Genomic DNA, 72,089 nt, shown 5'->3' with positions numbered 1-72,089 from the left:
CATTGTTTAGACCTTCATTAACTTTTTCATGTATAAAGTGAAATCTCACATCTATATGTTTAGATCGTCTATTAAACTGAGCGTTTTTAATGATGCTTATGGCACTCTGATTATCAATGTTCAAAGTTGCACTAATATTTCTCAAAATTATAGATTCAAATAAAGTTTTCACATATAGTACCTCCTTGACACTTTCAGCTGCCGCAATAAATTCTGCCTCGGTGCTGCTCAACGCTACTACTGGTTGCTTTCTCGAACTCCAGCTTATTGGTCCATTACAATAGAACACAACATATCCTGTAGTGCTCTTTCTGGTCATCTTGTCTCCTGCGAAATCACTATCGCTGTATGCCTTCAACATTTCATCTTTTTCATCTTTCTTGTATATGATTCCATCATCTCTTGTACCCGCTAGGTATCTAAAAATTCTCTTAACATTATTTATATCTGCTCTTGTTGGATTCTCTAGATTTCGGCTGCAAAACCCAACTGCATATGCTATATCTGGTCTCGTCTTATTAGATAGGTATAATAAGCTCCCAACTGCTTCACGATAGGGGAATTTTTCTGGTTTGAGTTCTATCTGACAATTATCATTATTATCGGTTATCGGAGTAGCTGCTGACTTAGCATTTTCCATATGAAATTTCTCCAAAATGCTTTCTGTATATTTCTTCTGGTCCAATTTCATCCAGTTATCACCTTTCGTCAATCTAATTCCCAAAAACATATCGACTTCCTCAAACTTCTTGATCTCAAAATTCTCTTCCAGTTTTCTTAATAAACTGTCTATATCTTCATTTCTTTCTCCTGCTACTAATCCATCATCCACATAAATAGCTAACATTAAAGTTCCAATTTGGTTTGTAAATATACACTGATCAATACTCAAAGGTTTCATGTCATATTCTTTTAGACATTTTGTGAAACATTCATTCCATTTCATTGGCGCTTGCTTCAGGCCATAAAGCGACTTCTTAAGTTTGCAGATTTTTCCTTCTTGTTCCTCATATCCCTCTGGTACATTCATGTAGATATCTTCATTGATTTTTCCATAAAGAAATGCAGTCTTTATATCAAACTTTTTGAGTATGAAGTTCCTTTTTACTGATATGGCTAATAGCATTCGTAGCGAGCTGATATTAACTACAGGACTAAACACCTCTGTGTAATCAATACCTTTTTGTTGTTGACATCCTCTTACTACAAGTCTTGCTTTATAGGTGCCATCGTCTTTAATTTTAAATGCCCATTTATTGGTAAGTACTTTTGTGCCGTTAGCTTCCTTCTTGTCTATATATTCCCATGTCTGATTTTTCTCCAATGATCCTTTCTCATCTTCTATCGCCTTCTTCCATCTGTCTCTTTCTTCACTTTGCATTGCCTCATTGTATGTTAGCAAAGCAAAATCGTCATAGTGCTTAGGTTTATTAATTCTTCTTCCTGATCTGGTTCTAGTATCTTGCCTTTCGGTTGAATTTCCTTGTCCCGAGTTCAAATCTTCTTCATCACCGTTGTCAGAGACTTCTTCATAGATGTATTCTATTTCATTTTCATGTATTGATGTTTCATTATGTTGTTCCTTACAATTGTCTTGTTGTTGAATACATTCTGATTCAATGTCTTGTTGTATTTCCATATCAGGTTCTTGTTCACTGTTGTGTTGAATACTCCAGTCACACTCTTCGTTTTCGGTCAATTCATGTTCATTAAACTTTCTTACCATGTTTTTCTTCATATTGTCTCCCTTCTTCTTAAATACCACATCTCTTCTTATCATTATTCTTTGCTTTCTCTCATCCCATAGACGGTATCCCGTTGGTGCATATCCCATGAACAAAAATTTTTCACTTCTGCTATCTAATTTGTTCAGATATCCCAAGGTTTTAGCATACACCTCAGATCCAAAAATTTGTAGTCTCTTTAAATCTGGTTTATTACCTGTCCACATCTCTATTGGTGTCAAATCAAGGGATAATGACTCTGTTGGACTTCTATTTAGGATAAAAGCTGCAACTCTAGCTGCTTCACCCCAAAACTTTTTATTTACGTTCATGTCAAATAATAGGGTTCTTACTTTTTCTATTAGAGTTCTGTTGAGACGTTCAGCTTTCCCATTTAATTGTGGTGAATAAGGTATTATGGGATCCATAATTATGCCTTTCTCTTTGCAGTAATTTTCTAATTTATTATTTCTATATTCTCCACCATTGTCACTCCTTATCTTTTTTATTTTCATAGTTTTATCTCTTTCTACTTCTTCAACATATTCTTTTATAAAATCAACTGTCTCACTCTTGTATTCAAGAAGATATATAACTACATAGTGTGTATAATCATCCATTAAAGTTAAGATATATTTCTTATTATCCCATGTTGGAGGGTCTATTGGTCCACATAGATCTGAGTGAATTATTTCCAAGGGTCTCCCAGCTCTTGTTCTTTCTGTATTGAACGGAGCTCTCACCTGCTTTCCTTTTATGCAGATCTCACACGGTGTCTCAGAATAATCACAGTCTGTTGTTTTAATGTCCATTCCTGTTACCATTTGTTTATCGATGAGTTTCTTAATATCCTTTATATTAATGTGCCCCAACTTACTGTGCCAATTTTTTATTTTTTCTTCTTTTGTTGAAACGAGAAAAGTTTCATCCCAGTGGTCTTCTTTTGTGAGTTCTATTATATACAGACCTTTCTCGTTCTTCGTTCCTTCTAATATTTTCTCATTTTCCTTCATTATATGTACTTTGTCGTTTTCAAATATTACTTGACCATGATTTTCTGTTATGGCCTTTACTGAGAGTAAATTTTTACTTAAATCTGGTACGTACAAAACATCCTTTAATGTACATTCTTTCATTTCAATTTCTCCGATTCCCTTAGCTGTGATTTTAGTACCTTTTTTGGCTACACATATTTCGCTGTTAGTTTTCGTAAGATTCTTGAATATCTTATGATCTTTCACCATATGGGCTGTACTACCTGAGTCTAGGACAAACACGTTTCGACTAAATTCTCTGGAGCTGCTGCTTTCTGTTAAAAAAGAAATTTTATTATTACTTTGTTCGGTTTTATTATAATTCTTATGTTTATCCCTGAAAAAGCAGTTATTCTCTGTGTGGTTGACTTTCTTACAAATTCTGCATTTCACTTCCTGTGTTGTATTCACCATACGACTATTATAACCTGTTTGATTTGCATTCTGGTATTTATCAGTGCATGCATAGTTTTTATTTTTATTCCTGCAAAATCGAGCAATATGTCCTACCTTTTTACATATATAACAAGTTTTATCGAGACTAGAACACTGGAACGCTACAGGTGTTCTCCCTTTTTCTTCATTTTTATTCATAGTTTCTTCTGAAAGCAATCTTGAAACTAGATTCGTCAGTGTCTTCTCAGCATTTGTAGTTGATTCCCAAGCGGTCTTAAAGAATTTGTATTCTCCAGGTAATGTACTCAAAATTTTAGAACACATCATTTCATCGCTTACATCTTGTTTTAATGATTTCAGTCTATAAGCTAAATTTTGTAGTTTACTTACATGTGTTGCAATGTCACTCCCTTTTTCGAATTGAGAACTAAAAAACTCCTGTAAAAGTCTACACTTTTGGTCTTCGTTATCCTTCTTGAAGATCGTTTTCAATTTCTGGTACATTTCTGCAGACGTTTGGCAATTAAACATGTGTACAAGTACCTTTTTATCAACTGTAGAGATGATAATTTTCTGTGCCTTTGCATCCCTTTGTATCCACGACTTCTTATCTTTTTCCTCGGTTAGAACCTCAAATTTTTCACAATCAGTCACTATAGCGTAGAGTCCACTTGCTTTGAAATAAACTGTCATCTGAAAATTCCACATCTCAAAAGATTCAGCATCCACCAGCCTCTCAATTGCGCCTATTTCATTTGATTCTTCCTGCATGGTTTTCTACTTGTAAATTCCTGTGGTCTTGTGGTTTCGAATCCTTTGAATTTCTTGATTTTATTGTTCGGCTTGGAACGCCACGTGCCTATGTATTCTTATTCAGAAAATCTTCTCTGGCTTGTTTTTACTTTTGTAGCACTTTGGGGCTTAAACTGGACCCATGACCTGATGAAATATTAAGGGTTTTATTTTATATTAAGTGGGTTTTTTGGTCAATAAATCCTCCAACTTCATCGAACGATTAACTTAAACTTTATTTTTTCTCAATAGTAATTTTTATACATACGACTTACTTTTACATACATAGAAAAATATATTTGACATTTTATTCATAGAACAAAATATCTTTTCTTTGAACTACTTATTTTATGATCATTACATTCTAAATCTAACATTTCAACACATTGAACTCTGTAAAATTAAAGTATGTGTGTTATCAATTGAATTTAAGCAATGAGTAATATTTACATTCAAATTCATTTCAGCACTCTCTGAAATCCAGTTTTTCTTTCTCAAATCACTTGTCAAACTTTCTAGTGAGTATATTTTATTCTCCCTCCGTCTTCTTTTGGCTTGAATATTATTTATTTTTATCTTCAGCTTGTTTAATGTATTTGTAATGATGTTCCAACAAATTTTTCGCCTATTTGGATCCTCCAGATCTTCATATTCTATGTCGCCAAAGAAACGTGGCATATTGAGTTTACGCCTAAAATTTTTCAAATTAAAACTATTTACAAGGAAAAATCTGATGCAATCGAAAAAAATTAAGCTTAATACTTTCTCGAAATTTTTTGCCAATAAATTTGCTTTTCTATTTCCGTTGTATATTCTCTATTGTCTTCAATTAACGTTTTCATTCTGCTGTTTGGGTTTTTAAGAGACTTTACCATTTTTTATAGTGAATTTTCTGCTTTTTCAAGGTTTTTCAATTTTTTCTGCCAACAATCAATTCATATTCCGAAAGTTCAAATTTAATTTTTATATTTAGTTCGTCATTTCAGGTTTATCTTGTCTATTATAATATTTTTATCAATGTTTACGATACCAATTTCTTAGCTTCATTGAATCTAAAATGAATGAATGAAAAGTATCAACTCAAGAACTAATTCAGTACGTAGGTAAAATCTTTCCAACAGTAATTACATTTGGGTTCTCAGCAACAAAACATTCAAAATAAGAATAATTCAAATTCAGTGCACCAAGTTATTATGATGAAATGAATAATTCTCCTCTGTTATCTCTGTAATTAGTGATAAGCTTGCTCTTGTGATATTTCAAAAGTCTCATAATTTGAAAATGATGAGGTTCATCCAAAAATAACAGATGATTTTAGGGGTATATAATCGAAAGGAAAACTCAATGAGGCATACCAAGTTCTTAGTAATTGAACTAGAAATAATTTATGGCGAAGGGTTTGGTTAGAACTACAAATTACTTTATGGTGGGGGTGGTTGGTTGTAGGAGTAGGGATGAAATTGTGTATTTATTTATATGCCTCAAACCTGAAATTTCAGTCATTTTAGTGTAGTCATTCGAAGAGTCAAGACCGTATTAATTTTGTTAACGGGATTTTACATGAATGTCAAAGGAAATGTCCTTATGTAGGCACAATTTTATTTTATGCTTATGTGGATATGAAAGCCTTGAATTTGTGTGGAGGAACTATGAGTTGATAGTTTAGATTTGTGATTAAGTGAATTAGTGTATTTATCAAAATCAAGTTGTACGAGTATGTGGGTGAGTACTTTTAAGTTTTTCATTTTGAAAATATCACGGAAATGGCTTATCGACCTTATGCTACGGATTATTCGGGTTATGATGCTGATAATTATCATCAAAATATGAAAGGTACCCATTATTGATTTTTCACATGGAAGTTTGATAAAAAATTTTCAGAAAATAAGTTGTTTTTTGCTACTTCAAACGAACCCTGTTATTTCCATGTAGTTACGCCGCTGCCTTTCGGGCATTTTAAGCAGGCGCAAGGTTTATAGATTTTGACAGGTTGTCTCGTAACTTGCAACCAATGCGTCAACCATTCGTGACGTCACCCAGTTTCCACATTCAAATAAATAACATTAGATTGCGATGAAATTGTTGGTTTTCACGGATTTTCTTATAAGTTTAATCGCGTACATCATTTGTAGCATATCCTAAATAGTCTTTAATATCTTCAATCATAAAATAGCTACGATAAAAATACTAATAAATATGTTAATATACAACATTTTATCCTAATTCGAAATATGATGAATCGAATCAATCATTGCATAAAGTTGCAATTTTTGGAAAGTAAATACGAACATTTTTATACAGGGGTGTCATATTATTACATACAGTAATAAGGAAAAATTGGAACTTACTGTGATTTCTTAGAATATTTTCATTAAAACAACTTTAGGTATTTTTTGACTTCTCGAAATAAAAACAAAATTTTTGCAATTTTGGAATTGATTTCTAGACACCGTGTATCAAGCATTCCATCTTAGATATTGGTAGCATATAATATAATCTTTTTTTTTATATTAGGGATATTTGATAGTGGGGGGGTACAATTCTATTTCATGGAAATATATATTTTTTACGAAATAATGAACACACAATATTATTTATTCTGTTCATTGTTTTACTAAATGGTCCTTGCAGAAAGTAGTTGAAACAATGGAATTTTGCACTGAATATTCAACAAATGATAAATAATCTATTATAACAACCATTTATTTGTTCTTTATCTTCGAGCAATGATAAAAATGTGTTCTAGGCAAATTTTTGATATAGGCAGTATTTATTGAAGAACTACAGAAATTCAAAAGAAATCCTTGTTATAAACGAAAATTAGGAAAACTGGTAAAGAAAACATGGTAGTAAGAATTTTCAAATATGTACATAAATCAACTAATTGACAATTTTTTTCATTTTTTTTTTGAAACCTGACTTTTCAATACATTTGAAGCTCTTCTTTTTGAATTTTTCTGTTCTTCCGTAGTTGCATTGAGGTATTTTATGCGAATGAACAAACACTCTTTGCGAACAAAAGGATTTCACCAATTCCTTAGGAACATCTGTGTTTTTTTTGTTGTTGTTCTTTTAACAATCTCTTTTAGATCACAAAACTCATCCTTATGCATTTTTTGGAAATATTTGTCCATTTTAATCACTTGTTGAGACCATTCTTCTGACGGCGTTGTTAAGCATCCAAAGGATAGATTTTGTATCCATGAGGGAATACAGTAGTTATGTGCAGTGTCCTTCTTATATAAATAGTCTCCTAGATATGGGTATATTTTTCCTTATGCTTTTTAGCTAAATACCCAGCTATGTATGACAACCCATCTTTCTCCGATTGATGCTTTTCCGATAAATAAGAACTAATGCTACTGAAGAGGTGGTACTTTCACTCTCCATTATGTCATTCAGGTTTTTTGATGATTCTACACCAGCTATTTTCAAATCACCTATTTTGGCTTGGTTCAATGCTGCTGCGAGTACATAAATTATGCAGAAGGTCCTGATTCAATCTATGAGTCAATATATACAGGGTCTTTCACGAGGAACCTCACCCATATTTATACGGGAAACTACTGAACGTATTTTCATGAAATTCAGCACTTATAAGTATTTCACGATGCTGATGAAATCTAAAATATTTTCAAGGCATGCGCACCTCCGGTTTTTCCGAAAATGACGTCAACTTCCGTTTTTCAAATTAGAACACCATTTTTTTATTGCAGAAATAGATTCCTTAGAAAATTTCAAGTTATTTTGATGTAAAATTTTTCAGTTTTGGTTGGAAAATTCTCTCTGAGCGGGAAAATTCGTAAAAAAAATCGAAAATAGAGCTCCGCTGAAACAAGAATAACTTCGAGGTTTTTGGATGGAAAATTTTCATTTTTGGGATTTCTCAAGATGTAAGATTGATGTATCCACTTTAGAAATCGAAATCGCGATTCATGATACAGGGGGTGAAAAAATCGCTTTCAAAGTTAGGGATGACAAAATCGTGAAAAATCAATTTTTTCAAATTAGAACCCCATTTTTTTATGGCAGATATTGAATCTACGTTAAAAAATAATGTGAGTGTATGCATCACATCCTTGCCCTAAAGTGGATATTTTCTGAGTTATTCACAAAAAACTGTTTTTCGTCTTGAATTTTCAGCTATTTCTTTTCCCTTCACGCCAAAAAGATGAAATTTTCAGGAACTGTTACTTAAACCATGTTTTAGATTTTACTACCCTAATATGCAAGAGAAAAAAGTTACAGGTTGTTCCTAAATAGATGGCGAATTTTGATTCGAATTTGTATCGGAAACCTCTTTTTATATCATCGAATTTTATATAATTTTCCCCAAGTTTAAAAACGTTTTCCAGAAAATTATTCCGCACACATTTTAATAGGTGCGGAACATCATAAAAGGTATAGTACTTCCTATTATCCAAGTAGAAATAAGGACAGTTCTCGTCCACACCTAAACGCCTGAAAAACTTCTGGTTTGTCCGTGAAAGATCGCAAGTTAATCCTATTGGATCGAAACCAGAAGTTCTCAGTAGGCTTAAACATTCCATTATTATGGAATGAAGGGATGATTCCTTTACCCCATTTGAAGATATGAAATAAGCTAATGGCAATTTCCAATGAGAATAAATTCCTCTTATCATTAACACCAAAGCTTGCGTACCTGGAACAGGCTTCCTACATATTTTTCCAAGATCTTCAAAACCTTCTATAATGTCTAATTTTCTGTTATACTCTAATGTCCTCTTGATGGCCATTTCATCGAATAGTACTATACATTTTTTTTCAAAAGAGCGCATGGCTTCAGCTTTCAGTTTAAGGTTATAAAAGATTTTTTTATTGAACCCGGGACTGCAAATAAAATTACTTACCCATTTCTTCAATGTAGAAATGGCTGGTAAAACAACGTTTTTCCTACGCAAAAATTTATACGTAGCAGGTCCCTTATAATATATGCTAACAGCCGTTTTCTTCTCATATTCTTATATTTTCATATTGGGGGTGAAGATGATTTGGTGGAAAACCAACTGCTTAAATTCAGAAATAAAAGAATGGTATTTATGCTATGTATTTTTCAAGATAGTATTGAAAAAAATAATCAAAAAATGTTTACTTACTTGTGCAATAATCAACACATTTTCAGTATTATTCACATGCTTCACTCCAATCCTTCTAATCCATTTACTTACGAACATATTGTAAGAATCCAAACTTTTATAGGCTTTGAAGTCTTCTCCTGTGTATGCACTCTTCTTATATGCAAAATAGTTTATAATGTCGTACATTGAAACTTTAGGGAAGTCCTTCACAGCATTACTACAATGACCAAATTTCAGTAAATAAGGATCACAGCCCTTACATTCTTTTACCTTCTCTAAATATCTCTTCTGAACATCAATAGACAACGTGTTGAAGTAATCACTTTTATCAGCCATCTCAAAAACTCACAAAATACCTCGTTGCAAGCAGAAAGAATAATGAATACAATATCACAGAACGGTTTGTTTGTCCAGCAGGCTGTTTGACAGTTAGCATGTGACGTCACGTGCCCGTGGTCTATAGTTTTCGAATATAAGCGTTGACAATAAGATATGGTTATCATATCTGTCTTTCAAAGTGTTAATCGCAATGTTATAATTTAAACTTATAACTTCCAAGTTTTCAATTAGTTGTAAAGGTTTTTTCGATAAGGCTGATTTTAAATACATCAACCGTTGGATGTCAGACAAATTGTCGTTATCTGTTATGAGGGCGTTGAATAGTTCAAAGAAACTCGGCCATTGTTCAATATCACCCGAAAAGTTAGGAATCGAAATTTCCGGCAACTTTATACTAGAATGAGTTGTGGGCTTATTAGGTTTTTGATTTTGTGAGTTTTCGAACTGATTCATAGTTCTTGTTGCCATAGATATAACCTTTAAATAAACCTTAGTTTCTAAAATATCTCTGTCCTCTTCATATGAGGCAGAGTCAAATAACTCCAACTGAGTTTGAACATTTTCATAATCTTTGAAGATTTGCTCTAATTGACTTTTACGAGCACTATATTCTTCTCTATCTTTAAGATCATCTTGGCTGAACCAATTGACCATTCTAGTTAATTTACTTTTGAGAATAGTTCTTTGTTTAACCAAATTATCAATATTAGACATTTTGAACAACAACAAGAATTAAGGAAATATATAAAATAAATAAAAATTCTAAAATTAACTTATCTCTGCAAAACTGCTTGCACTAGAACCAAAATGGATACAGGACAGGAACGATTCTTGATATATGCTATCGATGGATGATTGCGATACGTTGTAGGCAACGACCTCTTCTTGCAAAGGACTTCACCACACTTTGCGCATGCGTTGTTGAAGTTAACCTCTAAGTTGTTAACCAATATGTCCGCTTGTGCCATGCCTTTAAAAAAATGAAATTATTTCATATTTCTTTTTGATATTGGGTCCACAAAAAAAGTTTTCAAATTGAAGTGATCACTAAAATTCACTTCCAATTTCTCCGCCATATAGATATTTGTTGCGGTACCATAAAAAATTAGGGAAGTTATAATAATTCCACATTCACTGATAAATTCTAGACATTTTTCAACGAACTCAGAAATAAAAAATTCCAATGGTCGTTTTCACAACTGAAACTGGTATTATATAGAGACTCCAACACACTTCATTGATTCTGCAAAAAAATTTCAGAAGTGAATCTCAAGTTGAATGTACATATTTTTATAATGACAACAGCTGGTCAAATAATTATTACACAGGCCAACACACATTTTGGTGTCTGCGATTTTTCAACTGTTCCTGAGTAATTTTTGGATGCAGAATGTGAAAAAGTTCTCAGATTTTGTCTATCAGATCTAGTTTTTGAGATTTTTTAAAAAATTGTGTATACAATTTACGTTATAACTGTTATAATATATAATATTACTATTGACAGTTAAAAAAAACAAAGACACATGGATTTAAGTATTTATTGCAAAAACTTAATTTACATAATTACATTAGTCACTAATCACATAAAAATTTTCTTTTATACGATTTTCTAGAATGGAGTTTACTAGGGCAGTCTCGCTGAAGACTCCAGCAGTAGTCCGCCATCATGTGGCTATCCCATCGTCCTTGATAACGATCTTCCATAGTTTTAATATCCTGGTGGAATCTTTCCCCCTGTTCTTCACTACAATCACCTAAGTTTTCTGGAAAACGATCTAGGTGGCTGTGGAGGTAGTGAACTTTTATACTCATGTTACAGCCGAGAATATTAAAATTTGAAAGCATAGTTTCCACTAATTCTACGTAATTCTCTGCTTTATGATTGCCAAGAAAATTTTGTACTACTCGAACAAATGAACTCCAAGCGTTAGATTCAGTCTCGTTCATTGATGTGGATCTTTAACAAGTTGCCTTATTTGAGGACCATCAAATATACCAGCTTTTAGTTTTTCCGTGCTAATGCCAGGAAATTTACGTGACAAATACCCAAAACAATTTCCATCTCGATTTAAGGCCTTCACAAATTGCTTCATTAGGCCTAGCTTGATATGCAAGGGCGAAAGTAAGATTTTTTCTCTTGAAACCAAAGGTTCGTTGATCACGTTTTCTATTCCTTGAATCATGACATCTCTTGAAGGCCAATTTTTGTTAACCCAGTGCTCATTTTTAGCTCTGCTGTCCCGAAGGCACAAAAAACAAGGATATTTTGTATAACCACTCTGCTGTCCAAGGAGGAAGTTAACCATTTTTAAATCAACACAAAATGACCACTGATGTTCTTCGTATTTAATTTTTCTCAAAACTAATGCTATTGTTTCATATTCTTCCTTCATGGTCTTGAATAATTATTCAAGAGTATCAAATAATTCTTATAGATCATATATAACAATAGGTTCCGTTAAAGAGGTGTAAGCACTTCGAACTTGGAAGTGACAAAAAAAGGAAGGGACAGATGATTCAATTTTAGTTGTATCAATAAAGTTAAAGCAGCTAGTGTTGGCTTCATGGATGCTGTAATTTTTTTACACACTTCAAGTTCTTCATCAGACTTTATTCTTTGAATAATTTTTGGTGATTTTATGTAAATTGCTGCTTCTGGTAATCTAAATTGCTTGTTGGCCAACCCATCTGGGTTAGCGCCAAAAATGAAATGGTTACTATCAATGAAGAACCCACAAGGAAAAATAGCAACTGATTCGTGTTCGAGTCCATATCTAGTCGATTCGCTCCCAAAAAATGGGGAATATAAGAGGTTTATGACCCAATGGCCTTCCTCAATTCAAATATTTTCCCAAAATTGTATGCAGTCAACCGGGAAAGTCGTTCCTGCTTCCATCAAGGATTGGACCGTTTCCCTCTTGTGAGCGTTTCTACTTCTTCTATTTCGAGAGTTGTCTTCTTTATAGATTCAAGGAATCTATTCTTCTGTTCCTCAAATAATTCTGGCTCCATATCACGTTCCAGATTGGACTCAGGGCCATAATCTTCATCTGGTAGATTATGCTTTTTGAATTTCTTCGATCCTCTCCTTTTCAAACAAAGCCCCTTCTTTCTCACCTATTAATAATAATGATAACTGCACTTTGTTCACTACCGCCAATGGCCATTGAATGAATAATTAATTTCGTTGATATATTTTTGAAGGAGGTGGACTTTTGTTTGTTATTGTTCTGCATAGAATACTGTAATAACTGCCACCAGCATTGAATGAAGTAGCAGCTGCTCTACATCTCATTTCTTAGCCTCCTACCAAGGAAAAATTGATCCTTTTGCCCCCACAAATTCGACAATTGACAATTGAATTATAATGTTCTGCAACATTTGTATCCATGTCCAGAATGAGGTTTGAGTCATTGTGCACTAATCTGTTCATACAGATATCAAAATCCTCTTATAAGCCACATTCTTTCATTAACGCCACGCGGCTCCTCTCAAGGTCTTTTGGTGCACATTTAAAATAAGCAATATTTGCACAATTAGTGCAATCAAGAAAAAAAGGCCTTCTTTTTGTCCATTTCTGAATGAGCATGCCTATTCTTGACAATTTGATCAAGCGAAATCAATTCTAATTCAAATGCCATATATGGCTAGATTATTTTTGAAATATATTATTATTGTTTTATTTAGAACATTCATCTACATTTTTAATCAAATGTCGCTTCATCAGTTAGCTTTAGGGGAATTGGGATGAAGAAAAAATTTTAAATAATTTAAATAAATTACATTTTATTTACACAATATTATTTATACAATATTTATATTTATTTATTCAATGTCAATGATTATATCAAAGATCCTTTTTACAAAATTATACAATTAAAAAAAAAAGAAAACCTTCCGGATGGAATCGATGAATCATGATTCATCGATTCGATTTCATATCAAATATCCGGAAGGTTTTCTCTATGATTAGTGATGTCCTTCATAAGGGGCAGGACTCATTTGAATGCGCAACCCATTGCTGCAAGCACTCCTTATGAGTCTGTTTACACCACAATGCTTGGGTAGCAGAGGGGTCGCGGCGTGAAGGGGCAAGAGCGGGTGGGCGTTGACTATTGTGGTGAATATATCGTGAACGTATTAGGCCCTCAGCCCAGATGAATTTGTAACGCATTGGGATGCTCTCGTTTTTTTCTCGTGTTCTACTAGTGCGTGTCGGAATATGTGGTCGCATTCTTGACATTTTGATAGAATGGAATGATTGTCAAATGGTCATCTATGATTAAAGTTGTAAAGACGGTTTCTTTATAATAAGAATAGACTTTAGAAATACGAACTCTTTTTTAGGTTTCGCAGCCTCAAATCCATAGAACCACAATTGAGGAAAGTTAAAAAAATTGTGGAATATTTAAAAAGAAGTAATTCTGCACTAGCAAGACTACGCCAAATACAGATGCAGTTGAATTGTCCTGAACTTAAATTGAAGCAGGACTGCCCAACAAGATGAAACTCAACATATGATATGTTGTAAAGAATCTTGCTATTCAAGAATGCAGTTGTCAGTACTCTCGCCATAGGAAATCCTGGAATAAATGCACTTCAAATAAATGATTGGAAGATAATAAAATATTCATTGAATGTCTTGAAAATATTCGATGAAATTACGAAAGAGGTGAGTGCGGAAAAGTTTGTTACCTTCTCAAAAATAATAGTTTTCGTGCAGGCGATCAGAGATCATATTCAAGGAGTACAATATTCAGAAGTGAAGGAGGCCCAAATCCTCTGTGAAGCCAACATTGAGATGGAGGCGTTTGGTGTTCGATGAGTCAGACCATACAGGAGGCCCAAATCCTCCGTGAAGCCAACATTGAGATTGAGGCCGTTGGTGTTCGATGAGTCAGACCATACAGGAGGCCCAAATCCTCCGTGAAGCCAACATTGAGATGGAGGCCGTTGGTGTTCGATGAGTCAGACCATACAGGAGGCCCAAATCCTCCGTGAAGCCAACATTGAGATGGAGGCCGTTGGTGTTCGATGAGTCAGACCATACAGGAGGCCCAAATCCTCCGTGAAGCCAACATTGAGATGGAGGCGTTTGGTATTCGATGAGTCAGACCATACAAGAGGCCCAAATCCTCCGTGAAGCCAACATTGAGATGGAGGCGCTTGGTGTTCGATGAGTCAGACCATACAGGAGGCCCAAATCCTCCGTGAAGCTAACATTGAGATGGAGGCCGTTGGTGTTCGATGAGTCAGACCATAAAGGAGGCCCAAATCCTCCGTGAAGCCAACATTGAGATGGAGGCCGTTGGTGTTCGATGAGTCAGACCATACAGGAGGCCCAAATCTTCCGTGAAGCCAACATTGAGATGGAGGCGTTTGGTGTTCGATGAGTCAGACCATACAGGAGGCCCAAATCCTCCGTGAAGCCAACATTGAGATGGAGGCGTTTGGTGTTCGATGAGTCAGACCATACAGGAGGCCCAAATCCTCCGTGAAGCCAACATTGAGATGGGGGCGTTTGGTGTTCGATGAGTCAGACCATACAGGAGGCCCAAATCCTCCGTGAAGCCAACATTGAGATGGAGGCGCTTGGTGTTCGATGAGTCAGACCATACAGGAGGCCCAAATCCTCCGTGAAGCCAACATTGAGATGGAGGCCGTTGGTGTTCGATGAGTCAGACCATACAGGAGGCCCAAATCCTCCGTGAAGCCAACATTGAGATGGAGGCGCTTGGTGTTCGATGAGTCAGACCATACAGGAGGCCCAAATCCTCCGTGAAGCCAACATTGAGATGGAGGCCGTTGGTGTTCGATGAGCCAGACCAAACAGGAGGCCCAAATCCTCCGTGAAGCCAACATTGAGATGGAGGCCGTTGGTGTTCGATGAGTCAGACCATACAGGAGGCCCAAATCCTCCGTGAAGCCAACATTGAGATGGAGGCGTTTGGTGTTCGATGAGTCAGGCCATACAGGAGGCCCAAATCCTCCGTGAAGCCAACATTGAGATGGAGGCGTTTGGTGTTCGATGAGTCAGACCATACAGGAGGCCCAAATCCTCCGTGAAGCCAACATTGAGATGGAGGCGCTTGGTGTTCGATGAGTCAGACCATACAGGAGGCCCAAATCCTCCGTGAAGCCAACATTGAGATGGAGGCCGTTGGTGTTCGATGAGTCAGACCATACAGGAGGCCCAAATCCTCCGTGAAGCCAACATTGAGATGGAGGCCGTTAGTGTTCGATGAGTCAGACCATACAGGAGGCCCAAATCCTCCGTGAAGCCAACATTGAGATGGAGGCCGTTAGTGTTCGATGAGTCAGACCATACAGGAGGCCCAAATCCTCCGTGAAGCCAACATTGAGATGGAGGCGCTTGGTGTTCGATGAGTCAGACCATACAGGAGGCCCAAATCCTTTGTGAAGCTAACATTGAGATGGAGGCCGTTGGTGTTCGATGAGTCAGACCATACAGGAGGCCCAAATCCTCCGTGAAGCCAACATTGAGATGGAGGCGTTTGGTGTTCGATGAGTCAGACCATACAGGAGGCCCAAATCCTCCGTGAAGCCAACATTTGGATGGAGGCCGTTGGTGTTCGATGAGTCAGACCATACAGGAGGCCCAAATCCTCCGTGAAGCCAACATTGAGATGGAGGCCGTTGGTGTTCGATGAGTCAGACCATACAGGAGGCCCAAATCCTCCGTGAAGCCAACATTGAGATGGAGGCGTTTGGTGTTCGATGAGTCAGACCATACAGGAAGCCCAAATCCTCCGTGAAGCCAACATTCAGATGGAGGCGCTTGGTGTTCGATGAGTCAGACCATACAGGAGGCCCAAATCCTCCGTGAAGCCAACATTGAGATGGAGGCGTTTGGTGTTCGATGAGTCAGACCATACAGGAGGCCCAAATCCTCCGTGAAGCCAACATTGAGATGGAGGCCGTTGGTGTTCGATGAGTCAGACCATACAGGAGGCCCAAATCCTCCGTGAAGCCAACATTGAGATGGAGGCGCTTGGTGTTCGATGAGTCAGACCATACAGGAGGCCCAAATCCTCCGTGAAGCCAACATTGAGATGGAGGCGTTTGGTGTTCGATGAGTCAGACCATACAGGAGGCCCAAATCCTCCGTGAAGCCAACATTGAGATGGAGGCGTTTGGTGTTCGATGAGTCAGACCATACAGGAGGCCCAAATCCTCCGTGAAGCCAACATTGAGATGGGGGCGTTTGGTGTTCGATGAGTCAGACCATACAGGAGGCCCAAATCCTCCGTGAAGCCAACATTGAGATGGGGGCGCTTGGTGTTCGATGAGTCAGACTATACAGGAGGCCCAAATCCTCCGTGAAGCCAACATTGAGATGGAGGCGTTTGGTGTTCGATGAGTCAGACCATACAGGAGGCCCAAATCCTCCGTGAAGCCAACATTGAGATGGAGGCGCTTGGTGTTCGATGAGTCAGACCATACAGGAGGCCCAAATCCTCCGTGAAGCCAACATTGAGATGGAGGCCGTTGGTGTTCGATGAGTCAGACCATACAGGAGGCCCAAATCCTCCGTGAAGCCAACATTGAGATGGAGGTCGTTAGTGTTCGATGAGTCAGACCATACAGGAGGCCCAAATCCTCCGTGAAGCCAACATTGAGATGGAGGCGTTTGGTGTTCGATGAGTCAGACCATACAGGAGGCCCAAATCCTCCGTGAAGCCAACATTGAGATGGAGGCGCTTGGTGTTCGATGAGTCAGACCATACAGGAGGCCCAAATCCTTTGTGAAGCTAACATTGAGATGGAGGCCGTTGGTGTTCGATGAGTCAGACCATACAGGAGGCCCAAATCCTCCGTGAAGCCAACATTGAGATGGAGGCCGTTGGTGTTCGATGAGTCAGACCATACAGGAGGCCCAAATCCTCCGTGAAGCCAACATTGAGATGGAGGCGTTTGGTGTTCGATGAGTCAGACCATACAGGAGGCCCAAATCCTCCGTGAAGCCAACATTGAGATGGAGGCCGTTGGTGTTCGATGAGTCAGACCATACAGGAGGCCCAAATCCTCCGTGAAGCCAACATTGAGATGGAGGCCGTTGGTGTTCGATGAGTCAGACCATACAGGAGGCCCAAATCCTCCGTGAAGCCAACATTGAGATGGAGGCGTTTGGTGTTCGATGAGTCAGACCATACAGGAAGCCCAAATCCTCCGTGAAGCCAACATTGAGATGGAGGCGCTTGGTGTTCGATGAGTCAGACCATACAGGAGGCCCAAATCCTCCGTGAAGCCAACATTGAGATGGAGGCGTTTGGTGTTCGATGAGTCAGACCATACAGGAGGCCCAAATCCTCCGTGAAGCCAACATTGAGATGGAGGCCGTTGGTGTTCGATGAGTCAGACCATACAGGAGGCCCAAATCCTCCGTGAAGCCAACATTGAGATGGAGGCGCTTGGTGTTCGATGAGTCAGACCATACAGCAGGCCCAAATCCTCCGTGAAGCCAACATTGAGATGGAGGCGTTTGGTGTTCGATGAGTCAGACCATACAGGAGGCCCAAATCCTCCGTGAAGCCAACATTGAGATGGAGGCGTTTGGTGTTCGATGAGTCAGATCATACAGGAGGCCCAAATCCTCCGTGAAGCCAACATTGAGATGGAGACGCTTGGTGTTCGATGAGTCAGACCATACAGGAGGCCCAAATCCTCCGTGAAGCCAACATTGAGATGGAGGCCGTTGGTGTTCGATGAGTCAGACCATACAGGAGGTCCAAATCCTCCGTGAAGCCAACATTGAGATGGAGGCGTTTGGTGTTCGATGAGTCAGACCATACAGGAGGCCCAAATCCTCCGTGAAGCCAACATTGAGATGGAGACGCTTGGTGTTCGATGAGTCAGACCATACAGGAGGCCCAAATCCTCCGTGAAGCCAACATTGAGATGGAGGCCGTTGGTGTTCGATGAGTCAGACCATACAGGAGGCCCAAATCCTCCGTGAAGCCAACATTGAGATGGAGGCGTTTGGTGTTCGATGAGTCAGACCATACAGGAGGCCCAAATCCTCCGTGAAGCCAACATTGAGATGGAGGCGCTTGGTGTTCGATGAGTCAGACCATACAGGAGGCCCAAATCCTTCGTGAAGCCAACATTGAGATGGAGGCCGTTGGTGTTCGATGAGTCAGACCATACAGGAGGCCCAAATCCTCCGTGAAGCCAACATTGAGATGGAGGCGCTTGGTGTTCGATGAGTCAGACCATACAGGAGGCCCAAATCCTCCGTGAAGCCAACATTGAGATGGAGCCGTTTGGTGTTCGATGAGTCAGACCATACAGGAGGCCCAAATCCTCCGTGAAGCCAACATTGAGATGGAGGCCGTTGGTGTTCGATGACTCAGACCATACAGGAGGCCCAAATCCTCCGTGAAGCCAACATTGAGATGGAGGCCGTTGGTGTTCGATGAGTCAGACCATACAGGAGGCCCAAATCCTCCGTGAAGCCAACATTGAGATGGAGGCCGTTGGTGTTCGATGAGTCAGACCATACAGGAGGCCCAAATCCTCCGTGAAGCCATCATTGAGATGGAGGCGTTTGGTGTTCGATGAGTCAGACCATACAGGAGGCCCAAATCCTCCGTGAAGCCAACATTGAGATGGAGGCGTTTGGTGTTCGATGAGTCAGACCATACAGGAGGCCCAAATCCTCCGTGAAGCCAACATTGAGATGGAGGCGCTTGGTGTTCGATGTGTCAGACCATACAGGAGGCCCAAATCCTCCGTGAAGCCAACATTGAGATGGAGGCGCTTGGTGTTCGATGAGTCAGACCATACAGGAGGCCCAAATCCTCCGTGAAGCCAACATTGAGATGGAGGCGCTTGGTGTTCGATGAGTCAGACCATACAGGAGGCCCAAATCCTCCGTGAAGCTAACATTGAGATGGAGGCGTTTGGTGTTCGATGAGTCAGACCATACAGGAGGCCCAAATCCTTCGTGAAGCCAACATTGAGATGGAGGCGTTTGGTGTTCGATGAGTCAGACCATACAGGAGGCCCAAATCCTCCGTGAAGCCAACATTGAGATGGAGGCCGTTGGTGTTCGATGAGTCAGACCATACAGGAGGCCCAAATCTTCCGTGAAGCCAACATTGAGATGGAGGCGCTTGGTGTTCGATGAGTCAGACCATACAGGAGGCCCAAATCCTCCGTGAAGCCAACATTGAGATGGAGGCCGTTGGTGTTCGATGAGTCAGACCATACAGGAGGCCCAAATCCTCCGTGAAGCCAACATTGAGATGGAGGCCGTTGGTGTTCGATGAGTCAGACCATACAGGAGGCCCAAATGAAAGTAAGTCCGGGTGATATAGAAAAATTATTCGTCTACTCTCTAAGTACGCCGGGTCTTCCTTGTCTTTGGCTTTTTTGTGGCCACACTGGTAATCGTTGCCATTTTTATTTAGGGAGACGCGATAAATGCGATAAATTGGGCCTTCTGTATGGTCTAACTCATCGAACACCAAACGCCTCCATCTCAATGTTGGCTTCACGGAGGATTTGGGCCTCCTGTATGGTCTGACTCATCGAAGACCAACGGCCTCCATCTCAATGTTGGCTTCACGGAGGATTTGGGCCTCCTGTATGGTCTGACTCATCGAACACCAATGGCCTCCATCTCAATGTTGGCTTCACGGAGGATTTGGGCCTCCTGTATGGTCTGACTCATCGAACACCAAGCGCCTTCATCTCAATGTTGGCTTCACGGAGGATTTGGGCCTCCTGTATGGTCTGACTCATCGAACACCAAACGCCTCCATCTCAATGATGGCTTCACAGAGGATTTGGGCCTCCTGTATGGTCTGACTCATCGAACACCAACGGCCTCCATCTCAATGTTGGCTTCACGGAGGATTTGGGCCTCCTGTATGGTCTGACTCATCGAACACCAAACGCCTCCATCTCAATGTTGGCTTCACGGAGGATTTGGGCCTCCTGTATGGTCTGACTCATCGAACACCAACGGCCTCCATCTCAATGGTGGCTTCACGGAGGATTTGGGCCTCCTGTATGGTCTGACTCATCGAACACCAAACGCCTCCATCTCAATGTTGGCTACACGGAGGATTTGGGCCTCCTGTATGGTCTGACTCATCGAACACCAACGGCCTTCATCTCAATGTTGGCTTCACGGAGGTTTTGGGCCTCCTGTATGGTCTGACTCTTCGAACACCAAACGCCTCCATCTCAATGTTAGCTTTACGGAGGATTTGGGCCTCCTGTATGGTCTGACTCATCGAACACCAACGGCCTCCATCTCAATGTTGGCTTCACGGAGGATTTGGGCCTCCTGTATGGTCTGACTCATCGAACACCAAACGCCTCCATCTCAATGTTGGCTTCACAAAGGATTTGGGCCTCCCGTATGGTCTGACTCATCGAACACCAACGGCCTCCATCTCAATGTTGGCTTCACGGAGGATTTGGGCCTCCTGTATGGTCTGACTCATCGAACACCAAGCGCCTCCATCTCAATGTTAGCTTCACGGGGGATTTGGGCCTCCTGTATGGTCTGACTCATCGAACACCAACGGCCTCCATCTCAATGTTGGCTTCACGGAGGATTTGGGCCTCCTGTATGGTCTGACTCATCGAACACCAACGGCCTCCATCTCAATGTTGGCTTCACGGAGGATTTGGGCCTCCTGTATGGTCTGACTCATCGAACACCAACGGCCTCCATCTCAATGTTGGCTTCACGGAGGATTTGGGCCTCCTGTATGGTCTGACTCATCGAACACCAAGCCCCTCCATCTCAATGTTGGCTTCACGAAAGATTTGGGCCTCCTGTATGGTCTGACTCATCGAACACCAACGGCCTCCATCTCAATGTTGGCTTCACGGTGGATTTGGGCCTCCTGTATGGTCTGATTCATCGAACACCAAGCGCCTCCACCTCAATGTTGGCTTCACGGAGGATTTGGGCCTCCTGTATGGTCTGACTCATCGAACACCAACGGCCTCCATCTCAATGTTGGCTTCACGGAGGATTTGGGCCTCCTGTATGGTCTGACTCATCGAACACCAACGGCCTCCATCTCAATGTTGGCTTCACGGAGGATTTGGGCCTCCTGTATGGTCTGACTCATCGAACACCAAACGCCTCCATCTCAATGTTGGCTTCACAAAGGATTTGGGCCTCCCGTATGGTCTGACTCATCGAACACCAACGGCCTCCATCTCAATGTTGGCTTCACGGAGGATTTGGGCCTCCTGTATGGTCTGACTCATCGAACACCAAGCGCCTCCATCTCAATGTTGGCTTCACGGAGGATTTGGGCCTCCTGTATGGTCTGACTCATCGAACACCAACGGCCTCCATCTCAATGTTGGCTTCACGGAGGATTTGGGCCTCCTGTATGGTCTGACTCATCGAACACCAACGGCCTCCATCTCGAAGTTGGCTTCACGGAGGATTTGGGCCTCCTGTATGGTCTGACTCATCGAACACCAACGGCCTCCATCTCAATGTTGGCTTCACGGAGGATTTGGGCCTCCTGTATGGTCTGACTCATCGAACACCAACGGCCTCCCTCCATCTTAATGTTGGCTTCACGGAGGATTTGGGCCTCCTGTATGGTCTGACTCATCGAACACCAAGCCCCTCCATCTCAATGTTGGCTTCACGAAAGATTTGGGCCTCCTGTATGGTCTGACTCATCGAACACCAACGGCCTCCATCTCAATGTTGGCTTCACGGTGGATTTGGGCCTCCTGTATGGTCTGATTCATCGAACACCAACGGCCTCCATCTCAATGTTGGCTTCACGGAGGATTTGGGCCTCCTGTATGGTCTGACTCATCGAACACCAACGGCCTCCATCTCAATGTTGGCTTCACGGAGGATTTGGGCCTCCTGTATGGTCTGACTCATCGAACACCAAACGCCTCCATCTCAATGTTGGCTTCACGGAGGATTTGGGCCTCCTGTATGGTCTGACTCATCGAACACCAACGGCCTCCATCTCAATGTTGGCTTCACGGAGGATTTGGGCCTCCTGTATGGTCTGACTCATCGAACACCAACGCCCTCCATCTCAATGTTGGCTTCACGGAGGATTTGGGCCTCCTGTATGGTCTGACTCATCGAACACCAACGGCCTCCATCTCAATGGTGGCTTCACGGAGGATTTGGGCCTCCTGTATGGTCTGACTCATCGAACACCAACCGCCTCCATCTCAATGTTGGCTTCACGGAGGATTTGGGCCTCCTGTATGGTCTGACTCATCGAACACCAACGGCCTCCATCTCAATGTTGGCTTCACGGAGGATTTGGGCCTCCTGTATGGTCTGACTCATCGAACACCAACGCCCTCCATCTCAATGTTGGCTTCACGGAGGATTTGGGCCTCCTGTATGGTCTGACTCATCGAACACCAACGGCCTCCATCTCAATGGTGGCTTCACGGAGGATTTGGGCCTCCTGTATGGTCTGACTCATCGAACACCAAACGCCTCCATCTCAATGTTGGCTTCACGGAGGATTTGGGCCTCCTGTATGGTCTGACTCATCGAACACCAACGGCCTCCATCTCAATGGTGGCTTCACGGAGGATTTGGGCCTCCTGTATGGTCTGACTCATCGAACACCAAACGCCTCCATCTCAATGTTGGCTTCACGGAGGATTTGGGCCTCCTGTATGGTCTGACTCATCGAACACCAACGGCCTCCATCTCAATGTTGGCTTCACGGAGGATTTGGGCCTCCTGTATGGTCTGACTCATCGAACACCAAACGCCTCCATCTCAATGTTGGCTTCACGGAGGATTTGGGCCTCCTGTATGGTCTGACTCATCGAACACCAACGGCCTCCATCTCAATGTTGGCTTCACGGAGGATTTGGGCCTCCTGTATGGTCTGACTCATCGAACACCAACGCCCTCCATCTCAATGTTGGCTTCACGGAGGATTTGGGCCTCCTGTATGGTCTGACTCATCGAACACCAACGGCCTCCATCTCAATGGTGGCTTCACGGAGGATTTGGGCCTCCTGTATGGTCTGACTCATCGAACACCAAACGCCTCCATCTCAATGTTGGCTTCACGGAGGATTTGGGCCTCCTGTATGGTCTGACTCATCGAACACCAACGGCCTCCATCTCAATGTTGGCTTCACGGAGGATTTGGGCCTCCTGTATGGTCTGACTCATCGAACACCAACGCCCTCCATCTCAATGTTGGCTTCACGGAGGATTTGGGCCTCCTGTATGGTCTGACTCATCGAACACCAACGGCCTCCATCTCAATGGTGGCTTCACGGAGGATTTGGGCCTCCTGTATGGTCTGACTCATCGAACACCAAACGCCTCCATCTCAATGTTGGCTTCACGGAGGATTTGGGCCTCCTGTATGGTCTGACTCATCGAACACCAACGGCCTTCATCTCAATGTTGGCTTCACGGAGGTTTTGGGCCTCCTGTATGGTCTGACTCTTCGAACACCAAACGCCTCCATCTCAATGTTGGCTTTACGGAGGATTTGGGCCTCCTGTATGGTCTGACTCATCGAACACCAACGGCCTCCATCTCAATGTTGGCTTCACGGAGGATTTGGGCCTCCTGTATGGTCTGACTCATCGAACACCAAACGCCTCCATCTCAATGTTGGCTTCACGGAGGATTTGGGCCTCCCGTATGGTCTGACTCATCGAACACCAACGGCCTCCATCTCAATGTTGGCTTCACGGAAGATTTGGGCCTCCTGTATGGTCTGACTCATCGAACACCAAGCGCCTCCATCTCAATGTTGGCTTCACGGAGGTTTTGGGCCTCCTGTATGGTTTGACTCTACGAACACCAACGGCCTCCATCTCAATGTTGGCTTCACGGAGGTTTTGGGCCTCCTGTATGGTCTGACTCTTCGAACACCAAACGCCTCCATCTCAATGTTGGCTTTACGGAGGATTTGGGCCTCCTGTATGGTCTGACTCATCGAACACCAACGGCCTCCATCTCAATGTTGGCTTCACGGAGGATTTGGGCCTCCTGTATGGTCTGACTCATCGAACACCAAACGCCTCCATCTCAATGTTGGCTTCACGGAGGATATGGGCCTCCCGTATGGTCTGACTCATCGAACACCAACGGCCTCTATCTCAATGTTGGCTTCACGGAAGATTTGGGCCTCCTGTATGGTCTGACTCATCGAACACCAAGCGCCTCCATCTCAATGTTGGCTTCACGGAGGTTTTGGGCCTCCTGTATGGTCTGACTCTTCGAACACCAACGGCCTCCATCTGAATGTTGGCTTCACGGAGGATTTCGGCCTCCTGTATGGTCTGTCTCATCGAACACCAACGGCCTCCATCTCGAAGTTGGCTTCACGGAGGATTTGGGCCTCCTGTATGGTCTGACTCATCGAACACCAAACGCCTCCATCTCAATGTTGGCTTCACGGAGGATTTGGGCCTCCTGTATGGTCTGACTCATCGAACACCAACGGCCTCCATCTCAATGTTGGCTTCACGGAGGATGTGGGCCTCCTGTATGGTCTGACTCATCGAACACCAACGGCCTCCATCTCAATGTTGGCTTCACGGAAGATTTGGGCCTCCTGCTTGGTCTGACTCATCGAACACCAAGCCCCCCCATCTCAATGTTGGCTTCACGGAGGATTTGGGCCTCCTGTATGGTCTGACTCATCGAACACCAACGGCTTCCATCTCAATGTTGGCTTCACGGAGGATTTGGGCCTCCTGTATGGCCTGACTCATCGAACACCAAACGCCTCCATCTCAATGTTGGCTTCACGGAGGATTTGGGCCTCCTGTATGGTCTGACTCATAGAACACCAACGGCCTCCATCTCAATGTTGGCTTCACGGAGGATTTGGGCCTCCTGTATGGTCTGACTCATCGAACACCAACGGCCTCCATCTCAATGTTAACTTCACGGAGGATTTGGGCCTCCTGTATGGTCTGACTCATCGAACACCAAACGCCTTCATCTCAATGTTGGCTTCACGGAGGATTTGGGCCTCCTGTATGGTCTGACTCATCGAACACCAACGGCCTCCATCTCAATATTGGCTTCACGGAGGATTTGGGCCTCCTGTATGGTCTGACTCATCGAACACCAAACGCCTCCATCTCAATGTTGGCTTCACGGAGGATTTGGGCCTCCTGTATGGTCTGACTCATCGAACACCAACGGCCTCCATCTCAATGTTGGCTTCACGGAGGATTTGGGCCTCCTGTATGGTCTGACTCATCGAACACCAACGGCCTCCATCTCAATGTTAACTTCACGGAGGATTTGGGCCTCCTGTATGGTCTGACTCATCGAACACCAAACGCCTCCATCTCAATGTTGGCTTCGCGGAGGATTTGGGCCTCCTGTATGGTCTGACTCATCGAACACCAACGGCCTCCATCTCAATGTTGGCTTCACGGAGGATTTGGGCCTCCTGTATGGTCTGACTCATCGAACACCAACGGCCTCCATCTCACTGTTAGCTTCAAGGAGGATGTGACGTGTCGACCTTGAGTAAGCCGGTCACAAGGCTAAATTCGGCTCGCGACTACACTCAGTGAAGATGGGAGTGAGTTCTTCAAAATTAGATGGAAGGTAATAATGGGCGCCAGGTAGAGATATGCCTGTCTTAAGAATAACTTGCGTACTCCTCTACCAGAGTAGCAGTAAAACAAATCACTCAAGTCAAACGTTTAATAAAATTAAAATTTATGCAGTGGTTGATAATAAAAAAAATAAAAAAAAAGGAATTCTCAAAGTTACCAAGAGCCAGAAGGGCTTCCCAAAAACTTTACCTAATACTAACAAATACCAGAAGGGCTTCCTATAACCTATAATACCTAACCTAATCCTGACAACAGAATCCTTAATTAGCCTACACTTGGCTAAGGCTTAACCTAAAACTTCAGTACCTCAGTACCAAAACTAAACGTAAACGGAGTTCAACAAACTCCAAATATACCAGATACTAAACCAGAAAAATAACCAAGTAAACAAGAAGATTGACCTAAACCACAAATCCAGAAGGAATATACAAATACAGTGGTTGTAATAACTGGCTGGTATAAAATAGCAGGTTGAATAAAGTGATAATAAATCCCAGTCACAAATCCTGAAGGGATACACAAGTATTATAGTTGTTAAAATAAATGGCCAGTTAGTGAAGTGCACCTCACCGCAAACTGTTTACAATTTCGACAGTAAATAATGAGCATGAAACAACCTTTATTCAATATATTTCAAATATAACTGTCAATGGACAGAAAATTAATAATATAACCGTTAACTCCTATTCCAATGACTGATTTACCATCAGTACACTAAATCGTTACTTCTAAAACTAAATCTCAATACAATACCCAGTGCAAGCACCGGTTACCTTATACAAAATCAATATTGAAGGTTGACTTGACAGCAAATCTAACGGTGAGATCTCTATACGTAGAATATACCATCTACTCGAGGTACACCATATGCCAGCAATATACTATGTACTCGAACTGTACCATCTATCAGAAAATACCATCCACCAGAACTGCACCAGAAATTTACCAGAGAATCAAAAACCATAAACTCAAACCATACCATATACCAGACTCCAGAATTCTTGAACGTAATCAGTCACTAGGACTCTTCAAATCCAACCAGACTCTTACCAGGCACTAGGATTCCAAACAGTGATCCAGGCACTAGGATTCTCAATCCAACCAGGCACTAGGATTCTTCAATTCAACCCAGGCACTAGGACCCTAATAAAAGACAATAAGATATTGTTCACAAAATGAAACGGAATTTATACCTCTCAGTTGTTGTTCGAGGGAAAAGGATCTTCTTGATATTCTTCGTATAAGTTCAACAGTTATTCGAACTAATCGGCGGGAAGCGAATCCTAATAAAACAGAAATTTCAGACAACAGCTCAAGATATAGAAATGATATCATACCTCTCAGATCTTCAGAGTAAATTCAGTACAAGAGATGGGCCTTGTGGAAGAAAATTTCATAATCACGTATAAAACGTATTTCCCAGAAATATTCTCAATACCATAAACCATACAGGGAATTACCCAAATTGAAGAAATAATCGCCTCTAACAAGGATGATTCTAGATCATATATTCTTCAATCAGGCAAACTTTCTTTCCAAAAAAACTTCTCTCCAAAAATTATCTCAAATCGCCGATAACCTCCATTTTGACAATCCATAACCACAGAATCTACCAGTTGTCAAACGAAACTTCCCACACAGAAGAAAAGTAATACAAGATCCAGAAACTATAAAATATTTCCCCACAGTAATGATATTCGACCTCACTTATCCGGAAATAACTGTTCCATAATAAAATCAAATTTATATTAATACGGAACATTCCGAGTTGAATCAACAATCAACCTCTAGAGGGCGTGTAGTACCAACCGAAATATCAAATGGTGTAAATTGAACCGTTACAAATCCCCCCTTACTTTAAAAAAATTTTTACCAGAAGGGTCAAATTTTTTTTCTGCCAGTAACTTCAAAAAGCCAAATACGGTAAACCAAATAACGACAATACTTCAATGAATCCTAAAGAAACGACACCAGCAAAAACTGCAATACCGACAAAACCAAAACCAGAATTGTCACACTTGAATCAACTTCAAAAGTCCAATCTCAGCAAATTGAAACGGAGATGAATATTATAGCATGTTGCTATCGTGGTTCTGACGATACAAAAGATGTTAAGCATATGTCAGCCACCAGATGGGGGTAGTGACCACCCTAGTCAATTTATGCTCAAGGCAAGGGTTAACCATCCTTTAACCCAAGCAAAAACAAAAACAGCCAAAATTAGTCAGACAAGTGTTCATCCGTCAGTTGATCCGGTGGATGAGCTTTTAAGTCCTTTATATGCCAGACTCCCTGGTATTTACCGTCCTCACTCTGCAGTTCATAAGTCCAAGGGGATACCCGCGCGTAAACCAAGAAAGGTCCAACATACTTCGGTGCCAGCTTAGCTGTAAAATATTTAGCGGCGTCCGAAAGTACCTGATTTCTCCTCCATACTAACTGATTAACCGTGTATTGGACATCCCGACGTCGAAGGTTGTAAGTTCGACTATTGGCCTCGTACGCTCTCGCTAACTTAATCTTAACGTCACCATATATTCTCTCGAAAGCTTTTTCCCGGTCCTTAGTCAAAGCAGACCTGTCGAAATTAATCTGTTCAGGGCAGGTATTTTCACCCTTACACGAAACTTCCCTTCCAAAAACAATAAAACTTGGAGAGTAACCGGTGACTTCGTGCTTTGAGGAACGAATAGCTAACCCAACCTGGTTTAACTGTCTATCCCAACCTCTCTGATCTTCTGACAGGTAGGACCTTAACATGGTTTTTATAACCCTATTAATTCTTTCGACCGGATTAGCTTGAGGATGATATAGCGCGGTATACTGAACGTTAACATTATAAGATTCTAAAAATTTAACGAATTCTTTAGACCGGAACTGTACGCCATTATCGACAATGATGGAATTGGGACACCCAAAGACAGGAAAGACATGTGTATCCAGTATTTTTACAATGGCTGATGCGGTAGCCGTACGCAGTGGGAAAAGAAGTGGGAACTTGCTGAAACAATCCGCGACGACGAAAATATACTGGTTACCGGAGCGAGACCGAGGCAAAGGACCAACCAAATCCGCAGACAGAAGCTCGAATGGTCGAGAAATTGAGACCTGTTTGGAGAGCATGAGGCCAGAAGGCTTCTCCTGGCTCGGTTTGATGGCATGACAGGTTCTGCAGCAGCGAATAAACGAAGCCACGTCATATCGCATCTTTGGCCAGTAATACCGTTGTGCCAACTTACTATAAGTTTTGAAAACTCCCACATGAAGTAGAGATTCATGGACCTGCCTAATTAGAGATTTTCTTTGAGGACGAGGAACAACTTCTCTCCAGTAATCAGAATCGGAGGCTAGTTCGGGAATTCGAGGTGTTACATTTTTGAAAAGCTTACCCTGAATAATTTGCCAGGATGGGAACCGGTGAGGGGCATGAGTCACTTTTCCTAGAAGTTTTTCATACCACAAATCCGAGGAATGACTCTGAGGAGTATCAACAGTATCGATGATAGGTACCGCCCCAGACAAGGTATCAGGTACGATGTTATCTTTACCTTTACGGTGGACAATGGTATAGTCATACTGTTGAAGTCTGATAGCCCACCGGGCTAATCTACCAGAAGGTGAATTCAGTCGATCCAGCCAGAGCAAACTAGCGTGATCGGTGATAACAGAGAAATGTGACCCTTCAATATACGGTCGCAGCTTCTCTATCGCCCATAGAACGGCAAGGCATTCACGTTCCGTAGTGGTGTAATTGCGTTCTAACCGGGTTAAAGACCTGGAAAGATAGCATATCACCTTTTCTCCATCCTCTTGTTGCTGAGTTAATACAGCACCAATCCCATAACCGGAAGCATCACACTGAATGGTGAACGACCTCGAAAAATCCGGACAAGACAAAACAGGGGCACTAATCAAACATTCCTTCAACCTAATCAAAGCCTCATCACATTGGGAACTCCATATGAAGGATCGATTTTTCTTGAGTAGCTCCGTTAAGGGAGCAGTCAGATCCGCAAAGTTTGGTACGAATCTCCGGTACCATGAAGCCAAACCCAGTATACGTCGAACCTCCGAAACAGAAGTGGGGACTGGTATGTTCAAAATAGCCTGAACCTTCGCCGGATCCATTCTTAGACCTTTAGAGTCCACTATATAACCTAAATACAAGAGTTCCGGTCGACAAAAATGACACTTCTTCTTTGAAACAGTTAAGTTAGCCGCTTTGAGTCGTTTAAAGACTTCCTTTAATACCTCTACATGCTTCTCGAAGGTATCAGTAATTATTATTATGTCATCTAAATAGACAAACACATATGGTTCCAAATCCGGACCAAGAACTCTGTCAACCAAACGCTGGAAGGTAGCCGGACTATTAGACAGTCCCATAGGCAGACGGAGGAATTGAAACAGACCTCTATTGGGTACTGTGAACGCAGTTAAAGGTCGAGAGGATGCTTCTAAGGGCACTTGAAAATAAGCCGACTTAATGTCCATAGAGGACAAGAACTTGGCGTTGCGGAGCCGATCCAAGGTAGAATTTATATAGGGGAGAGGATACGCATCTTTTTCTGTGACGGCATTCAATTTCCTGTAATCAACGCAGAATCGGTACGAGCCATCCTTCTTTTTAACAAGAAGAATCGGGGATGACCAGGGGCTGGTCGAAGGTTCGACAATGCCCTGCTCCAGTAAGTTGTCTAACTCTGCATCAATATGACCCTGCATTACCGGACTCACAGGATAATACCTCTGCTTAATGGGACGACACGAGGTTTTGATCTCATGTTCCACCAGTTTAGTACATCCTAACTCGTCACCCATGTTTTGAAAAGCCTCCTGCACAACCTCATTCAGTATCCTAGATTGCTCAGGGGTAAGGTGTTCCTCTGATGCAATCGCATCCACAGATACATCGGCATCTCGTTGAAATACCCATTTCCCACAACGAAGATCCGGTACGACACCAAACTTCCTCCAAAAATCAATGCCTAGGATTAAAGAGTGCGGCAACTCAGGAACTACTAAGGCTGAAATCATCTTAACTTTATTTTCAAGCTTAATCGGTAAATCCACCGAACCGATACTCGAACAACTTTGTCCATTAGCGACTCTACAAGAAACAACATTATCGACATTAATACTAAGATTCAATTTCTTCAACATTGTCCATCCAGGACCTCCAATAATCGTGCATGAAGCACCTGAATCTAAAAGACCTAACAACTTAACATCAAAAACAGAAACACACAAATATGGACGTTCATCATTTTGTGCATGCGCCAACACATAATCCAACAGAGCTTTTTGGTGCAAAGGTAAACGATCACGGGCAGAGAAACGAGGGAAGGCACACATACTGCCATTAGAGGTCTTCCCCCTCAGTTTTCCGACGGCTTACACTTAGGACAGGTCCGAACAGTGGAACCTGGACGACCACACTTGAAACAGTACTTATTTTTGGTCATCTTACAATCCCTAGCAGCATGACCGGGTTGCTTACAATTCCAGCAAATCAATACTGCATTTACCTCAGCCGAAGAGGTACTTACATCAGCAGAAGCGGCACCTACATCAACAGAAGAGGCAGATGGTTGTTCTGCATATACGTATGCTAGATCAGGTTCCATCAGAGAGCTCCTATTTCGGGGAGGAGGTACAAAGGATTCGATGGATTCTTTGCGAGCCTCGAGTTGTCTTCCGATATCCAACAGTTGCGAAATCGAGGTGATGTTAGTCAAACCTAACTGACTCTGGTAAAAGGGTGAGATATTACGAAGAAGGATTCTCAGTCGAGCATCCTCATTGACGGGTACAGTAAGACGTTTGAACATAGTGTCCATCATTGCCAGATACAAACCAATGCTTTCATCAGGGCCCTGTGTTCGGCGTTTAATCTCATCGAAAAGTTTCTCGTTATAATTAGGAGGGAGAAACTGTTTTCTCAGTTCATCAACCAGCTGAGACCACGTTGACAAGGTGGACCGGACAGATCGGAACCAGATAAGAGCCTTACCCACAAATAGATCGCTGGCAGACAAAAACAACTGCTCCTCTGTAACGTTACGGGAAATAGACAATTCCTCAACATTTTCAAGGAAAGAACTCAGGGAACATTTAGAATTATCTCCACTAAATTTGATAATGTTCCATTTTGCTACTGATACTGAAGGTACCTTACATTGAGGAGATGAAGCTGTATTAGTGGTCCGGTGAACTATATCACTAACTGTGGCGTCATCCGACTCAGATTCCGACGATGAATCAGATATACCAGCTTTATCCATCAGCATGCTTAACTCCAGAGGTGACTGAGTTTGCATCGACAATCTCCTATATTTCCTTGCTCGCGACCCCAGTTCCGCCTGTAATCCAACTATTTTCGCTAAATAACCTGACCGGAGAACCTGTTCTTCTTCTGAGAGCGCTTGAGATCTTTCCGCCCGCTTAAACAAATGTACCAAGCGTGTGGACGTCTTCAGAAAAGATGGACTCTTTTCATCACCCGAAAAGTCTAATAATTCTCCTTGAAACAACGAAATCGAGTTTTCTATTACCTTTGAGTCATCTTCGAACCGATATGGATATGGTGGATACTTGGTTTTAATTCCCGATTTTTCTAACCTCAAATAACCTCTAAGACTCTTTCTCATCTCAACAACCGTATGCACGTCACCTACACCTCTAATAGCCAATTCATAACCTAATTCATCTTTGTCGAGACGATTCACGTCCATTCGACCCTCCATACTTAACAAAATACCGAAAGCCCAATCTTACCTAACCTCAAATATACAAAATATTGGCCGCGCCAATAAATACAACGGAAATCGACACTACAGAAAGAATTTATAACAAGGTAGCTTTGAAAACTAACGGAATACGAAAAATATCAATAATAACGACAAGACCGATCAACCACTGCAAGTCAGATAGAATAGACTCTTGGGCCCCACGTTGGGCGCCAATTTGTGACGTGTCGACCTTGAGTAAGCCGGTCACAAGGCTAAATTCGGCTCGCGACTACACTCAGTGAAGATGGGAGTGAGTTCTTCAAAATTAGATGGAAGGTAATAATGGGCGCCAGGTAGAGATATGCCTGTCTTAAGAATAACTTGCGTACTCCTCTACCAGAGTAGCAGTAAAACAAATCACTCAAGTCAAACGTTTAATAAAATTAAAATTTATGCAGTGGTTGATAATAAAAAAAATAAAAAAAAAGGAATTCTCAAAGTTACCAAGAGCCAGAAGGGCTTCCCAAAAACTTTACCTAATACTAACAAATACCAGAAGGGCTTCCTATAACCTATAATACCTAACCTAATCCTGACAACAGAATCCTTAATTAGCCTACACTTGGCTAAGGCTTAACCTAAAACTTCAGTACCTCAGTACCAAAACTAAACGTAAACGGAGTTCAACAAACTCCAAATATACCAGATACTAAACCAGAAAAATAACCAAGTAAACAAGAAGATTGACCTAAACCACAAATCCAGAAGGAATATACAAATACAGTGGTTGTAATAACTGGCTGGTATAAAATAGCAGGTTGAATAAAGTGATAATAAATCCCAGTCACAAATCCTGAAGGGATACACAAGTATTATAGTTGTTAAAATAAATGGCCAGTTAGTGAAGTGCACCTCACCGCAAACTGTTTACAATTTCGACAGTAAATAATGAGCATGAAACAACTTTTATTCAATATATTTCAAATATAACTGTCAATGGACAGAAAATTAATAATATAACCGTTAACTCCTATTCCAATGACTGATTTACCATCAGTACACTAAATCGTTACTTCTAAAACTAAATCTCAATACAATACCCAGTGCAAGCACCGGTTACCTTATACAAAATCAATATTGAAGGTTGACTTGACAGCAAATCTAACGGTGAGATCTCTATACGTAGAATATACCATCTACTCGAGGTACACCATATGCCAGCAATATACTATGTACTCGAACTGTACCATCTATCAGAAAATACCATCCACCAGAACTGCACCAGAAATTTACCAGAGAATCAAAAACCATAAACTCAAACCATACCATATACCAGACTCCAGAATTCTTGAACGTAATCAGTCACTAGGACTCTTCAAATCCAACCAGACTCTTACCAGGCACTAGGATTCCAAACAGTGATCCAGGCACTAGGATTCTCAATCCAACCAGGCACTAGGATTCTTCAATTCAACCCAGGCACTAGGACCCTAATAAAAGACAATAAGATATTGTTCACAAAATGAAACGGAATTTATACCTCTCAGTTGTTGTTCGAGGGAAAAGGATCTTCTTGATATTCTTCGTATAAGTTCAACAGTTATTCGAACTAATCGGCGGGAAGCGAATCCTAATAAAACAGAAATTTCAGACAACAGCTCAAGATATAGAAATGATATCATACCTCTCAGATCTTCAGAGTAAATTCAGTACAAGAGATGGGCCTTGTGGAAGAAAATTTCATAATCACGTATAAAACGTATTTCCCAGAAATATTCTCAATACCATAAACCATACAGGGAATTACCCAAATTGAAGAAATAATCGCCTCTAACAAGGATGATTCTAGATCATATATTCTTCAATCAGGCAAACTTTCTTTCCAAAAAAACTTCTCTCCAAAAATTATCTCAAATCGCCGATAACCTCCATTTTGACAATCCATAACCACAGAATCTACCAGTTGTCAAACGAAACTTCCCACACAGAAGAAAAGTAATACAAGATCCAGAAACTATAAAATATTTCCCCACAGTAATGATATTCGACCTCACTTATCCGGAAATAACTGTTCCATAATAAAATCAAATTTATATTAATACGGAACATTCCGAGTTGAATCAACAATCAACCTCTAGAGGGCGTAGTACCAACCGAAATATCAAATGGTGTAAATTGAACCGTTACAAATATTTGGGCCTCCTGTATGCTCTGACTCATCGAACACCAAGCGCCTTCATCTCAATGTTGGCTTCACGGAGGATTTGGGCCTCCTGTATGGTCTGACTCATCGAACACCAACGGCCTCCATCTCAATGTTGGCTTCACGGAGGATTTGGGCCTCCTGTATGGTCTGACTCATCGAACACCAAACGCCTCCATCTCAATGTTGGCTTCACGGAGGATTTGGGCCTCCTGTATGGTCTGACTCATCGAACACCAACGGCCTCCATCTCAATATTGGCTTCACGGAGGATTTGGGCCTCCTGTATGGTCTGACTCATCGAACACCAACAGCCTCCATCTCAATGTTGGCTTCACGGAGGATTTGGGCCTCCTGTATGGTCTGACTCATCGAACACCAACGGCCTCCATCTCAATATTGGCTTCACGGAGGATTTGGGCCTCCCGTATGGTCTGACTCATCGAACACCAACGGCCTCTATCTCAATGTTGGCTTCACGGAAGATTTGGGCCTCCTGTATGGTCTGACTCATCGAACACCAAGCGCCTCCATCTCAATGTTGGCTTCACGGAGGTTTTGGGCCTCCTGTATGGTCTGACTCATCGAACACCAACGGCCTCCATCTCAATGTTGGCTTCACGGAGGATTTGGGCCTCCTGTATGGTCTGACTCATCGAACACCAAACGCCTCCATCTCAATGTTGGCTTCACGGAGGATTTGGGCCTCCTGTATGGTCTGACTCATCGAACACCAACGGCCTCCATCTCAATGTTGGCTTCACGGAGGATTTGGGCCTCCTGTATGGTCTGACTCATCGAACACCAACGGCCTCCATCTCAATGTTGGCTTCACGGAGGAGTTGGGCCTCCTGTATGGTCTGACTCATCGAACACCAACGGCCTCCATCTCAATGTTGGCTTCACGGAGGATTTGGGCCTCCTGTATGGTCTGACTCATCGAACACCAACGGCCTCCATCTCAATGTTGGCTTCACGGAGGATTTGGGCCTTCTGCATGGTCTGACTCATCGAACACCAACGGCCTCCATCTCAATGTTGGCTTCACGGAGGATTTGGGCCTCCTGTATGGTCTGACTCATCGAACACCAAACGCCTCCATCTCAATGTTGGCTTCACGCAGGATTTGGGCCTCCTGTATGGTCCGACTCATCGAACACCAACGGCCTCCATCTCAATGTTGGCTTCACGGAGGATTTGGGCCTCCTGTATGGTCTGACTCATCGAACACCAACGGCCTCCATCTCAATGTTGGCTTCACGGAGGAGTTGGGCCTCCTGTATGGTCTGACTCATCGAACACCAACGGCCTCCATCTCAATGTTGGCTTCACGGAGGATTTGGGCCTCCTGTATGGTCTGACTCATCGAACACCAACGGCCTCCATCTCAATGTTGGCTTCACGGAGGATTTGGGCCTCCTGTATGGTCTGACTCATCGAACACCAACGGCCTCCATCTCAAGTTTGGCTTCACGGAGGATTTGGGCCTCCTGTATGGTCTGACTTATCGAACACCAAACGCCTCCATCTCAATGTTGGCTTCACGGAGGATTTGGGCCTCCTGTATGGTCTGACTCATCGAACACCAACGGCCTCCATCTCAATGTTGGCTTCACGGAGGATTTGGGCCTCCTGCATGGTCTGACTCATCGAACACCAACGGCCTCCATCTCAATGTTGGCTTCACGGAGGATTTGGGCCTCCTGTATGGTCTGACTCATCGAACACCAAACGCCTCCATCTCAATGTTGGCTTCACGGAGGATTTGGGCCTCCTGTATGGTCTGACTCATCGAACACCAACGGCCTCCATCTCAATGTTGGCTTCACGGAGGATTTGGGCCTCCTGTATGGTCTGACTCATCGAACACCAACGGCCCCCATCTCAATGTTGGCTTCACGGAGGAGTTGGGCCTCCTGTATGGTCTGACTCATCGAACACCAACGGCCTCCATCTCAATGTTGGCTTCACGGAGGATTTGGGCCTCCTGTATGGTCTGACTCATCGAACACCAACGGCCTCCATCTCAATGTTGGCTTCACGGAGGATTTGGGCCTCCTGCATGGTCTGACTCATCGAACACCAACGGCCTCCATCTCAATGTTGGCTTCACGGAGGATTTGGGCCTCCTGTATGGTCTGACTCATCGAACACCAAACGCCTCCATCTCAATGTTGGCTTCACGGAGGATTTGGGCCTCCTGTATGGTCTGACTCATCGAACACCAACGGCCTCCATCTCAATGTTGGCTTCACGGAGGATTTGGGCCTCCTGTATGGTCTGACTCATCGAACACCAACGGCCCCCATCTCAATGTTGGCTTCACGGAGGAGTTGGGCCTCCTGTATGGTCTGACTCATCGAACACCAACGGCCTCCATCTCAATGTTGGCTTCACGGAGGATTTGGGCCTCCTGTATGGTCTGACTCATCGAACACCAACGGCCTCCATCTCAATGTTGGCTTCACGGAGGATTTGGGCCTCCTGTATGGTCTGACTCATCGAACACCAACGGCCTCCATCTCAATGTTGGCTTCACGGAGGATTTGGGCCTCCTGTATGGTCTGACTCATCGAACACCAAACGCCTCCATCTCAATGTTGGCTTCACGGAGGATTTGGGCCTCCTGTATGGTCTGACTCATCGAACACCAAACGCCTCCATCTCAATGTTGGCTTCACGGAGGATTTGCGCCTCCTGTATGGTCTGACTCATCGAACACCAACGGCCTCCATCTCAATGTTAGCTTCACGGAGGATTTGGGCCTCCTGTAGGGTCTGACTCATCGAACACCAAGCGCCTCCATCTCAATGTTGGCTTCACGGAGGATTTGGGCCTCCTGTATGGTCTGACTCATCGAACACCAACGGCCTCCATCTCAATGTTGGCTTCACGGAGGATTTGGGCCTCCTGTATGGTCTGACTCATCGAACACCAACGGCCTATATCTCAATGTTGGCTTCACGGAGGATTTGGGCCTCCTGTATGGTCCGACTCATCGAACCCCAACGGCCTTCATCTCAATATTGGCTTCACGGAGGATTTGGGCCTCCTGTATGGTCTGACTCATCGAACACCAACGGCCTCCATCTGCACTCAGAAACCCTTCTAAATTTAAAACAAAGGAACCATTTTCGTCAATATCAACAGAACTCTGTGGCAGTTTTCTCAAGATAGTTGTTCTGGGCGTCCTCATCTGCCCCGGTGTATATTGGGACCAGTCTCCATTTAAGTTACTGCCACCCTGCACCTGCAAATAAAAATAATCACATTCAGTGCTTAGCATTATTCAAATAAGTTATTCATTATTAATTCTACAGGAAATTTCTTATTGATGAAAATTTCCATAAAATATGGATCATGAAATCTATAAAAATGTAGAATTGGTGCAAATACCCCATTTTTGAGGAAAAAAACACTTCGGAATATTGTTAAGAATTCAGTTATTGACTTATATATCCCTATTTCAAATCAGGAACATAGTTTCTTCAAGCAGCTTGCGGTAGGTGTTGACAGTAGAAATTATCATGTAATACCAAGCAATACTATACCTATATATCCTTTTCCCAAACTCCTCCGCCACCGTAACATATATTTTATTCCTGATAATACTATTCATTATATTATATCAAATTGACATGCCATATATTCAAGAGAGCAAGTCTCATAGAGGGGGCATAATGCTTTTTTCTTATGTGACGATTCCTACCAGTCAACACCTACCACAAGCCGCATAAATGAACTTTGTTCCAAAAACAATATTCCTCATTTAATTATCATTTCATTGCAAGAATAAAATTTTACTCACATTCACCTGAGTATCTCCCAAAACCTCTATTTCTGGAATACAATTGTCTTCATTTTGGCTCATAGCTGAAAACACCAATAAAGTTATGTTTACAAAAGTATATTATTTGACACTATAAGTAAGGTTGCTTTGGCCTACTTACTATTGCCAAGTACACTATCTGTGTCATATGGATTGATCAGCCCTACTGCAGTGGGACGAATCAGGTCTATGACCCGAAATATAATGGGATCCACAGCCACATATTTCTTCAAACCTCCACCTGAAATCAAATAACACAACATTGCAATAAACACATGAAAAAATCATCACACTGTGTTATGCACAGAAAAATATATTTTCTCACCTCTCTTAATTCTCGCTTGCCTCTCGTCAGCTGCAAAATTTCTCCCTTCTGCTTTCAAATTTTTCCAGCAATTTTTTAGAACAGCAGTAGATCGTGGACAGGAAGCTCCTGAAGTATACTCTTTAGTAATTTGTGTCTCCCAACAGTACTTTTTGGAATTTACTGTTTGATTGTTTTGTACAATATCAACCAATATATATTTGTCCTCTATCGTAAATATAGGGCCCCTCTTTCTTTTTTGCTAAAGAAGTTGAGTTTCTATGGAATAAGGGGAGTTGCTATGAAGTTGATGACCAGCTACCTAGAAAAAAGGTACCAACAAGTACAAATAGGTGAAGAATACTCTAACTGGGAACTGGTTGAAAGTGGAGTTCCACAGGGATCAATCTTGGGACCAATTCTTTTTCTGGTATACGTTAATGATCTGCCCGCGAATATAGAACAGGTGGATGTGGTTATGTTTGTGGATGACACCAGCTTCCTCCATTCGGCCCTCAACCAACAGGAACTAGATGATAGCAGAAGAAAGACATTGGCGGATGCTCAACAATGGTTTAATGCTAATAGAATGAGGATGAACTCGGAAAAGACACAATCATTGTGCTTCACACCTAGAGACTCTGAGACAAACTGCCTCAAATTCCTTGGAATTCAAATCCAGTCAGATCTAAAGTTCTCATACCATATAAATGAACTTGTTAAGAGTCTTTCTAGAGCAATCTTCGTCATAAGAAGGTGGCTTATTTTGGCTTTTTTCACTCGGCTATTTCGTACGGAGTACTTGCTTGGGGAAACATGCCAGGAAGGGAGCGCATATTCGTCAAGCAAAAAATGGCTTTACGAATAATATGCAATGCAGATAAAACATCGAGCTGTAGACATTTATTCAGGCAGGAAAACATCCTTACTTTGACATCCTTATTTATACTCGCCTGTGTCGCCTATATCCATGACCATAAACATAGTTTACAGCTCAATAACTTCAACCATGAGTACAACACCAGGAATGCAAGTAAGCTCATCATCACCCACCACAGACTGGCCACGACCCAACTAAGTATAAACCACCAAGCGGTAAAAATATATAACAGCCTGCCGGAAAGATATAAGGAACTGAGCAACAAAAAATTACGGAATGTACTCAAGACAGAACTGGTGCGGAAAGCCTACTACAGATTGGAAGAGTACTTCACAGATCCTATAAAGTGAAAAAATGTATGTTACTCGTGTAAAAATGTCCATTGTTTTATATTACCTTTACAAGTAACGTTATTTGACTGCTTTATATAATTTTAATAATATTTATGTATATTCATATGCCTGTAATTTGTGTATATTCATATGCCTGTATATACCATTGTATTTATGACTCCCCATGTAATTTTGATGGGTTAAAATGGTAGGATCTTTGTGAATTTTCATTGATTACTATACAAATAAACAATAAACTTCTGCAAGTTTCCGACATTTCGAAGCACATCACTCGACATTTTCGGCAAAAATTAACTTTGTTTTTTGTTTACAAGATGACAAATGTTTTGAAATGTTATGAGTTATGAATGAATGACACCTGATAATTGACTGACGATAATAGCGCCAATGGTGGTCATTACTGCTAATACGACACAGAACACTTTATAACTTTTTGTTCACAATGTTGCCAAATGGTTTGACTATTTAATCGCAATCATCTTCGGACGGGTTGATGCATGGATTTTATAACTTTTGGAAACAACCGATAGCCTACTACTTCACTAAAGATCAGGTAAAGACAACTCATCTCAAAATCTCAATTGAAGAAGTCATTGTTGCTCTGCAAGAAATCGGTGTTCGGGTCATTGGTACACTATCACTACCAACGCAGCTGCCATTAAACACTCGATTAAACAGTTGATAAACGAATGCCATACTGATCAACTAGAACCTCAGGACCAGGACTTCATTGTGAATGATCAAAAATTTGTTGCCTTACATGATCCTCCATATTAATTGAAAAATACACGTCTTATAAAATTCAATTTGGAGATAACAAAATTGCTTAATCATATTATTATTCAATGTTTTTATCATGAGAGTAGTAACATATTTAAAACGATGTACAAAACTGATTAAGAACATTTGACTGTACAACAGATTCTGTAGAGAATCTCTTCAGTGTAATCCGACAGCATGGCAGTGCGCATATAAATCCCACCCCATACCAATTTATATCTGCACTAAGACCTGCATTTTGAATTGCCTTGTTACATCAAGGAGCCAAGGAAAAACTTGTGAAGACGGTGGCATAGACATTCTTGATGATTTGAAAAACTTGAATTATTTTTACTGTAAATATCCTATGCGTAAACTCTATTCTCGTGTTCGAAGTAGAATAATGTAGGAATATCTTGCATCTCTCGAACTTATTTTATTTCAAATCAAATCAAATATCAAATATATTTTCATTAATTTACATAACTGGAACCCCAACAGGATAAACCCAATATAAGGGATTCACTACAAATAAACGTACATAAAATCAACAATATCGTGAAACATGGTAATATAAATATGAAATGAAGATCTATACTAGCACTTAATAAAAAAAAAAAATTAACTACCCCATTTTAACATCTTGACAAATACAGTATCTGTTGCATTTTCCCTATATTTGAACCAATAAAATGATGTTATAAATTGTCTTACCAATATAAACTGCTCTCTTGTTTCCACACAGCACCGCACTGTATAAGGATGTAAGGGAACAGGGTATAAGGATTGAAATGGAACAAAATGGGACTTATACAATGCAAACTGACCTTCTAATGAACTGTAATCCTAATATATTCAAATGTCCGTGAATTGAACCGAAACCGTTATATTAAACACCGAAAAACTTTATATTACCAAACCTTAACTTTTCTTTCCGACCGCCGATACATCCTACCTCTTATCTGACAATACATACGTCTCGACTTTCCCAGAATCCGCGACGTTGCCAAAACTAAACATCATAATAATCAAAAAGGGCTAAAACATACCCCCCGCCCTGAAAACTCAATTTCAGACACTTTGAAATCAAATACCTTTCATTAATGAACTTGTCAAAATCATCCCCTCTTAGAAAAAAATTCACCAAAAAAGAAACAAAAATTAACCTACCAAAAAAAAATATATATAGTAGTCAACTCTTCTGACTACTGGGTCGGTAAAGGACATACCTTTACTACAGGTCGTGTATAGGTACCTTTACTCGTTTTCACCGTTACATTACGAACTATACCATCTTTTCCGGGATGGACCGCTGTGACCAACGCCAATGGCCAATGCAGTGGTGGCGAATTTTCACACTTTAATATGGCTACCGTGCCAACTTCAATATTTGAACATTTCAAATGCCATTTCTCCCGCGTTTGTAAGGTCGTTAGATACTCTAATTTCCAGCGCTTCCAGAAATCCTGAACCATCCGGTCAATCAGTTGAAAACGATCAAGCCTATTCAACTTGATATCCGACAAATCATGCGATGGAATATATTTCAATGGTGACATTGTCAAAAAATGTGAAGGTGTTAATGCTTCCGGTGCACTTGAATCTGATGACAAACGACAAAGAGGGCGTGAATTTAATAAAGCTTCAACCTGCGTAAGAAGAGTGCTGAACTCTTCAAAAGTTAGTATCTGATTACCTATTACTTTATAGATCAGATTCTTAGCCGATTTAACGTTGCTCTCCCACAAACCGCCCATGTGGGGTGCCCCGGCCGTATTAAATTTCCACTCAATACCATTCAAAGCTAATTCACTTTGAAAAGAAGTTATAAACTGATCCGAATTAATAAATTCATTAATTTCACGAAGAACTTTTTTAGCACCCACAAAGTTAGTGCCCCTATCTGAATACAGAACATTACAAGTACCCCGTCGAGATAAAAACCGTTTAAACGCTTGCAAAAAATGATCCGTAGATAAGGAACTGACGAGTTCCAAATGAACTGCTTTTACGCTCATACATATAAACAAACAAACATATCCCTTATATACTTGAGTTTTCCTATTCTTACCGAGTGATATTTCGAACGGTCCAAAGTAATCTACCCCCGTTTGAGAAAACACTTTAGTTGGACTCACTCTTGAAGCAGGCAAATTCGCCATCAGAGGATAATTATTTCTGGGCTTTAACCTAAAACAACGATAACAGGAATGTATCTGGTGTCGTATAACATTACGACCACTCACTATCCAATATTTTTGTCTTAACAACGCTTCCAAAAGAAATGAACCAGTATGAAAATTTATTTTATGATAGTATTGAATCAATTTTACTGTAAAAGGATCTTTGCTTGGAACTAGAATAGGGTGTTGGCTACTAAACTTAAGCGAAGAATTTTCTAATCGTCCCCCCACCCTGAGTACTCCATCTTGGATGAAAGGAGTCAATTTGCGTAATTTTCCATAGATCTCTTTTTCTGAATTCAATAACCTTATTTCCGATTCGAATGCTTTATTCTGAACAATTTTTATCAATACGATCTCCGCTTTTTTCAAATCATCTGCTATAATAAATTTTCTCTTGGGAGGCTTCTTCAAAAATCTAAGTAACCAAACCGTAATCCGCAAAATAGAAATCCAAGACGAAACTCTAGAAAACATTGTATAAAACGATCCATTCGCTACATTCCGAACAGACACATAACACCCAGTTTTTATCTCCGATCCAAATGTTACCGAATTTACAAGTTGTTGATCATTAGGAATTAACTTCAATAGATCGAAAGAGTTAGAAGACCACTTAACTAACTCGAATTTTCCTTCTGCGAATAATGACACTGATTGTGAATACAAATTAAATGCTTCCCCTTCCGAAGGAATGCTGCAAACCAAATCATCTATGTAAACATCTGTTGAAACTATTTTCGTTGCTAAAGGATAACTACATCCATCTTCTTTTATCAATTGCTTTATAGTACGAAGTGCCAAATATGGACTTGATTTTACCCCAAATGCTAAACGATTGAACTCAAATACCCGAACCGGATCATCAGGACTGAAACGCCAAAGCAATCTTTGAAACCTCCATTGATAATCAACTAATTTTATTTGATGATACATTCGTCGAATATCCGCTATTCGAAACAACCTAAAATTCAGCAATAAAGAAAATAGATCTGTTTGTAGTTTTGGACTACCATGTAAAATGTCGTTCAACGAAACATCATTATCGGATGATGTACTAGCATCTAAAACCACACGAATTGGTGTACTCGAACTACCTTGTTTAACAATAGCATGATGAGGAATGTAATACGCAGGTTCTGAATCTTTTAAATATTCATCCTCAACCAAATGCATATATCCTAACTGAATTGCTTCTTTCATTATCTCATTATAACTCAAACGAAACTCCGGAAATTTCGCCAACCTTCTTTCTAATGAATATAGCCGAATCAACGCCGTTGTCTTAGAATTACCCAAAGTATTCGGAGAATTCTTAAAAGGAAGCGCTACCGTGAAACGTCCCTCATAATCTCTACTGAAAGTTGTAGAAAATAAATTTTCGCATATTTCTTCTGCTGGGTCCGGCAAAATATTCTTTGGAACTTGTTCCATCTCCCAAAATTTATTAACCAAGTCATTTAACCGACACTCCTCCTCTAAACTGAAGAATACACCGAACTCCCCCTTTGACTCTAACTTACGAACCTTTCCCATAATCATATGACCAAATACCGTTTGTACCGCCACTGGAGATCCCGATGCTGAGGGTACCGAATTACCCACAATAATCGCGAAAAGATCCGCCCCCATAATGCCATCAACTTCAGCCGGTTCGTCAAATTTTTCATCTGCCAATTGTATATTTCCAAAATTCTTTAAAACACCGCGATCAATTTTGGCTATTGGAAGTTTATCCGTAATTTTATCTACTAAAAATGCCTCAATAGAATATTTCTTAGTAAAATCATACCTAGACGAAACAATAATACTTGTAAAACCTTTAATTGAATTTGAACTGAATCCAACCCCATGAATTGACGTTGAACATTGTGAAAACTTCAATCCTAATTTCTTACAACACCTATAAGTAAGTAAGTTAACTTGACTGCCACTATCTACTAAAAACCTAGCTTTCTTCAAACTACCCGAACCGTTCAAAACATTTACCACAACCGTCGACAATAAAACCGTATGAGTATCCCGATCACCCATAGCAGTAGCACAAAAATTGTTATTTGTTGAAACCAACGTATTTGTATTCGAATCCGATTTCGAATTTGGATATTTTTCCAGTTCACCCCGTATACGTCCTAAATGTAATAGGAAGTGGTGTTTTCTGGAACACTCTGAACATAATTTCTCTGAAGGACAGTCTCTTACCCCGTGATTTTGCGATAAGCAATTGTAGCACCATTTGTTATCCCGTACTATAGCATATCGTTTAGATGGCGACAATTGTTTAAATTTATCACATCTACTCAACGAATGATTTTTCCGATTACAAAAAATACATATATTCGACCGATCCATTCCTACACAAGAATTATTTTGATGTACAAAAAAGGATTTCGAATTACGAGTTTTATAGCTATCACCTCTACTAATGGTTGATTGCTGATTTAGAGCCAAAATTTTCGATTGTTCCTTCACAAACTTAATCAAATTTTCATAGGTAGGTATTCCATTACCCCTAATAGTCATTTCAAACGATCTCACCGTATCAGAATCAAGCTTAGAAAGGGCCTGATGCATTAAAATGAAGTCCGACATATCATCTGATTTAAGCTTTTTCAAAGCCTGTACCGCACAATCAAATTTTTCCAAAAATATATTGAGACCCTTAGATGACTCACCCTGTATCGATTTGAACTCTAAAATTTGGCGTAGATAATTAGTTGCAAGAGCGCGCTTATCCTGATATTTTTCCACAAGCGAATTCCAAATGATTTCATAATTTTCTCCAGTAGGAGCTAATGAAGAACAAATAGTCAACGCAGATCCTTTCAAACGACCTACTAAATAATTCACTTTATCAGTATCCGTAAGTAACTTATTTTCATGTATCAAACTCTTGAATATTGAATAAAAGGTTTCCCATTCCCTAATATTTCCCGAAAATTCCGGCAATTCAATCTTCGGTAGTGTAGGAAGATTACGTATCAAACTTCCCTGAGGTTCAACATTAACCGAAGAAACATCTTTCTGAATTTGTTCTCGTTCCAATTTAGCCGCTGAAAATTGAATATGACAACACATTTCATCAATGGTTCTAAATATATTGAAGTCTGGTTCGAACTCATCATTAATTTCAAAACTGAGCTCTGTTATATTATCTATTATTTTCAGTAGGTCATTCTTTGTTGAATTAATTGAACTGGCCATTGTTAAAAATTTAGTTTTAGCTACTTCACTTGTTAATGATTTTGACAAATCCAATAAATTCTGCAGTATCGAAAATAAAGATTCTTTCTTAGCAATAAGCATCTTAATTTTCCGTTCAGTTGACGTTCCACCCATTGTTGAAAGTCAAGTGCGCAGAATACTCGAAAACTAACCCCGCGAGTTTAAACTGTGAATTGAATACTTTTGTGTACGCTTGGCAACAAGGCTTACTCTGGGACTCGAATCGTATTTGATAACCGCTGAAAAAATACAAAAACTACCGCACGTTTTTACTTCGCTCAATACCGTATAAACGAACAAAATAAACTGAATTAATATTTCCAAATACAATTAGGAATGAAATGAAAATGAGTTCCGAAACTCTGTATACCGATTGAAACTAAAATAAATGTAACCGAAACTTGAATTAAAGTTCAAAAAACCCGTGCTCGAAGAACCAAAAAATGTTGCATTTTCCCTATATTTGAACCAATAAAATGATGTTATAAATTGTCTTACCAATATAAACTGCTCTCTTGTTTCCACACAGCACCGCACTGTATAAGGATGTAAGGGAACAGGGTATAAGGATTGAAATGGAACAAAATGGGACTTATACAATGCAAACTGACCTTCTAATGAACTGTAATCCTAATATATTCAAATGTCCGTGAATTGAACCGAAACCGTTATATTAAACACCGAAAAACTTTATATTACCAAACCTTAACTTTTCTTTCCGACCGCCGATACATCCTACCTCTTATCTGACAATACATACGTCTCGACTTTCCCAGAATCCGCGACGTTGCCAAAACTAAACATCATAATAATCAAAAAGGGCTAAAACAGTATCACTCTCCGCTTGAATTCGGACAAGGATAAATTAAACAAATCAATTTCGCTAACTTTCTTGGATTCTTTGGATTTTTAGATATATTATTTTCGATATGTGCAATATAATCAGAGTAATCTCTTTCAATCAGTTTCTTACATTGTTTACAAAGAACAGTCATCGGTTCTACGGAACTTTTTATGAGCTTTCTTTCTTTTCGTTAACTTAATTGATTCAAAGGAAAACCAACAGGGAAAACCCTCGGGTCTGATAGATCTCTTCGGGACATATTTCTCTATCATGTCGATGTCGATTACTATCACTGATATTAATTTTGTTTTTATATGAATCATATATCATTTTATTTCCTTACCTTTGTTACAAGTGAAGGCGAACTGTATGGCATTTCCTCCATTACACAAAACCCATCAATTATGACATCAGTCTGCAGTTTTTCTGGCGATAAACTCCGGAGTGACGGAATACCAACTCTCTGTAAAAAAAGTGCGATCAGAGAATGCCAATATAACTTATATTCAAAGTATAAAAAGAAAATTATCTATAACTTCCCGTCGTCAAGCTTGATTCCTTCGTCGAATCGATTGAAGAGAGAAAATCTTTGCATCCAATATTTTCTTAAACCTGATTTTTTTTTATTTCAATAGGAATTTTGTATGAATGTCTTCTCTTGATGTTGACCGTTGGGTTTATTTCTTCTCTTGGTATTCGATATGAATTTCGTCTCTCTATCATTGTATCATTCAATGTTCCAGGACTGTGAAGTTCCGGAATGAATCATATATCATTTTACTTCCTTACCTTTGTTACAAGTGAAGGCGAACTGTATGGCATTTCCTCCATCTCCACAAAACCCAACAATTATGACATCAGTTTTCAACCTCTCTGCAGTTTTTCTGGCATCTCCGGAGTGACGGAATACCAACTCTCTGTAAAAAAAAGTGAGATCATAGAATGCCAATATAACTTTCATGAAGAGCTTATATAGGTGTGATAACAGGTCTATAATTCTCTATATCTGTATTTTCGCCCTTTTTGAATAGAAGCACAACCTCCGAATTACACCAACTAGTAGGTATTTTGCCGATAGATAGCCACTTATTCAGGAATGTTCTGATTTTTTCTCCAAGTGCTCCTCCGCCACATATCAGCATTTCTGCAGTCACTCCATCTTCTCCTGGGCATCTATTGTTTCTCATTTGAGATAAAGTTTTTTTAAATTTATCCTCTCTAATATCAGGAAGATCTTCAGAGGCGACATTCATGATGTTCAACTTGTTCGCCGAGTTCCGTGATCTAGACCAATATAGGTCAGTATAGAAGGATTCGACTGCTCGAATTATGTCTTTTCTATCGTGTACTATGACATCATTATTGTTGCGTAATTTTATTATTTTGGTTTTTCCTTTCTAGAGTTTCCTACGTTGGACCTTCATTTTGCAATTGTCCTTTATCATTTCTTCTATGAGCTTTGCATTATAGTATTCTCTGTTATCTTTTCTTATTGCCTTTTTTACTCGCCTATTGATTTTTTTATATTCGTCTGTAGTTTTGTCAGTTGTATTTCGTCTCTGCTCCAACAGTCTAATTGTATTCTGGCCTTACCGGGAACTTTTTGTATCTTGCGTCCTCGAACAAATCTTCCTTATCGATGTATTCACCGCTTCCACAACTCTATCAGCCAATTCATCGATGCCTAGTTGTTCAGCTTCAACCTTTGCTACTTTCTGATGTAGATCATTTTGATATTCCTCCTCTTTCTGTTTCATGATGTCAAAGGTTGGATAGCATTTTCTCTTCAGAAGCTTGCTCCTCTCGGCTTTGATGTTAATGACAAGCTTTGCTCTCACCATTCTGTGATCACTTCAAGTATCATTTCTGTTCAGTACTGTCACATCCTTGCATATTGTTTTGTTATTGGAGAGGATAAAGTCAATTTCATTTTTCGTGTTGCCGTCTGGGCTTCTCCTAGTCCATTTGCGTGATTTTGGTTTCTTGAAGAATGTGTTCAGGCAGAATAAACTTTCTTTGTTGAGATAATTGGATAAAGTTTCACCTCTACTGTTTCGCTTACCTAGTCCAAATTTTCCAATGAACACATCTCCATATTCTTTGTTACAAGTGAAGGCTAACTGTATGGCATTTCCTCCAGCTTCACAGAACCCATCAATTATGACATCAGTTTTCAACCTCTCTGCAGTTTTTCTGGCGATAAACTCCGGAGTGACGGAATACCAACTCTCTGTAAAAAAAATGAGATCAGAGAATGTCAATATAACTTATATTCAAAGTATTAAACAAAATTATTTATAATTTACCCTCGTCAAGCTTGATTCCTTCGTCGAATGGATTGAAGAGAGAAAAATCTTTGCATTCAATATTTTCTTAAATCTGATTTTTTTTATTTCAATAGGAATTTTTTATGAATGTCTTCTCTTGATGTTGACCGTTGGATTTATTTCTTCTCTTGGTATTGGATATGAATTTCGTCTCTCTATCATTGTATCATTCAATGTTCCAGGACTGTGAAGTTCCGGAATGAATCATATATCATTTTACTTCCTTACCTTTTTTACAAGTGAAGGCGAACTGTATGGTATTTCCTCCATCTCCACAAAACCCATCAATTATGACATCAGTTTTCAACCTCTCTGCAGTTTTTCTGGCGATAAACTCCGAAGTGACGGAATACCAACTCTCTGTAAAAAAAAGTGAGATCAGAGAATGCCAATATAACTTATATTCAAAGTATAAGAAGAAAATTATTTATAACTTCCCCTCGTCAAGCTTGATTCCTTCGTCGAATCGATTGAAGAGAGAAAAACTTTGCATCCAATATTTTCTTAAATCTGATTTTTTTTTATTTCAATAGGAATTTTGTATGTCTTCTCTTGATGTTGACCGTTGGGTTTATTTCTTCTCTTGGTATTCGATATGAATTTCGTCTCTCTATCATTGTATCATTCAATGTTCCAGGACTTTCTCGGGGGATTCTCCATGAATTTCGTCTCTCTGTCATTGTATTATTCAATGTTTCAGGACTGTGAAGTTCCGGAAGAGGGTGTACGAGTTTCTCTGCACATGATCACAAACAAGCTCAGTTTTCAACCTCTCTGCAGTTTTTCTGGCATCTCCGGAGTGACGGAATACCAACTCTCTGTGACAAAAAGTGAGATCATAGAATGCCAATATAACTTTCATGAAGAGCTTATATAGGTGTGATAACAGGTCTATAATTTTATATATCTGTATTTTCGCCCTTTTTGAATAGAAGCACAACCTCCGAATTACACCAACTAGTAGGTATTTTGCCGGTAGATAGGCACTTATTCAGGAATATTCTGATTTTTTCTCCAAGTGCTCCTCCGCCACATATCAGCATTTCTGCAGTCACTCGATGTTCTCCTGGGCATCTATTGTTTTTCATTTGAGATAAAGTTTTTCTAAATTCATCCTCTGTAATATCAGGAAGATCTTCAGAGGCGACATTCATGATGTTCAACTTGTTCGCCGAGTTCCGTGATCTTGACCAATATATTTATTATTTCTTTATTTATTTATTCATTACAAGAACATATACAGGTAAATTAATACCCAAAACAATGTCCACTAATTAACATTGATTCACAGAAGTGCAAATACTTACATTTTTTATTTACTCAAACACTTTCTATAATTCAAAAAATACAATTTCATATTTCATTTTGAGAAAGGATATAAATCAACTATTAACTATTTAAATTATACAAATGAGTATCTATGACTGTTTCATCAGAAGAGTTTAACATCATCAGTCCAATCATATCTTCACCATCGATCCCTTGAATGTCTTCAACTAATTTTCGAAAAATGGAGGGAAAGATAGATAACTTAAAACTACAAAAAGCAAATTCTTTCTTGAGGGAGGGAAACGCTACACAGAAACACTTTTCACTCATGACACAGGATACTCGGCAGCTACTGTGATGGTGAACTCTGACTTCGACTTTCGAGTACTGATTTCTCTACACAAAACCATGTAGATAGGAATGAAACAATCCTTCCAAAGTACCAGATTGTACATAGTACATAGAAACAAAAAAAAAAAAAAATTTTGATATTCAATTGAACAATTTTTATCCTTCATAACTATTTGTGATCTTTCTTTAAAAAAGGGAAAGTGCAAATACCTACAAAAGAGAGAACAAAATTTTGATATTCAATTAAACAATTTTTATCCTCCATAATACTTGTGATCTTTCTTAAAAAAAGGGAAAAAAATGATTCAGCGAAAATAAACAAAAAAAACGATCAATTAAGTAGAGATACCTCTGAAGTGGTTACCCAAACATCTTTTGACATATTCGTGGCTGTGACCAATTACATCCACTAGATCCTTGAAACTGTTACAACGACCAAGCATTCTAATAATAGGGGAATAATCCTGGAGCTGTTAGTATGCCTCAAAGGCAAGACGAAGGTTTCCAGCTGTCTGAATCTCCTCGAAGGAGCATGAAAGTTGATTCGCGATAAGAGTGACGATGATTCCAATTGATTACTTAATAGCTTATTTACGAAGAGTACGCCACTCATAATTCTGCGATTCTGCAAACTAATCATATTAAAGTGTTTCAACCTTAATACATAATTTTCTGGATCTCCTCTATTCAACCGTAGACCACACTTTGAACCCAGAAAACGAAGAAATCTCATCTGAACCCTCTCAATTCGGTCTATATAAGTGTTATATTGGGGGTTCCATACAATGGAAGCGAAATTCAACTTGCTGAACACATAAGCGTAATAAAGGGTAATGGAAAATTTATAATTGCAAAACGAACGACTCTGTCTCAATATGAAACCGAGCATGCGGCTTGACGCTGTTACGATATTGTCGATATGTAGGTTAAATTTGAGATGAGAATCAAAAGTAACACCCAAATCGCGTACATGACTTGAACGCATCAGCGGTGTGTTCAGCGACAAGTATGGAAACATTATTGGATCGTTCCTCCTCGAGAAAGTAATCACACGACATTTGGTCATATTTGTGAAGAGATTAGCCCTTCCGCAAAATTTCATGAAAGAGTCGATACCATTCTGAAGGCGCAGGCAGTCACGGGAGTCCCTGATTTTCATGAACATTTTCAAATCATGTGCGAATAATAGTATTTCGCAAAATTTAAATATTTTTATTATATTATTTATGTATATTTTAAATAATAACGGCTCCAGATGGGAGCCCTGGGGAACCCGCGATGAAGCCGACACGTACCGTGATTCGAAACCCTCCACAGAGACGTATTGCGATCTATTTCTGAGATAAGACTCAAACCACCGCAGGAGAGACCCACAGACCCCAACTCCATACAACCTTCCAAGAAGTCTACCGATACATATCTTATCAAAAGCCTCACTAAAATCTGTATAAATGACGTCCACTTGAACCCCCTCATCCAGACCCTCCAGCAAGAATTCAGTAAAATTGACCAGGTTAGTTTCAACGGAACGACCCCTGAAAAAAACATGTTGCTCGGGAATAATCTGGGATTTGACAAGATGGAATAAATGGGACTCGAACACTTTAGCAAAAATAGAGAGTTTACTTATTGGTCTATAATTCTCTACCGATAGCCTACTTCCAGCCTTGAAGATAGGAACGACACATGCCAACTTCCTACGATTCGGGAAAACCCCAGATTTGAGAGATTTATTGAATACTAGCTGACCCGGCGAACTTCGTACCGCCCTATAATCAAGAAATTTCTGTAACCTTTTTATCTGAATTAAGTTAATTTCTTTATTAAGTTCGAGCAACACAATGCAGGGGCTTCATTTTTAAACTTAAATGCCTTGCAATATTGACCAACAACGTTTATTGGTCCAATAGCAACGATATGCAGTGTACTGTAGTCAATTTCTTTGTTATAATTAAATGCAGCTCTATAGGGGTTAAACGCAACACTTCTATTTTGTTGGTTCCGGTTCCAACGATTCCGTTCAACTTCATTCCGCGTTTCACGTTGCTCATCAGTTTGACTTGCTCTTGCATTTCTTTACGGGTTCTGCGACTTAAGTTTGTACGTCTAATTGCCGTCATTTTTAGAAACAAAAATTCAACTGAAAATAAGAAAAAGACTATAGTACCTATTTTTTTGTGAAAGTATGGAAATGGTCTATCAAAATTTTCCAACACTATATTAATTTGACTAACCTTGTTGAACAAACACTTCAGAAAAAAAACACACACTACAAATTATCCTGTAAAAACCAATGTGAAGAATACACTAAAAAATGGTAAATGAAGTATGTAGGTATCTTCCTATTTTAACTCCGACCACAGACCAACTCCGACCGATATTCATTCATTCATTCTTTCTCGCTTGTTGGGCTCAACCTTTGGTTATGTACCCAGTCACAAATTTGTTGGATTTCTCCTAATTTTCCCACATGTATTACATATAATTCACACTCGCATTCATCCTTATGTCAACATACAATTTTTATTTTTTCTCAAAGACTTGAACAACCACTAAACATCCATGCCCTAAACACACACCACAAATTATCCTGTAGAAACCATCGTGAAGAATACACTAAGAAATGGTAAATGAATTATGTAGATAACTTCTTATTAAAAGTTATACATTGCTGAAATCTTGGAGGAAACTGACTGTTTCAGTCTTACTAACTACTCAGATGACACGAATATCCTTATCAGACAAAAACTCTTTCCAGACCTACTTAATTCAGCTGACAACATACTGAAACAAATGAAAGAATGGTTTAGTTCAAACAAACTATTCCTCAATGACGAGAAGACGAATGCGATGATAATCAGAACAAATCGCCCTGGTTATGCGCTACCTACGGAGATCGTATTGAACAAGGAAAAAATGAAGTTGACAAACAGCACCAAATTCTTGGGTATGACTCTTGATTGCTGTCTGAGCTGGAACTGCCACGTCGAGGAAACTATTGATAAATTGAATAGGGTGAGCTACTGCATACGTATCCTGAGGAGATATGTAGATGACATTACGATTAAAATGGTATACCATGCTAACTTCGAGTCAGTCTTCCGATATGGGATAGTTTTTTATGGAAATAGCAGAGACATCAAACAACTCTTTGTCGTGCAAAAACGGGTCATTAGAACCATGGCAGGAATAGGATACAGAGAGTCATGCAGAGGGCATTTTAGAAGAGCAAAAATCCTGACCCTGAGTGGAGTGTACATCCAGGAATGCCTGCTGTTCTTCTATAAAAATAGGGAACTTTTTAAGGAGTATGAACCCCAAAATGTTTATGAAACAAGAACAAATAACTATTCATACCCAATCCATCACCTAACGATGACGAAAAAGACTGCCCTGTATAGCTGTTTAAGGTTGTTCAACAGATTGCCAAATAAAATAAAAATAGCTGGTTCTATTAATAGGTTTAAAAAAGAGGTCCATACGTTGCTGATGGACCGTGAACCGTATACAGTGGAAGAGTATTTGTTGGGGAGACTGGCATAGCGCTCACCGATTCTTGATTTATGACATCAATTTTGTTTAATAATTTGCTTATTTATGTACTCAGGTTATTCCTCAAAATAAAGATTATTGTTATTATTATTGTTATTATTATAACTCCGACCACAGACCAACTCCGACCGATATTCATTCATTCATTTTTTCTCGCTTGTTGGGCTCAACCTTTTGTTATGTACCCAGTCACAAATTTGTTGGGTTTCTCCTAATTTTCTCACATATAATTCACACTCGCATTCATCCTTATGTCAACATACAATTTTTATTTTTTCTCAAAGACTTGAACAACCCGTAACCATCCATGCCCTCACGAGATCTCTGTCGACCACGCCACGGAGGCGGCTCTGACTGATTTATTTGCAAAGAGAATATAAACATTATAAACTACGTTTCTTTGATTCAATGTCAACTACGTGAATTATGCAACTTCCGTAATTTTGTCTTACATAAGGACCTTCTCCGAATAATAACAAATACAACAAAAAAAGAATTAGTGAAATCGGTCCAGCCATTCACGCGTGATGCCGTGACCAAGGGAAAAAGGGATTCATTTTTATATATACATATATAGATTATAGTCGAAGATTCAAAAATAGACACAGTACATGATCGAATGAACAATGCGGAAATAGAATCTGGCCCTGGACTCTTATTAACATCCAGGGATAACAAAGCGCGTTCAACGTAAACGGTATCAATATTGATACCTGAGCTGAAATCTTGCTCTCCATCAAAGTCAGTTCTACAATTTGATGTAACGTTAACACACCGCGAATAGATTACTTATATTTTTGCCACCGCTTACAGTTTTTTCACCATATGTCATGTGGTTAGGACAGCTGAAAACCTTGTGTTTTACAGATATAAACTTAAAAAAAATTTTTGGATCGAATGCCATCTCACTTTCGATGGAAAGCTTGTATTTCACAAAATCACGCCTAAACAATCTTTTACACGAGTAACGTAAAGCTTTAAATTCAATTTGATCGGATAGATTCTTATAAGTTTTCCATCTTCTGTGAATTTTATTTTTGAACTTGACTAGTTTGATTAACTCGTAAGAGTAATAAGGTGGAAAACGTTTGTTCACTTTTGTCTTTGGTACAAGAAGATCAATTACATCATAAAGTATATCATAAAAAGTATCCACAGCCAAGTTAACATCATTACAATCAAGTAAATCAGGCCAAGGAATTCCGTAAAGAGAACGATTAATTAAATCATATTTAGCACGCCTGTAGCTGAGCCTATAAATCGAATCGTTATTTTTTAGCCAATCACAAACATTAATTTCCACAAAAAATTCCAAAGAGGGGTGATATCCATCTTCGGGCACAACCGGTATTTCACATCTATGAACATTACTTATTAGTTCTGCGTTACACAAAATCAAGTCTAATATTCTACCACTGGAATTAGTGATCGAATTGAATTGTAATAATCCCAAATATGAAAATGTGTCAATGAGTTCTTCCTGACTTCTGGTGACATTTGTAGCCTCGCAAATACCACTTATATTATTTTTAAACCAGCTTATGCCCGACAAATTGAAATCACCCAGAATGAGCACATTATGATCCCTCAATCTTAACATAACCTGAGATAAATTTTCTCGGAAAAGTGATGCAGCATCCGAATCAGATGGTGGAATATAAACACAACAAAGTAAAATTTTTACATTGTTCATAACAATCCTCACCCAAACATCCTCTGCGCCACCTTGAAACTCCTCGATTCGCGAAGGCTTAAGCTCACTTTTAACATATAGGTCAGTATAGGAGGATTCGACTGCTCGAATTATGTCTTCTCTATCGTGTATTATGACATCATTATTGTTGCGCAATTTTATTATTTTGGTTTTTCCTTTCGAGAGTTTCCTACGTAGGACCTTCATTTTGCGGTTGTCCTTTATCATTTCTTCTATAAGCTTTGAGTTGTATTCTCTGTTATCTTTTCTTATTGCCTTTTTTACTCGCCTATTGATCTTCTTATATTCGTCTGTAGTTTTGTCAGTTGTATTTCGTCTCTGCTCCAACAGTCTAATTGTATTCTGGCTTTTTGTATCTTGCGTCCTCGAACAAATCTTCCTTATCGATGTATTCACCGCTCCCACAACTCTATCAGCCAAGTCATCGATGCCTAGTTGTTCAGCATAACCTTTGCTACTTTCTGATGTAGATCATTTTGATATTCCTCCTCTTTCTGTTTCATGTGATCACTTCAAGTATCAAATCTGTTCAGTACTGTCGCATCCTTGCATATTGTTTTGTTATTGGAGAGGATAAAGTCAATTTCATTTTTCGTGTTGCCGTCTGGGCTTCTCCAAGTCCATTTGCGTGATTTTGGTTTCTTGAAGAATGTGTTCAGGCAGAATAAACTTTCTTTGTTGAGATAATTGGATAAAGTTTCACCTCTACTGTTTCGATTACCTAGTCCAAATTTTCCAATGAACACATCTCCATCTTCTTTGTTACAAGTGAAGGCGAACTGTCTGGCATTTCCTCCAGCTCCACAAAACCCATCAATTATGACATCAGTTTTCAACCTCTCTGCAGTTTTTCTCGGGATAAACTCCGGAGTGACGGAATATCAACTCCCTGTGAAAAAAAAAATGAGATCAGAGAATGCCAATATAACTTATATTCAAAGTATAAAAAGAAAATTATTTATAACTTACTCTCGTCAAGCTTGATTCCTTCGTCGAATCGACTGAAGCGAGAAAATCTCTGCATCCAATATTTTCTTAAATCTGTTTTTTTTTATTTCAATAGGAATTTTGTATGAATGCCTTCTCTTGATGTTGACCGTTGGGTTTATTTCTTCTCTTGGTATTCGATATGAATTTCGTCTCTCTGTCATTGTATCATTCAATGTTCCAGGACTGTGAAGTTCCGGAATGAATCATATATCATTTTACTTCCTTACCTTTTTCACAAGTGAAGGCGAACTGTATGGTATTTCCTCCATCTCCACAAAACCCATCAATTATGACATCAGTTTTCAACCTCTCTGCAGTTTTTCTGGCGATAAACTCCGAAGTGACGGAATACCAACTCTCTGTAAAAAAAAGTGAGATCAGAGAATGCCAATATAACTTATGTCCAAAGTATAAAAAGAAAATTATTTATAACTTACCCTCGTCAAGCTTGATTCCTTCGTCGAATCGATTGAAGAGAGAAAATCTTTGCATCCAATATTTTCTTAAGTCTGATTTTTTTTTTATTTCAATAGGAATTTTGTATGAATGTCTTCTCTTGATGTTGACCGTTGGGTTTATTTCTTCTCTTGGTATTCGATATTAATTTCGTCTCTCTATCATTGTATCATTCAATGTTCCAGGACTGTGAATTTCCGGAAGAAGGTGTACGAGTCTCTCTGCACATGATCACAAACAAGCTCCCCGTTCAAATCCGCAGTCCAGGAAAAAAGTGGTAGGTTGAAGTCGCCAATGAGGAGGAAAATGTCATGAGTATGGTCACGGCGTCATAGTAGCCCGCATAATCTTCAGAAGTTGCATCTGGGGGGATGTAACTTACACCAATAAATAGACTTCTATTTCCACCGAGCCTAATCTTGACCCAAACGTCCTCAACCATGGTCAAATGACAGACCTCCGAAACCTGTGAGCACTGCAGGCATTCAGCAACGCCAATGAATACGCCCCCTTCGTCTTTTTTAATACTGCCCGTATCACATCTGTCTTTTCGATACACTTTATAATTCCTAAACATAAATTCCGAACTGCTAATAGTCGATTTGAGCCACGATTCTCACATATCACTTCTGCAGTGCTATTCCATGATGAATTAAGAAATTCTGTCGTTTTAGTTCTCAGTCCTCTACAATTTTGGTAAAATGAAGTCAAATTGAAAGCCATTTCTAAAAATGTAAAAGAATTACATTTACTGAAAAAAAATAGTATTACTTCGTACTAGTTCTTTGGCAACTTGTTCAGCTCAGCTTCAAAAATAATGCGAAAAATCCTCGAGGAATCAGTTCTCCTCACTAACAGCCTGCCATCCCGGACCCAACAATATTTGTAATTGTTCTCTCTACAAAACTGCCGAGTTGACTTGAATAGTTTTCTGTAAGAGAGGGATAGACTTTCATTAACGTATATGGTCTCTTCAACCCCATCAAAACCAATATCGCTCGTTCTGATTTTCTGTTTATGCTCGCAAAAAGTCATCTCTGTAAGACTTGTTCTTGATGTCAATTGTTGTGAGTTTATCTCAATTAAATAAACGTTAATACTACAAAGATGTATTTCCAATTCAGTACCAAAATATACTATGTCAATCTGACTTTTCTCAACGAACCATCTCCCCGGTTACATCTCTACTGAATAATATCATTACATCTTCCCCTTTTCAAATAAACAAAATTAAAACACATTTGAACATTTACATTTACAACATCGGAACTGAAATTAAATATAATCCTGAAGGTAGCAAGGTTTTCTTGTAATACGACCAAAACGAGTTCTATATATACTACCCCCTTCTTCAGCATTTGGTGTTTCACCTAATGGTGTTTCACCTATTGGTGTTTCACTTATTGGTGTTCCACCTGGTTCATTTTCATTTTCCAAAATATCATTATTCACATTAACTTCTTCATTCTCAATATTTTGATTTTCGTTATCATTACAAGACAAATCACACTCTGTATCAGATGTGCCACTGCAGAAATTTGAGAAAATTTTCTTTAAAAATCTTCTGTTTCTCAAGTAAATTCTACCATTTTTATTTAATTTAACAACGATTGATCGAGGTCTATTTATGTCAACTCTAATAACTGATGCTGGTTCCCAAACACTTCCAAATTGAACCATTACATGGTCACCAGTTTTTATATGAGGTAAGTTTCTTACATTTCTATTATAATATAATTTTTGTTTATATTGATTACTTACGAAAACTTTATTCATATTTTTATGATAATTCCTAGGCTTCAAAAGATTTTCTCTTACAGGTACATGACCTTTGAGAGTGCGACCAAACAAAAGTTGTGCCGGAGATGGAGTATCTCGACCGATTGGTGTATTTCTGTATTCCAGAAGTGTTAAATGTAAATCTTTACCATCAAATAAAGCCTTTTTAAACATTTTCTTTACTGTTTGTACATGTCTTTCAATGAAACCATTAGATTGCGAATATGTTGGCGAATTAGTTTTATGAATAACTTCCCACTCTTTGAGAAACTGCTGAAATTCAAAATTTGCGAATTGTGGACCATTATCACTATAGAAAATATCTGGTTTACCATGAATAGCAAAAACAGATTTTACGGCATCAATTACTCTTTTACTGGTTGTATCATTATCTAAACATCTAATTTCAGGAAATTTTGAGTAAGTATCTACCAGCAACAAAAATTGCTTTCCATCGAGATAAAAAAAATCAGCTGCCACAGTATGCCATGGACGAGTGGGAATATCTCTACTTAACAAAGGTTCCCTCTGATTACTGTTTTGAAATCTACGACATGAAGAACAATTTCCCACAGTGTCAGATATTTCTTTATTCATAAATGGCCAATAGACCATATCGCGATATATATTTTGGTACTGAATTGGAAATACATCTTTGTAGTATTAACGTTTATTTAATTGAGATAAACTCACAACATGGCGCAGTCGTGAAACGAAGCTACGTTATTATAATCAAAGGAAGAAGAAATGGAATTTTTGAAGCAACCAGCGTCAATGAGTATGAGTGGGGACTTGGGATCAAACTGGCGGAAGTTCAAGAACAGTTTCACCCTTTACTTAGTTGCAACAGGGTGTAAAGAAAAACCGAAAGAGGTCCAGGCGGCGGTTCTATTACATTGTCTAGGAGAAGAGGTTAATGAAGTTTTGGAGACATTGGATTTGACAGCTGATGAAAAAACTGATCCAGATACGATAGTAAAAAAATTAGATGTTTATATCCTACCGACTGCGCCATGTTGTGAGTTTATCTCAATTAAATAAACGTTAATACTACAAAGATGTATTTCCAATTCAGTACCAAAATATACTATGTCAATCTGACTTTTCTCAACGAACCATCTCCCCGGTTACATCTCTACTGAATAATATCATTACATCAATCACGATAGGTCTCAACTTTTGGCATATAGTGAATTCTATAGCAACCTTCTATAAAATTTCCTACATTTGGAATACCAAGCTGTGTGGCGATTTTTTCCACAATAGTTAATATATTGTATTTGATTTTCACAGGATTTCAGGAAAGTGGGTTATCCAAAACTAAAACCAACTAATGCCAACGTTTCGCGGATATATTTCCACTTCTTCGGGGCTACAAGAGAGAAATTTGCAAAGATTAAATAAAGTACAATCATTTCTTCAGTTAATACTAAATTATCAACTTCTTAAACTGCTTCGAAACGAATTCTGAACACACATATACAATAAAAGATGATAAAAATATATTGATCTAAATACATATTAAAATTCATAGATTCGATTTATTTTTTTTATCTTATTATGGAATTGACTAAATCACTACCAATTAACTCGTAAAACCTTACTAAAGTTAAAACTTATGTTTTCCACATAAAAGATCTTAATATGAGCTTGTTGAGCAAATTGAAACAGAAATAAACATCAATTTGGAGAATCTTGTCGTGATCTTCCATGAAATCGATCGTCCTCTACAATACAAATTGTCACCATCAATGAGAGTGTTAAACTGATGTGTTTACCTTATTCTTGAACCTGTTCAACTACAGGTCGAGTCTGCAATATGTTGTTAGAATGTTGGAATCCTGATTCACGGTGTTAAATATCTGTTTTTGAAAAGATTCAAAATGTTGTTTTATATTAAGCTCAAATTTTGTGTGTCAGTTCGGCAATTAACAGTTTCATTCAGATTAATGTATATCATTTCACCAAAGATTAGGGAGGGAAAGATAGGAAACGCCGTACTAACTCTAGTGCTAAATAGCGACCCACTTTTAGGCTCGGCCTTCTATAACTGAAACAACAGATGGCGCTGAAATCATCTAACGAAAAGGAAATCTATATCTGGCGCGAATTTCAAATCTTCACAGTATTCCACATTCACTAGTAGCTTCTATTTTTTATACCATATTATAATATTATCATATTAAGAGATTATTTAAATAAAAATGCTTTATCAAATTAGTGGAATTTTTAATTCAATTAAATAAACATAATACAATGTACAGAAGAATATATTAATAAAATAAGTAATATATAAGTAATCTTAAATGTGAATCATTATTCATTGCATAGATTTCTGAGTTTTTGATTTTTTGTATTCACTTTTTTATTTTATTTTGATTTTCGAACCGAACACCCCAAAGATAACGTGTAGTCATAAACATCTTGAGGAAATGGCCAGAGGCTTCTGGTGTACACAGATCAAATGAAATTTCATTTTTTCCTCTGACTATTTCCACTAGATCCCCCACTATATGCCTACTATGTAGAAGGTCCTAGAAGTGCACATTATGGATTACTTCAAGCTTCTTTATATATTCATAAAAACTTTGAGAAGCATAAAGCAATCCTTCAGATTCTGGCAGTGATTCCCCCTGTTTGAAATATGTGAACAATTGATGCTGACCTGTTAATTTTTTTTCATCGTCCACGAGTAAACTTTTACATTTTTCACAAGGATGCAATTTTAGAAATTTCTTTGCCATATATCCGCTAACATAATATATGGCATTTTCATCCTGCAGGTCAACATCAATATTATCGATAGCTTTCCAAGACAAAGATGCTTCAGGTTGACTGTTTATTTGAGTTTCGGAAAGCTCACTCAACTCACTTAATTTTCTCAATGAAAATGAGAAGTCATCTTCACAATTTGTCTGACTTGACAACTTTGAAATACTTGTGAGGTATGTATGCCGCAGACCATTCTCAAATTGCAAAGAACTTGGGTTCCGGCAACAATCGTGTTGTTGCCTTACAGTGGCGAATAGATTTTCCACAGGATCTTGATTCAGATGTCTTGTCAATAATTTCGCAGCACCATAATTCAAACGCAAGTCCTCTGCAAGTTGTAAGACACTGTTAATTGTTATGATAAAACCATCAATGCAGGGAGGGATAGATCGTTTAGATAGTAGAAACCTCGAATTTTTGAAATTGTCCCTGATTTCTGAAATGAATTTCTCATGAGGTGATCCATCACTCATGGCATATCTCATATTCAGTAAATCAGTATCGAGTTTGCTACTATTCAAACAATCAAACAGTTTATCCATATCACTCACAAACTCAGCTGTAGCTAAGGAATCAGCTGGCAACTCTCCAAACTGCTGTAGTACGAACATTGCATTTGTGGCCGTACGGCCCAAAAACCAGTACCCCAAAGTGAATTTCCAATTATAAACGATGCCCCTTACCATACAGACAAGTGCAGACGTAGCCTTCTCATTTCTCCTTATGTTGCCAGTATCAACAACTCCAATTACTCTATCTGTCGCCCTATTATAATGAATCTCTTCACTTAGAGAAATTTCGTCAAAAATTAATATGCATATTTTTCTTTTTTGGTCTGTACAATTCTTAAAATGAATTTTGAGCGATTCCTCTATGGCTGGACTTATACCAGGAGAAATTTTAAGCTTCGCCTACCAATTTCTCAAAGTCCTAACAGTGGGTAAGTTGAGTGATTTGGATAATGCTTTATAACCCTTTGGTGAAGCATAATACCATAACAAGCACATTTCTTTCAAGTCATCATCATATCTTCTGTTGAATTTATTAGCAAAGTTTGCTTTCAACTCTTTAGCAAAAATAATATTATGAGCATCTTTGGAAAGGTATCGTGAGATATTTGTTCTATTGGTAGCCCCGATGGGTGTTCCTTTGCAAAAACAGTGGGGAACTTTACGCCTAAATATTTTGCACTTCAAAGAATTGATTTAAGCCTTCATTCTTTTAATTCTCTGGTTGGTTAAGGGGCTCAGCTTACTACCACTACGTTTGGGGGTGGCCGAACTACTAGTTGCTTCTATGAAACCTTCTGATTCCAGTGTAACATCTAGAAAAACGAAAAACAATTTCATCTGATTGCATGATTTGCATTCATGTGTCCTTTTTTCTAAAATTATCATTTGATTTCACAGCAACCGCAGAATCTTTCTACAAAAAAAGAAATTCAATGTCACTCAGTTTTCAATTCCTTTGTGTAATATTTAATCTATACATTTGTGATTCAATTAATAACAGGAAAAACTCACCAATATTAGATAGAGGTACGTTTTGATCCGTTTGAACAGTTTCTTCATGGATGATCATCTCAGACTCTGATTCAGGAAGAACATCTGATTTAGGTTCATTCACATGAGGAATACTTCCACGCCAAAGCAATGTCCGTGGATTTATACATTTGAACTGGTTTTCTGTAAAATGCTCACTACACATTCTATAGTCTTTCGAAGCACCCAGGTCAAGATCTTTGCGTCCAGAGAATTCGATCCATCTTTTGGCACTGAATAATAATAGAAATTAGATGATTTTGTTATATTGAATTGACTACTCAAACTTACATTTTCATGTCCTTCGGTAATGTAAAAAACGCGAGCTTTGGGTTTTTATTTTTATTGTTCGGGCAGGTTAATACCAAACAATATGAACCACGACTCATCTTGACAAGAACAGCAAATTAATATTAATCTTTGATGAACAGTTCAATAACACGTGTGCTTAATAACCACAACAATTACTATAACGTCCTTGTAATATGCCACAAGACATCACCCAAAGACTAAAAAAACACAGCACGTTTACAAACAAAGATTTAACCCAAAAGCAAAGATTAGATTAGATTAATCTTTGCCCAAAAGATGTTTGAAGAAATGTGATTTCAACGTTTTCTGACAAAAACGTCAAAAACTCTTTCAGTTTTACTTTGCAGTTTATAAATAGCCTCCGTAATAATATTTTAACCAATTTTGTTTACAACTGAAACACCAGCCGTCGCTGGCGTCGTCTTAGTCGCTTCGTTTCCTATCTTTCTCTCCTTAATCTTTGCATTTCACTAAGGTTTCGTTTTATATAATTACTTTCCACATCCAGCACAGTGACAGCTTGAAAATTAAATTGATGTTTTTCATTAAAATAGTGAGCTGCAAGGGTTGTTTTGGCATCCTTGGACTCGAATTTTTCGTGACAATCATATTTATGCTGTCTTACTCTGTTTCTTAAAAGTTGTTTTGTTTGACCTATATAACATTTTGAGCAATTGTCGTACGGAATCTTGTAGATTAATTCACTGCGATCCATTATGGGGTCGACATCCTTCAATCTAGAAAACAAACAAACTACTGCAAGTTGAAATGTTGTAAGAAACCAATTTCACATTGTTATAAATCTAATTTATGAGTATATTAATTTTATTAGTAAATCCAGGGATGAATGGAAATTTTATGTATACTCTATTTTCCCCATCTTCATTTTTTACATTGTGACGTAACTGTCTATCAGCAGCGCTGCTGTTTGCAATAATTTTATCACTCAAGGACTTTGGATAATTTTTCAGCTTTAGAATGTCTCTCATTATTTTCAAATTATCTTCATGAAAAGAGCGGTCACTCAAATTTATAGCCCTGTAAATATGATTCTTTATGGCGGAAACTTTATATGTGAAGCTGCAACATGAATGATAGTTTAAAATACGTCCAGAACTAGTTGGTTTCCTATACCAGTTGGTAATCAATGAGCCATCCTCTCCTCTGCTCACAGTAACGTCCAAAAATGGCAAAGACTTATCCTTCTCACTTATTACGTGGCACCTCCTTATCACCTGGGCAGCAACTGTCACACACCCATTTCATCCCTCCTTTGTGTTCGGACGACTTCAGCACATCCGAAGGAATCCCCAGACAACTAAGATGTACTTCATTATCGCACAAAAAACAACGAACAGCCGGCTTACTTCTGCCCACCGGTGTACCACATGAGAAACAATTCGCTGGCATGTTAATTCCGTGAATTCACAATCCAACCTCAAGAAAATGTTTATTAGGTATTTATGATTTATGTCCATTTACTACACCGATCAGAAAAATATTCTCCACCACAAAACTGTCGACACCCAGCTACACTTTCTATAATTTTGGGAATTTATCTCGTCAATAAACCCACGAAAATCGGACGAAAACACAGAGAGCCATGAAATCGACTTCGATCAAATGTTTCACGATGAGTGTTTGATTGTCTCAGTCTTTACTTGTCGGAAATTCATCTTGATGATTAAAAAGTAAAATAACTTATTTCCGCTTTATATATTTATTTTCACAACAATTGTTTCGTCATGATAACATGACTTCGTCAGGTGAGCATGGTAACTAACTACATATTTGGGATACAGTTCTTTAAATAGTTGAAAAAATATGGTGTGAAATATAATAAAATCATGGAAATTCTTGGGTTTCAAAACAGGTTGAGTAAGGGAGATTATTTTGGTCCGTTTGGTCGTTGAGGAGAATCTGTTTTTTATGGTACCTATTTATCTCCATTGCTTCAAGTAAGTTCAATTTTAGGGTCTTATTTTCTACGTGCAAAATTTCGAAATTGTTGTCGAAATCATGCCCGGTCTCTAACAGATGTTCTGCATATGTTGAATTACAAGCTCCGCTAACGAATGCTTTCTGATGTTCTCCTATCCTAGTCCCAAATGATCTTCCTGTTTGACCAATGTATACATATGGGCAAGTACCACAATTCAACTTATAGACTCCAGACTTTCTATCTTTAGCGACTTTATCTTTATTGTTTTTTATTAAATTTCCTAATGAGTTTCTAGTTTTAAATGAAATATGGTAATTATTATTTTTCTTTAGGTATCTTGCTATTTTTTCAGATTTATGTCCAATGTATGAAAGGGAAATATATTTATTATCTTGTGGAATTGTTGGATATACAAGTGAAATAGATTTTTTTAATTGCATTCGGTTAAGTAATTTGTTAATGATAGATGGATTGAAACCATTGAAGTGCAATCTGTTTTATTGTATTAAGTTCAATATCAAAGTTCTCATGTGTCTTGGGTTTGTTGATCAATCTGAAAATAATGCATTATAAGCTGCTAATTTTTGAGCATATGGGTGGTTAGAGGAGGAATGAATTGTGAGATCTGTGTATATTGGTTTTCGGAAAATTGAAAAATCATGTTTATTATTAATTTTCGTGATTTTTGAGTCAAGAAAATTGATACTATTATTTTATTTTCTTTTCCTTCTTTTTTTTTCTTCATATGTAAATTTTAGTGTAGGAGATAATGAATTTATGAATTCTAAAAACATCGCGAGTTGTCTCTTGGTACCGGTAAATAGTGCTAGGATGTCATCTACGTAACGATACCAATAAATGAACCATTTGTAGAAAGGGCTCTCTCGGATTTTAGTTTCTGGGAAGTCCATAAATATTTCGGCTAAAATCGGGCTAAGCGGATTTCCCATAGTTAAACTTTCATCGTCCTCGTACAATATGTCATCAAACAAAAAGTAGTTTTGGCCCAGACAAACCTTCAAGATTTCCATAATCTCTTGTTTTATAACTGGGTTTGACCTCCTTTTCACCAATAACATATCTACCAGTTTTATGGTTTGTTTAACCGGTACACTAGGAAACAAATTTTGCACGTCGAAAGAAATGAGTTTGGCATTGTTCGGGATATGTATATTTTTTATGTTATCTATGAGGTGATATGAATTTTTTATGGCTACCTCACCTTGGAAATTTGTTTCTTTTTGAATGATTTTAATTAGTTCTTTCGACAATTTATATGAAGGTGCTGTAACAAATGAAACTACTGGTCTGATAGGTCGGTTTTCTTTATGCAACTTTATGAGAGAATACATATTTGGGGGTTGTGGATTCATAATATTCAAATTCAAATTATTCAAATCGGACGAGCCGTTCTCCAGTTATAGGGGTTTTCATCTGCGCTTGCGCAGATGAAAAAATTTCGGTGAGGGTTAGGTGTCGATTTTGAAGGGGTTACTGTTACGTCGTCTTTTTATCAAATAATGTCTGTAGTTGTGTTCAATTTTAACTTTAATTCGACAAATATTCTTCACAATTGAATTGACAAACTACTTCCAAAAATCTTATGTCAAAAACTATTTTATGTTAAAAACACTGACTCTGATCTAACTATATGAAATAATACATATAGTACAGAGTGAAGAGCAACATTTTCTCCCCTCCGTGAAGAAGTTTCAGCTTCTCTCACTCTAGCCATCTTCCATCTCGATTCTGCACAACTTTGCAACCGGGCGCTTGAATACTCCGTTACTAGTTCTGACACTCACTACTCGAACTCGTCCATCAGGGACTGGATAAAGTGTCTCTACTCTTCCTAACTTCCACTGTCTTCTTGGACAATTTTCTTCAACAATGATGACTATGTCATTGATATTCCAAAGGGTTTCAGATTTTTGAATCTCGGAAACTTCCAACTGCCCAAGAAAAACTCTGTTGCTTCTTCTCAGTCTGTCCAGAAGAATATCTACGAATCTCAACATCCAAGCAGTAACGCGTATCAACCGAGTCCATTTTGAAAATCGGTTGATGTCAGGAAGATATGATTCTTCTTCTGTAGTAACTGCTGTTATTTCAATTTCTTCATATGGAAGATCTTCCAATCTCACGATATTCTTCTTGGGCCATAAGGTTTTGTCCAATTCATACAAGAAATCAGGACCTTTAAACCAACTTGCGTAGGTCGTCTTATTGCCGTCGTCTTTGTTGTAGGTTCTGGTGGCAATATCGGCCGAATTCAACTTTGAGGGAATCCAATTCCAATTGTTGATGTTTGTTAATTCTTGGATCTCTCCGATGCGGTGACTTTCGAACTGTCCCAATTTGCTTCCATCACCTTTGATCCAACAAAGTACCGTAGTAGAGTCTGACCATAAAAATACTTCGTCAATTTTTGTCTCCAAAGTGTCCTTGATTGTTTTTGCGAGCCTGCTTCCCATCACCGCAGCCTGCAACTCCAAACGTGGAATAGAAATGGGTTTTGTTGGAGCTACTCTCGCTCGGGCCATAACAAGAGTTACATCTATTTCGTCTTTAGTCAAAACTCGTAGATAGGGTGCTACTGCGTATGCTTTCTTGCTAGCGTCGCAAAAGAAATGCAGTTCTATCTTATTGGCTTCAGGAATATTCACAGAATAACATCTTATGATGGAAATGTTTTCTATTTGTCTCAAATCGCTTTGCCAAAGTTTCCACGTGTGATATAGGTCCTCGTCTATACTATCGTCCCATCCAATCCCAGATCGCCATATGTCTTGTATGAGAATACGTCCTTTTATTGTGAAATTCACAATGAGTCCTAAAGGGTCGAATATTGACATTACCGTCTTCAGAATTTGTCGCTTGGTTGGTCTACTATATCTAAATTTATCTTCGAATTTTGAAATTCTGAAACAAAATAGATCCAATTTTGAATCCCAAGAAAGACCAAGTACTCTTTGCATTGTCGAATTCGAATCCACACAGAAGTCCTTGAATACTGAATCGTCTGATGACAGTTTTTCTATGACTTCTCCCGAATTGCATATCCAATTGACAAGCTCAAATCCTCCTGATTTTTGAACCCGTGACACTTCGGAGATTGTTTCCAAGGCTTCTTCTACAGAATCGGTACAGTCAAGATAGTCGTCTACATAATGTTTTTTTGTTATAGCATCGATAACATTTTTCTGGCTGGATAACTCCTCAGCATTCACATTTTTTACGAACTGGGCAAAGGTTGGGGAGCAAGTGGCACCAAAGGTCATAACTTGCATTTCATAAACGTCCCATTGTCGATTCGAATCCCCATCTCGCCATAAAAACCTCTGGGAGCTTTGGTCTTCCTTTCTTACCATAACTTGATGGAACACATCTCTGACATCACTGCAGAATCCAATTCTCCTTTGTCGAAATTTAATCAATACCTTCACCAATGATTGTAGCAAGTCTGGGCCAGATAGTAAATTATCATTCAGACTGGTTCCGTTCGATTTTGAGGCGGCATCAAAGACTAAACGAAGTTTCTTTGGCTTATTGGGGTTAATTACTCCGAAATGCGGCAAATACCAGCATCGAGGACCTTCTTCATTGCATTCTGCAGGAGTCAACTTCCTTGCATATCCTTTCTCGACGTAGCTTCTTATTTTCTCAGAGTATCGCTTCCCAAATTCCCTATCCTTCTGTATTTGTTTCTCCACGCATCTCAGTCGCTGAATGGCAATTGTTTTGCTCTCTGGGAGATGGATGTTGTTTTCCTTCCACAGCAGCCCTATCTCGAATCTGTTTCCTACACGTCTGATTGTATTTTTCATTATCTCCATAGCCCTCTGTTCTGCTTTATTCACGTTCGTTTTCATTGGAACTACTCCAAAGGCATCTGTGGTAAAAGATTGTTTCACCATTTCATGGAGTGAATCGTCGGACATTCCAGAACTGCAGATGTGGAAGGAATATACCTGTTTTTCTTGTCTGATACAGTTTCCTCCGTGAAGTATCCAACCCAGATTGGTTTTTGTCGCAATGGGAAGATTGTCGGTGCTTTGAATAACTTTTCTGGCTACAGTGAGGCGTACATTGTCTTGACCCAATAAAATCATAGGGCGTTCTCCTATTTCGTGGAAGGGAATTCCTGACAAATAAGAATACCTTTCCCAATCGGATTTTCGGATCTCTTGAATGGGGAGAGCTAAATTTTGTACTGTTCTGACATTTTTCATATTGAAAATCTTAGCTCCGTCGAATACTCCCGATATATCAATATTTAAACAACTTGAATCTTCATGGCGAGAGGCTAAATTGTTAGTCCATTGGATGCAAAGCGGTTGAGGTGTGCCATTCAGTCCCAATCTGTTAGCTATTGACTTGTCTACGAGAGTCACAGAAGAAGCTTCGTCACATAAAGCTACGGTCTCCAAAACAGTGTTGTTTCCATACAACTTCACTTTCACCATCCTCAACAAAACATTGCCTTCTCCATGTCCAACTGCAAGCACGTTCTCATTGTTTTCAAATTCTGTCTGTGTTGAATGGGTATCAGTATCTTCGATTGATCTTTGAGTATCTTTATGAAGCAGCTGATGATGGGAACGCTTACAACCATTGATGTTACACTGTCGTCTTCCTCTGCATTTCATGGTCTGGTGATCAGGAGACATGAAAAACAAAGTTTCTGTTTTGTAATAACCGCCCATCTTGTATCAACGTCGTCAGAGGACATTTTCGAACAATTCTCTATTTTGTGTCCTTTTACTGCACAATATTTACATTTCTCGTCATGATTTTTTATATCTGTCGAAATCAAAGTAGTTTCTTGTCGTCTTGAAGAGAACTGAATTTTTGGTTTTGTTTCTATCTTGAGACTATTGGAACTATTGACAAAACACGCTGCAGTTGCCTTTTCATTAATCCAGATGGAAAAGTCGTTCAGATTTGTCGTTTCCCTTTTTCTCATAATTTCTTCTCCCCATTGGAGTTTTTACGAATAAGGTAGTTTCTGAACCAATTCTCGTAGTATTTGCGGATTTTGGAGGTGTTCAAAATGGTCCAATGATTTGATCGTAGCCACGAGACAGCAAACATGATTGGAGAGGTGAATCAAAGTGTCCATGTTGTTTTCTCTAATTGGTGAAAGATTTCTCACCTTCGTGATGAGCCCCTCGATGATTTGGTCAGGTCTACCAAATATCATTTCGAGTGTCCTCAAAACTAAATCAATGTTGTCTGGGGAGGAATCTAATCCTAGCAAAATGGGGCACATACTTTACTTTTTTGCCTGGTCCTCCTCAAATTAAATGTATAACAGATTACAAACTATTCAGGAATAGAATAAAGAATTTATTAGTAATGTTAGAGCCATATAGTCAGGCAGAATATTTCGAAGGGGCGGTATAGGGCCTGTAAATGTATGACGTCATTTCACTTAAATTTTTTCTTTGTATAACATTGTATTTGTTTATTTGAAATAAAGAAGCATTATCTATCTATCTATCTATCATCCGGATTATTGCCAATTTTTACTCACTCTCGTCCTTGTGATGGTGTTGACTATTTCCCTGCTTGGACGAAGAAATGCCATGTCCGCAAATTTGAAAATAAGGTCTTATCATTACTACGCAGTCGCAGAGCACCAGGGCGGACACCCAACGACCTCGGTTGCATGGGTGTCTTTGAACCTCTCAAAAAGGAACTCCAGGCCAGTTGCTATGGCCGATTTTGTGGAATTACACTTTTAGTTGGTGTTAGTGTACATGGAGCAACATACTTTGGCTG

General features: G+C 39.3%; 4 protein-coding genes and 3 long non-coding RNA genes across 9 annotated transcripts; 1 reads left to right on the top strand and 6 right to left on the bottom strand.

The window, feature by feature from the left end:
• Positions 1–9,474: 9,474 nt before the first annotated feature.
• Positions 9,475–10,098, bottom strand: LOC123683019. The gene has a single exon (XM_045621918.1). The coding sequence runs from the start codon at positions 10,096–10,098 to the stop codon at positions 9,475–9,477; it is 624 nt and encodes a 207-aa protein (XP_045477874.1).
• A 23,043-nt stretch (positions 10,099–33,141) lies between these two features.
• LOC123682697 lies at positions 33,142–34,724 on the bottom strand. Of its 2 annotated transcripts, none has more exons than XR_006747849.1 (2): positions 34,261–34,724; positions 33,142–34,210 (listed from the first exon to the last, which is right to left on the bottom strand). It is a non-coding gene; the product is annotated as an uncharacterized LOC123682697 (long non-coding RNA). The 2 variants fall into 2 exon arrangements; XR_006747850.1 differs by having other exon boundaries at positions 33,142–34,158.
• Positions 34,725–37,854: 3,130 nt separating this feature from the next.
• On the bottom strand, positions 37,855–48,204 carry LOC123682694. The gene is made up of 6 exons (XM_045621459.1): positions 48,090–48,204; positions 47,644–47,763; positions 39,078–39,185; positions 38,870–38,993; positions 38,732–38,796; positions 37,855–38,173 (listed from the first exon to the last, which is right to left on the bottom strand). The coding sequence occupies exons 4-6, from the start codon at positions 38,898–38,900 to the stop codon at positions 37,919–37,921; spliced, it is 351 nt and encodes a 116-aa protein (XP_045477415.1). The 5' UTR covers positions 38,901–38,993; positions 39,078–39,185; positions 47,644–47,763; positions 48,090–48,204; the 3' UTR covers positions 37,855–37,918.
• Positions 48,205–48,558: 354 nt separating this feature from the next.
• On the bottom strand, positions 48,559–58,943 carry LOC123682699. 2 transcript variants are annotated; one of them, XR_006747853.1, is made up of 6 exons: positions 58,738–58,943; positions 57,941–58,684; positions 57,740–57,862; positions 49,865–50,266; positions 49,607–49,811; positions 48,559–49,530 (listed from the first exon to the last, which is right to left on the bottom strand). It is a non-coding gene; the product is annotated as an uncharacterized LOC123682699 (long non-coding RNA). The 2 variants fall into 2 exon arrangements; XR_006747852.1 differs by having other exon boundaries at positions 49,607–50,266.
• Positions 58,944–59,520: 577 nt separating this feature from the next.
• LOC123682700 lies at positions 59,521–59,913 on the top strand. The gene is made up of 2 exons (XR_006747854.1): positions 59,521–59,665; positions 59,780–59,913. It is a non-coding gene; the product is annotated as an uncharacterized LOC123682700 (long non-coding RNA).
• A 3,217-nt stretch (positions 59,914–63,130) lies between these two features.
• On the bottom strand, positions 63,131–64,661 carry LOC123682691 (52 kDa repressor of the inhibitor of the protein kinase-like). Its single transcript, XM_045621456.1, has 3 exons — positions 64,343–64,661; positions 64,034–64,284; positions 63,131–63,935 (listed from the first exon to the last, which is right to left on the bottom strand). The coding sequence occupies exons 1-3, from the start codon at positions 64,438–64,440 to the stop codon at positions 63,904–63,906; spliced, it is 381 nt and encodes a 126-aa protein (XP_045477412.1). The 5' UTR covers positions 64,441–64,661; the 3' UTR covers positions 63,131–63,903.
• Positions 64,662–68,032: 3,371 nt separating this feature from the next.
• LOC123683018 lies at positions 68,033–71,011 on the bottom strand. Its single transcript, XM_045621917.1, has one exon. It carries the CDS (start codon positions 71,009–71,011, stop codon positions 68,033–68,035), a length of 2,979 nt encoding a protein of 992 aa, XP_045477873.1.
• Between the last annotated feature and the right edge of the window lie 1,078 nt (positions 71,012–72,089).

This window comes from Harmonia axyridis, chromosome 6 (assembly GCF_914767665.1).
Source record: "Harmonia axyridis chromosome 6, icHarAxyr1.1, whole genome shotgun sequence".
NCBI classification, from domain to species: domain Eukaryota; kingdom Metazoa; phylum Arthropoda; class Insecta; order Coleoptera; family Coccinellidae; genus Harmonia; species Harmonia axyridis.
Note: the sequence above shows the minus strand (reverse complement) of the source record. Positions and strands in the feature narration are given on the sequence as shown.

Coding starts and splice junctions, on each gene's coding strand:
- LOC123683019 (XM_045621918.1), bottom strand. CDS start 10,098: ATGTCTAATATTGATAATTTGGTTAAACAAAGAACTATTCTCAAAAGT.
- LOC123682694 (XM_045621459.1), bottom strand. CDS start 38,900: ATGACACAGATAGTGTACTTGGCAATAGTAA. Junction 38,797..38,869: donor AGTGTACTTGGCAATAGTAA/GTAGGCCAAAGC, acceptor TGGTGTTTTCAG/CTATGAGCCAAAATGAAGAC. Junction 38,174..38,731: donor TGGGAGATACTCAGGTGAAT/GTGAGTAAAATT, acceptor TTTTATTTGCAG/GTGCAGGGTGGCAGTAACTT.
- LOC123682691 (XM_045621456.1), bottom strand. CDS start 64,440: ATGAGTCGTGGTTCATATTGTTTGGTATTAACCTGCCCGAACAATAAA. Junction 64,285..64,342: donor TTACCGAAGGACATGAAAAT/GTAAGTTTGAGT, acceptor ATTATTATTCAG/TGCCAAAAGATGGATCGAAT. Junction 63,936..64,033: donor CGTACCTCTATCTAATATTG/GTGAGTTTTTCC, acceptor CTTTTTTTGTAG/AAAGATTCTGCGGTTGCTGT.
- LOC123683018 (XM_045621917.1), bottom strand. CDS start 71,011: ATGGGCGGTTATTACAAAACAGAAACTTTGTTTTTCATGTCTCCTGAT.